At 55.4% G+C, this 60,948-nt stretch overlaps 1 long non-coding RNA gene across 1 annotated transcript; it reads right to left on the bottom strand.

Annotated features, from left to right (window-relative positions):
- Positions 1-31,822: 31,822 nt before the first annotated feature.
- LOC144941886 (uncharacterized) lies at positions 31,823-37,635 on the bottom strand. The gene is made up of 3 exons (XR_013639285.1): positions 37,590-37,635; positions 36,099-36,157; positions 31,823-31,959 (listed from the first exon to the last, which is right to left on the bottom strand). It is a non-coding gene; the product is annotated as an uncharacterized LOC144941886 (long non-coding RNA).
- Positions 37,636-60,948: the final 23,313 nt, after the last annotated feature.

Genomic DNA, 60,948 nt, shown 5'->3' on the forward strand with positions numbered 1-60,948 from the left:
GGGGCGAGGGTTGGGGGGGGCTGTACCCCGGCTTTCTGTGTGTTTTATAAAACGAGTATAAAATACACCCGCCACACTTCCTACAGCTCCGCCGCGTGTGACCTCCTTCTTTCGCTCATCCCTCACGTGCGCCTCGCATCGCCGTCTCGGTCGTGATGGTGTTTTTGTGGTGATGGTGGTGGTGTTGATCTGGTGGTGGTCATGGTGGTGGTGGATGATGACCCATTATGTTCACTTCCCAGTCGCGGCGGTGATGGTGTCCTTTGTGGGAATTGTGGTCGTTGTGATGTGATGGTAGTGATGGTGATAGAAATTGTGTTAGAAGTGGTGGTGGTCTTTGTGACGGTGTGAAAGAACAACAGTGGTGGTGGTTTGTTGTTATGAATGGGACTGGTGGTAGTCGTGGTAGATATTGTTGTCGTGGTGATGAATATTGTGAATGATAGTGGTGGTGGTGGTGAGTATTGTGAATGATAACGATAGTGGTGGTTGTGGCGGTGGTTACGGTGATGAGTATTGTGAATGATAATAGTGGTGGTTGTTGTGGTCGTGACGATAGCGGTAGTAGTGGAGGTGGTGGTGGTGATGAGCATTGTGAATGATAGTGGTAGTGGTGGTTGTGTTGTCAAGATCGGCCTTTGTGGAGGAGGCTCGTGAAGGACGCTACTGGGCAATTGGAGGCAGTCGCCCTCCAGCAACAACGGAGGGCGGAGGAGCGATGCTCACAAACAACGAGCGGAGCGCTGGGCGACTAAAATACAGCAAGTTGGCACAGTAGGGGGTACAGCTGGTGCATCTACCGGTCATCTCAGTCAGCCAACCCATGGCATCACCTGGGTCTGTCCCGAGACCTCCTCCTGCCAGCAGCGAGGTCTTCGACGCTTCACGTGGCCTCAAAGTGCACCTGGCCTGGCACAGACGACGCGGGTAACGTCACCGTCACTTCGTGGCGAATGGCCGTGGTATTGGTGTGGTGATGAGATGTGTGAATGATAGCGGCAGTGTTGGTGGTTGTGGTGGTGGGTGTGTGCGGCGGCGTGTTGAAGTGCTTCTCATTGTTGTTGTTCTTCTTGGTTCTTTCGGTAAAGTCACGTAGAAGGGAATAATAAAATAATAAAAATAAAACATAATAAAATAATTATCACGACGTTTCGGCCACAACGCAAGAAACCGTCTTCAGGTGGAGAACAGGTCTGCCAAGACTCTGTCTACTTGACAGACCTGTTCTCCACCTGAAGGCTTTACCGAAAGAACCAAGAAGATGAATCCCTGCAGTCACGAAAGCTTTATAAATCGAAATTGTTGTTGTTGTTGTGTCTGCGCGCGCTCCGGCGGGTAGCCCTGGTCCGCGTTGAGAGACGCGTTCCACCCGCCCAGAACATCGCAGCTCAATTAGAGAACCTCGGAGCCAGCGGCCACTCCAGTCCCCACCCGCTTCACCAGTAACCACCGTGATCGGTGGGGGGCTGGGGTCACTAATGGGCGGCGGCGGGGGGGGGGTCCACCCAATATTTGTGGGTGGAGATGGCGGCTTCCACACTCTCGGTGTGGAACTCCACGCGGGCGCTGAGGCTGTGGGTCCCACCACCCCCGTCTTGAGATGCGACCACCCGCTAAGCCGCCCTCGAGTGCCGCTGAGGTCGTCCTCTGGGGCGAGTTCCATCCCTGAGCTGCGCCACTTCGCTCGTCCAGGAGCGCGCACGGGGACGAAGGCGAAGAGGGGAGGGGGAGGACGGACGCGGGGGGGTGGGGGGGGGCACGTGATATCGGTCGCACTTTTCCCAACAGTCTGTTGAAGGCTAAATGGGGGTCTTTGTGTGCACATTTGTGTGACGAACACGCAACAAAGATATAGATCACCCGTATAGCCTTAACAGAACGTTGGGGCAAGTGCTGTTAGAGATCACCTGTGAAGGACAGCACGGCACACGAACGGGTGAGCGGCCCGCACCACGCCCGACCGCCTTTGTCCCCCGAGTGGCAACGTTCACGCACCGCACCAGTTACTCATTTGAGGCTGAGTCGACCTAGGGGAGGCCCAGGACCGGTTCAGATAATCGTCACCCTTGAGCGGGAATCGAACTCGACTTGCCGGGTTCGTAGCGCAGCGCGCTAACCGCCACTATGCACGCGCAACAAGCATGTGCACACACGCACACACATACGTGTACACACGTGTGCGCACACACACGTGCACACACACGTGCACACACACACACGTGCACACACGTGCACACACACACGTGCACACACACGTGCACACACACACGTGCACACACACGTGCACACACACGTGTACACACGTGCACACACATGCACACACACACGTGCACACACACGTGCGCACACACACGCGCACACACACACACACACGTGCACACACACGCGCACACACACACGTGCACACCAGTGTCCCGGGGTGTGCGCGCCTTCACATCTCGACCCCTGGCCCAGCGACCCTTGGCAGCCGCTCAACTATTCGCGATCTGGGCTGGGTGGTGTGGGGTGTTGTGGGGGGTGTCGGTCGGGTGGGGGAGGTTCTGTGAAGTGGTCTGGCCGGTGGGTGGTGATGGGAAATGGGGGGGAGGGATGCGGGTGGGGGTAGGGTGAAGGTGGAGGTCACGTGAGATGGCAGCTGAACGAAAGGCGTTGGGGATTGAAGTGTTCAGGCTACTCCGCATGGCCGGCGTTGATGCTGAGAGCGACAGCTGTTCATTTACATCGAGGCGGCGAATGGACCAGGTGATTGCGCAAGCAGTAGCCGAGTGGGGAATCATCGCTGCTGTGGTGATGATGCCTCTTCCTCCTCCTCCTCTTCCGCGGTCTTTGTAAATCGAGTACCGCGTAACCCTCTCCGTGATTATTTATAGGTGGTGACCAGGAGCGGCAGCTTGCGTGGGGGGGGCAGGGGGTGCCTTGCCCCCCCCTCAACCCCGTGGTAGCCACAGCTATGAGTTGGGGTCACCCTTGACAACCACCAGGTTTTCAACAACAGTCTCAAAGAATAAAACAGCATTTTGCGAAGACGTAGCGGCCCCAACAGCGTTAAATGTTCGAGACCGTGAGCGTCACGATGTAATTCGGCAACAGGAGCCGCGATATGCAATGGCCCTCGGTGCGACCGTGCGAGACAAATCAATTATTGGGGCCCCACCCGACCCATTGGCGCACCGCCTGAGCTGATAACGTCGTAACCACGCCGACGGCGATGACCACAGTCTCCGCACGCTTCCTGGAAAGTTTTCCCATTTGCCATTTGTGAATTCCCCATCACCGCCACCATCACCACAATCAGGTACAACCGCATCAGCTGCTGCCCCGGGTTCGTAGCAGAGGATGCGATTTGGGGGGTTGTGGCCACGCAGAAGCTTCAGAGCGGAGATGTTGAGTACCGTGGATCATCTGGGTGCCGCGAGTGCCACGTGTCTCGAACATTTCCCCTTGCTCGATCCGCTGCTGGACTAAGCCCCCGCCCCCCTCCCTTCCCTCCCTCAAGCTGCCGCCACTTCTCACGACACCGTGGGGCGCGTCAATGGTCCAGCTCGCTCCCGCACACCCGAGGCGATGATTCGATCGCTCCGTGGAAGTGCTCTCGGACGCGTTCCATTCCCTTCAGGTCACGAGTTCAAACCCCCGGTCACCTTCGTCCCTCCCGGGTCGATAAAATCCGTACTCTTCCACGTTGTGGGGGGAGGCGGCAGTGGTTGTTATGTGGAAATGCAATCTCACCCTCGCCATAGGAATGTGGAATGTGCACCACTGCCTCTGGGATATAAACACGCGCTGAGCGTCACCCCGCACTCAAAACAGCTTTAAAAAATATTTTCCCAACCCCATTCTTCGCTGAGAGCTCAACTCCCATTCCAGAGTCATTGTTGTGTTTGGGTTACACGGCTCTGTCTGGCTGTAGGTCTGACCTATGTGACCTCGAAGGGGTGGGTGCGGCGGGGAGGGCGGGGGGTTGGGTTGACGGGGGTGGGGGGGTGAGTGGGAGACAAAGGGTGGGTGGGTGGGAAAGTGCTGGTTCCCTACCTCCCCTACCCCCACGTACCCCCGACTCCCTCACCCCCAACACCACCCCCCAACACCGCCCCCAGACACAAAATTATTTATTTTTGACCGTGAAGTTCCGGATTTTTGTTCTGCCCTCTCTCAACCGAATTCCTCTTCTGTTCACATCCAGGAATCGGGCTCCGCGAATGTTTCGCTGCCGTTCTCAGGCAGCGTCCCGTACGCGTGACGCGAGTGAGTATTCGCTCTGTACTCTAACCCAACGAATAAGCCGGCAAATGTTTCTCCTTCTCGTATCTGTCTTTCCACACACACGTGCAGTGTGTCCCTTTTTACACATCCCATCAGCACCACACAGCCTTCCTTCTGGGAGTGCATCATTTCAGCAACATTGGCTCAACACAAGCAAAACTCTGCAGCGGTTTCCTCACTCAGAGTCCCATCAGCAGAGTCAGGCTGCTGGTTTGAACCAATGCTGGTGGGTGAACTGCCCAGATGTTTACAGGCAAGGACCCCTCTCTGTTAGATGTGGGTCCTTGTTAAACGCAAAACTATCAAATACATGTTGTGTTATATATTGTGTATGTGTTCGTACATGATGAGTGTTTTATGTATGCGTGTATGTGTGTGTTTTAGGTCGACTCAGCCTCAAATGAGTATCTACTGCGGTGTGTAACATCGCCACTAGGGAGACACATTCGGCCGGGCGTGGTGTTGGCCACCCACCCCCTCGTGTGCCGTTCCGGCCTTCATAGGTGCTGCCAGAGGTGGGACAAAGTCATTGTTATGCAAGTCCAAGTCGAGTCGCAAGTCATCAAATTCATGACTCGAGTCTGACTCGAGTCCAAGTCACATGACTCGAGTCCACATCTCATAGGTGGGACAAAGTCATTGTTGTGCAAGTCCAAGTCGAGTCGCAAGTCATCAAATTCATGACTCGAGTCTGACTCGAGTCCAAGCCACATGACTCGAGTCCACACGTCTGGGTGCTGCTACTCGCTAACAGCACTTGCCCCAACAGTCTGTTAAGGCTACGCGGGGTATCTTTGTCATCTTCATGTACGGGTGTATTCTTTTATGCGCGTGTATTTATGGAAGGGAACAAGACGGGCCTGGGTAGGGGGGCAGCGAGTCGCCATTATTACACCCCCCCCCCCGGACCCCCCCAACACACCCCACCCTCTCTCTCCATCTAGTAATGGGCGCGCGTAATTACTGCAATTATCCGCCAGGGTTTGTGATTATGGCAATTAAAGCGTTTTCTGTGCGTCAATAGCTCGCTGATTGCAAACACGCACGAAGAGGCTCCGCTCCGACGTCACACTGGGCCCAGACCACGTGCTTCAGCTTCCAAGCGCAGCGACAGCGAGCAAGCAACAACAGCCGACGACGCGTGTGGCTGCAGCCTCAATCCACTGCTGGGTCGAGGTGTCACCCTTCATCCACGCGTCTACGTGGGTCTTGAGTGGTTATTGTTCGTAATAAAGGGTTTTTTTTTTGGGGGGGGGGGGGGGTTATTTCGCGTGCATATAAATGTGTCGTTCACCCACCACCACTCGACACAGCCAATAAGCTACAAGGTTTGTCACGTAAACAAAACGTACCGATTAGTTACTACTTCGGCACACCGGTGCGTCGGAGAGGTAACCCCATAAAATTAACTATTTGAGTACCGTACCTTTATCATGGATAATATTGGTCGCGAAAGCCTACGCGTTAAACTGGTCACTGCTCCCACAATATACCTCGCCACGCTGGCGAGCGCGGGTGGTGTGGTGGGGCCTGTGGGTGGGAGACGGACCACACTGAGCCTCTTGGCTTTGCGAGCTGCACGGAAGCCCGTGGATCGCGCGTGTTGTGTCTGTGCCGGGGATTAGAGGCGCGCGTGTGTGCGACTCTCTCTCTGTCGTGAGTGTGCAAGGAAGCGTGCGCGTGAGTGTGTGTGCGCGTGCGTGTGCGCGCGTGTGTGTGTGCGTGTGCGCGTGCGTGTGCGCGCGTGCGCGTGAGTGTGTGTGCGCGTGCGTGTGCGCGTGAGTGTGTGTGCGCGTGCGTGTGCGCGCGTGTGTGTGTGTGTGTGCGCGTGCGTGTGCGCGCGTGTGTGTGTGCGTGTGACTGTGTGTGTCAGTGGGGGAGCGGTGGTGTAGCGGTTAGCGCGCTGCGCTATGAATCCCGGCGACCCGAGTTCGATTCCCGCTCACGGCCAACACCGGTGACGATTATCTGAACCGGTCCTGGGCCTCCCCTAGGCCGACTCAGCCTCAAATGAGTACCTGGTGCGGTGTGTAAACATCACCACTAGGGAGACAAAGGCGGTCGGGCGTGGTGCTGGCCACCAACCCCCTCGTGTACCGTTGCGGCCTTCTTAGGTGCTCGCTAACAGCACTTGCCCCTACAGTCTGTTAAGGCTATATGAGGGATCTTTATCAGTTGTCAGTTGAGCGGGGAGCGGTAGTTGCAGTGGTGAGTGCGATGCGCTACGAACCTGGAGACCCGAGTTCCATTCCCCACTCACGGTTCTCAACACCAGCGACGATTGTCCGTACCGGTTCTGGGCATCGCCTAGGTCGACTCAGCCTCAAATTAGTACCTGGAGCGATGTATAAACATGGTCACTGGGGGAGCCAAAGGCGGCCGTGCGTGGTGGTTCACCCACCCCCTTGCGTGCCTTTCCGGCTTTGAAAGGTGCTCGCTAACTTGCCCCAGCAGTCTGTTAAATACTGGACTATACGGGGATCTTTATCTCTGCGTTTTGGGGGGTTTTTATACAAATGCGTGGCGCTCGACCGTTTCCGCCACGGCTCGGTCCAGTCGGCCGTCCGAGGGTCACGTGGGTTCGTCAGACACCTCCTGGGAATCAGAATATTAATTTACACCGGAGGAATCCGATGAGCTATGAAGCTCTTTTTTGACAGATGCCCAGTAGAGGTGGAGCACACCCGGCGGCCACTCGTGCTGGCGCAACGGGGGGCCTTCGTCATCTCAACGTTATACCGATGATGATGATGATGACGATGATGACGATAATCGTCTCAATTCGTAACACCGCGCCGCCGGACACAAGAGTCGCAGAGGGAGAGGGACGACGGCGACTCAGAGGTGCCGGGAGGAGGAACCACAGACGAGGAGAGGGAATGCGGCAGCAGCAGCCACGCGGTGACGAGGAAACGGCGCTCCCAACACTTGGCCAAGTTCTGCGATCCTCTATATATTCAGTTGGTATCGGCCTATTAATGAATGTTCACACGTGGGAGTAATTCGTGTATGTATGTGTCTTTGTGTGTGGCTAACAGCACTTGCCCATACAGTCTGTTTAGGTTATACCGGGGATCTTTGTCTATGTGTGTGTGTGTCTGTGTATTTGTCTTTGTGTGTGTCTATGTGTGTATTACGTGTCCGTCTGTGTGCGTCTATGTGTGTGTGTCTGTGTGTGTTTGTGCCTGTGTGTGTTTGTGTCTGTGTGTGTCAATGTGTGTGTGTGTCTGTGTGTGTGTCTATGTGTGTGTTTGTGTCTGTGTGTGTCTATGTGTGTGTCTGTGTGTGTCTGTGTGTGTGTCTGTGTGTATCTGTGTGTGTCTATGTTTGTGTCTGTGTGTGTCTATGTGTGTCTATGTGTGTCTGTGTGTGTCTGTGTGTGTCTGTGTGTCTGTGTGTGTCTGTGTGTGTATTTGTGTCTGTGTGTGTGTGTCTATGTTTGTGTCTGTGCGCACGTTCAATGGCAGGTGCAACCAATTACACAACGGCACCCCTCTCCGTCTCTCGACCCCCCCCCCCTACCCCAAACCGCCACCCCCAAAACAAAGCAAAGAGAAAAGACATAGAAATGTGGCAGCTCTCGCGACAGAGGGGGGGAGGGAGGGGGAGGGAGGGGAGGGGGTGTTGGTCAGATAAAGTCTCCCCCGTGGCAGCCGCATTTGAGCTTTGACCCCGAGAGCCGCGGGGGAGGGGGGGGGGTTGGCGGGGGTGGGGGGCAGTGGCGGGGTGGGGGCGCATATGTTGTGTGTGTGTGTAGGGAGCGGTGCTGTCAGTGGCTAGCGATCTGCGCTACGAACCCGGCGACCCGGGTTCGATTCATTCCCGCCCAGGGCCCACCAACACCGGTGACGATGATCTGAACCGGTCCTGCCCCCCCCTCCCCTAGGTCGACTCAACCTCAAATGAGTACACGGTGCGATGTGTAAACCACGCCACTAGGGAGACAAAGGCAGCCGGGCGTGGCGCTGACCACACACGCCATCGTGTGCTGTTCCGGCCTTCATAGGTGCTCGCTAACAGCACCCGCCCCAAACAGTCTGTTAAGGCGATATAGTATACAGTACCAACATGGTATACCTGAATATAATACCTATACATGTGCGTGCCATGTATCTCTGCGTGTATACAGTGAGGGAAAAAAGTATTGGTGGAGAGTTTGGAATCGGATTGATTGATTGCTTATGTTAACAGGTTTCTTTTATACAGGTAACAAGCTGAGATTAGGAGCACTCCCTTTAAGAGTGTGCTCCTAATCTCAGCTCGTTACCTGTATAAAAGACACCTGGGAGCCAGAAATCTTTCTGATTGAGAGGGGGTTAAATACTTATTTCCCTCATTAAAATGCAAATCAATTTATAACATTTTTGACATGCGTTTTTCTGGATTTTGTTGTTGTTATTCTGTCTCTCACTGTTCAAATAAACCTACCATTAAAATTATAGACTGATCATTTCTTTGTCAGTGGGTAAACCTACAAAATCAGCAGGGGATCAAATACTTTTTTCCCTCACTATGTATCCCCGTGCCCGTTGTTTGTCTGTCAGTAAGGTACTCGGACTCACCATTTCAACCTCTCTCCTCTTCGCTGCCCTCAACTGAGACGCGTGCGTGTCTCTCTCTACTCCTCTCTCTCCGGGCCCCCCACCCTCTCTCACTCTCTCCACGATCATTAAACCACACAAAGCACTGCTGTAATTAATGAGTTCCAATGCCGATTTAATTGGTGGCAAAGTTGATAAACTCTTGCAAATTCGAGCGACGCCGCTTGTGGCCAAGAAACGTGCCATGGTGACTGTGGAATGACTCCATTGTTGTTGATGTTATTAATGTTGTTGATGTGTTTGTTGTTGTTGTTGTGTGTTTGTTGATGGTGATGTGGTTGTTTGTTGATGTTGTTATTAATGTTGATGTGGTTGTTTTTTGATGTGTGTTTGATGTTGTTTTATAGGGATGGGATATGCGGGCTCTTGTCCGCTGATGAGTAATTAATTTATTTGCGGTCATTGTGAAATGCAAAGGTCCAGCTCTGCAACTTCACCTGTGGTGAGGCCTGACTCACAGGTGTGAGGCCTCAATCACAGGTGAGAGGCCTAACTCACAGGTGAGAGGTCTCTCACAGGTGAGAGGTCTCACTCACAGGTGAGAGGTCTCACTCACAGGTGAAGGGTCTCACTCACAGGTGAAGGGCCTCACTCACAGGTGAGAGGTCTCTCACAGGTGAGAGGTCTCACTCACAGGTGAGAGGTCTCACTCACAGGTGAAGGGCCTCACTCACAGGTGAGAGGTCTCACTCACAGGTGAGACCTCACTCACAGGTGAGAGGTCTCACTCACAGGTGAGGGGCCTCACTCACAGGTGAGAGGTCTCTCACAGGTGAGAGGTCTCACTCACAGGTGAGGCCTCACTCACAGGTGAGAGGTCTCACTCACAGGTGAGAGGTCTCACTCACAGGTGAAGGGCCTCACTCACAGGTGAGAGGCCTAACTCACAGGTGAGAGGCCTCACTCACAGGTGAGAGGTCTCTCACAGGTGAGAGGTCTCTCTCACAGGTGAGAGGTCTCACTCACAGGTGAAGGGCCTCACTCACAGGTGAGAGGTCTCTCACAGGCGAGAGGTCTCACTCACAGGTGAGAGGTCTCACTCACAGGTGAAGGGCCTCACTCACAGGTGAGAGGCCTCACTCACAGGTGAGAGGTCTCACTCACAGGTGAGGCCTCACTCACAGGTGAGAGGTCTCACAACACAGGTGAGAGGTCTCACTCACAGGTGAAGGGCCTCACTCACAGGTGAGAGGCCTCACTCACAGGTGAGAGGTCTCACTCACAGGTGAGACGTCTCTCACAGGTGAGAGGTCTCTCTCACAGGTGAGAGGTCTCACTCACAGGTGAGACCTCACTCACAGGTGAGAGGTCTCTCTCACAGGTGAGAGGTCTCACTCACAGGTGAGACCTCACTCACAGGTGAAAGGTCTCACTCACAGGTGTGAGGACTCACTCACAGGTGACTCACTCACAGGTGAGAGGTCTCACTCACAGGTGTGAGGACTCACTCACAGGTGAGAGATCTCACTCACAGGTGAGAGGCCTCACTCACAGGTGAGAGGTCTCTCACAGGTGAGAGGTCTCTCTCACAGGTGAGAGGCCTCACTCACAGGTGAGAGGTCTCTCTCACAGGTGAAAGGTCTCACTCACAGGTGACTCACTCACAGGTGAGAGGTCTCACTCACAGGTGTGAGATCTCCATCACAGGTGTGAGGACTCACTCACAGGTGTGAGGCCTCACTCACAGGTGAGAGGTCTCACTCACAGGTGTGAGATCTCCATCACAGGTGAGAGGTCTCACTCACAGGTGTGAGGACTCACTCACAGGTGAGAGATCTCACTCACAGGTGAGAGGTCTCACTCACAGGTGAGAGGACTCACTCACAGGTGAGAGGTCTCACTCACAGGTGAGAGGCCTCACTCACAGGTGAGAGGTCTCACTCACAGGTGACTCACTCACAGGTGAGAGGCCTCACTCACAGGTGACTCACTCACAGGTGTGAGATCTCCATCACAGGTGTGAGGACTCACTCACAGGTGTGAGGACTCACTCACAGGTGAGAGATCTCACTCACAGGTGTGAGGCCTCACTCACAGGTGAGAGGTCTCACTCACAGGTGACTCACTCACAGGTGAGAGGTCTCACTCACAGGTGTGAGGACTCACTCACAGGTGAGAGATCTCACTCACAGGTGAGAGGACTCACTCACAGGTGAAAGGTCTCACTCACAGGTGAGAGGCCTCACTCACAGGTGAGAGGCCTCACTCGCAGGTGAGAGGCCTCACTCACAGGTGAGAGGCCTCACTCACAGGTGAGAGGTCTCACTCACAGGTGAGAGGTCTCACTCACAGGTGAGAGGCCTCACTCACAGGTGAGAGGTCTCACTCACAGGTGAGAGGCCTCACTCACAGGTGAGAGGTCTCACTCACAGGTGAGAGGCCTCATCTCACATGTGAGGTCTTACCTGTGGCTTTTGAGGTGAATATGACGCGATTCGTGTTCACGCGTGCCCCCCGACACAGAGGCGACACCGTCATCATCACCGCGCTCTCATCTCTCTACCACCAATCGTATGCGTCTCTAAACACTCTCGCGTCTCTCTCTCTCTCTACTCTGCCTCCCATCCTTCTTCTCTCTCTCTCTCTCGACTCTTCCATCTCCCATCGCTCTCCTCTCACTTACATCTTTTACAATTACTCTCTAACTCTCCCTTCTCCCATAGCACTCCCCTTACCCCCACCATTCATCCGTGAAAAAGAGCTTTACAGCTCAACGGATTCCACTAGCATAAATAAATATTCTGATTCCGTTTCTTTCTTCTCTTAGATCTCTCTCCCACCCCCCGCCGTCCCCCTCCGTATCCCTCCCTCGTCTCGCTCCCCCATCCCCCCTCTCTCTCACCCCAACCCCGTGCCCCCACCGCCCCCAGCCGACAGAAACCGAACACCGTCCTTGGGCACGCGGGTTCGTGGTGCTGCGCCTGGGAGGTGGTGGGGGGGAGGAGGAGGAGGTGGGAGGAGGAGGTGGGAGGAGGAGGAGGTGGAGGGGGGTTGGCACCGTTGTTATTTAATTATTTCCATGTTTGGTCTTCACAATACTGTACTGTAGAAGGACCCTAATCTTGGGTTGATATGAAATCCACATCGGACATCTCAGCGCAAAGGCGGGAGGAGGAGAGAGGGGGGGGGGAGTCGAGGCAAAAGTAAAACAAAAAGCGCCCCCCCCCGGGGGGAATTTGTGAAGAGGGCGCGGGGAACGAACTCCGGAACAAGAGCGAGAACGCGGCCTCTCCTCCTGCCCCTCCACCACTAAAGACAAAGATGCCCCGTATAGCCTTCACAAGACTGTCGGGGCAAGTGCTGCTAGCGAGTAGCCCACACGGCACACGAGAGGGGGGGGGGTTGATTGGTAGGGTCTGAAACCACGCCCGGCCGCCTTTGTCCCCACACTGGTAACGTTGACACATACCGCACAAGGTACTGTACTATTATTTTTTAGGCTGAGTCCACCTAGGGGGGTGGTGGGTGAGGGGCAAGGACCGATTCAAATATTCACGCTCACTGCTGTTGTTGTTGTTGGTCGTGAGCCGGGATCGAACTCGGCTCGCCGCGCTGGTAGCGCAGTGCGTTAACCGCTGCGCCACCGCTCCCCAGATGCATACACGGAGCCCCACGTGGATGGCAAGAGGGCGGAGTGGGGCCAGGGGGAGGGAGGGACTTGACGGGTACCACCCGGGGGTGTGAGATGGTAGCAGTGTCTACCGTGGGCAGGACCCGTTAGGGGGGGGGGGGGCACTATCGTCCGTTGGGGGTGGGGGGGTGGAACGGTGATAGGTCGAGTTAGACGGTGGGTGGATGAGTGTGTGCAGGGATGGGTAGAAGATGAGTGGTCAAGAGGAGAGGGGCGGGTGGGTGAGGGGAGGGGAGGGGTGGGTGAGCGGAAGGGTGGGGTGGGTAGGTTGGGTGTTAGGGGTGGGGGGAGGGGTGGGGGGGAGGGGTGGGGGGAGGGGTGGGGGGAGGGGTGGGAGTCACATCCCGTCTGACCCCGGCCCCCGTCTGCCTGCTGGTCACCCCCTCGCCCCCGCCCCCCCCCTGCCCACCCCCTCGCAGGGGCCTCTGACCCCGGGGGCCCCTTGCCGGCGAGGGGAGCAGGAAGGGGGCTCAGGTTAGGGGCTCCGCTACTGCTATAGCCGCATAACTATGAGCGTGCATACAACATAGATCATGCATACAACATACATACAACATAGATCATACATACAACATGCATACAACACAGATCATACATACAACATGCATACAACATAGATCATACATACAACATAGATCAGACATACAACATACATACAACATAAATCATACATACAACATACATACAACATAGATCATATACATATACAGTACATACTACATACATCATACACACAACGTGCATCATGCATACCACATACAGTACATACATCATACATACAGCATCAATCAATAAACCTTAGCTCATACATACAACGTACATCATACGTGCAAAACACATACAACAAAAATATACCATAAACAACATACTTACAACATACATCATACATACAACATACATGCAATGAAGTTCATACGTCCAACCTACATGCAACATGATTATAACTGACACAGAACTGTCATATATTAAAACACGAACACGAATTACACGCACACGATGAACACGCGGTCACAGGTGCATGCGGAGACAATGGGGAGATGAGAGGGAGACAATGGGGAGACAATGGGGAGACCAGGGGGAGACAATGGGGAGACCAGGGGGAGACCAGGGGGAGACAATGGGGAGACCAGGGGGAGACAATGGGGAGACCAGGGGGAGACAATGGGGAGACCAGGGGGAGACAATGGGGAGACCAGGGGGAGACAATGGGGAGACCAGGGGGAGACAATGGGGAGACCAGGGGGAGACAATGGGGAGACCAGGGGGAGACAATGGGGAGACCAGGGGGAGACGAGAGGGGGACAAGAAGGAGAGACGAGAGGGAGAGAGACAGGTAAAACACGACGAGAGGCGAGAAGGGACGGGGAGGGGGGACGAGGCGGGGGGGGGTGTGTAAGATGGGAGACGATGAAAGACGGGGACAAGGGAGAGAGACACACGGGGGAGACGAAGAGGGAGTGGAGGGCTGGGGGTGATGGGTGTGGGTGGTGGGGGCGTGTGCCCCGCCCCCCCCCGGAACCCGCGTGTTCTACCGCTGTGGCCCAGACGCGAATCTCCTTAATTATCGCGTCTGCCCGCGATAATTAGCCAAGCGGAGCCGCCCGCCTCCTCTTCCTTCCACACCTCCCCCCCACCTCCTCCTCCCCCACCCCCTCCACCTCCTCCCCCACCCCCTCCCCTCCACCTCCTCCTCCTCTCCCACCCCCTCCCCTCCACCTCCTCCTCCCACACCCCTCCCCCCCACCTCCTCCCACACCCCCTCTCCCCCACCTCCTCCCACACCCCCTCCCCCCCCCACCTCCTCCCACACCCCCTCTCCCCCACCTCCTCCTCCTCCCCCACCCCCTCTCCCCCACCTCCTCCTCCCACACCCCCCCACCTCCTCCCACACACCCCCTCCCCCCCCAACCTCCTCTACCTCCCCCACCTCCTCCCCTCCAACTCTTCCCCCCCCGCCCTCCTCAACCAGCCCCTCCCCCTAACCGAATTGGTGCCGGGGTCGAGTGGAGACGCGGGAGGGGCTCGGGACTCGTGGGTGAGTTGGTGAAAATTAATAATTGAAATAAATTATCAACAACAACAACAAAAAAGGCAGCCTCTGTTGTTACGACAGGAAAGCCTCAGCCGAGTCTCAAGACTCATTTCCAGGAGGGTTCTGCCCGGTATGTTGTAGTGTGTGGTGGTGGGGGTGGGGGGGAGAGGAGGCGTTGATCCCTGTGGGAATTGCTGCCGGGCCCCGAGAGATCGTCCCAGGAGGCCCATCAGCCTCACAGCCTCACGAACCGCACCGCCCTCCAGCGGGCAGGTGTAGCGGGCAGCAATATGACGGCTTCCCCTGCTGCCCCGAGACTCGTCGGCAGCCTGTGGCCTCTTCTTGGTTCTTTCGGTAAAGTCACGTAGAAGGCAAATAATAAAATTAAAATAAAACCATAATAAAATACAATTCTCACGACGTTTCGGCCACAACGCAAGCAGCCATCCTCAGGTGGAGAACAGGTCTGTCGAGTAGACAGAGCCTGAATGAGTCATTGAGACTCTGTCTACTCGACAGACCTGCTCTCCACCTGAGGACGGCTGCTTGCGTTGTGGCCGAAACGTCGTGAGAATTATTTTATTATGTTTCATTTTTATTTTATTTTATTATTTCCATTCTACGTGACTTTACCGAAAGAACCAAGAAGATGAATCCCTGCAGTCACGAAAGCTTTAAATCGAAATTTAGCCTGTGGCCTCGTAAATGAACGCCGCTTGGCTGCGGGGCCTGAGAAGAGAGCGTCTCTCTGCGATTGCCCCGCGACGCGTCCACTTCTAACCACGTGTCTGTGTGTCTGCGTGCACTTTGGAAAGACAAACGTGCACCTAGCCTGGCACAAGGGCTGCGGTGACGTCACCGCTGTTTACTGGGTGAATGGCGGCTGTTGTGTTCGTGTGTCGGTGTGTCTATGTGTGTGTGTCTTTGCGTGTCTACGTGAGTTTGTGTCTTATGTGTGTGTCTGTGTGTGTCTGTGTGTCTTTGTTGAAGTCCACGTGTCCAGCTGTGGCCAGGCCCGGATCCTAAATGCAGAGGAATGCGGCCGTGACCCCGTGACCCTTTGTTCTGTCTGCCCAGGTGCCCTTTCACGTGACCCCTAGAGAAAGAGAGAGTGGGGGAAAGAGAGAGCGGAGAGAGAGCGTGGGGAGAGAGGATGGGGATGGGAGTGGGTGGGGAGAGGGAGGAGATGGAAGAGTGGGGAGGGAGTGAGATGAGAGAGAAGGCGGGGTGGGAGCTGGGGGAGAGCGAGGCGGGAGAGAGTGGAGAGTAAGATAAAGTTGTTAGCGACTCTCTGCGCGTTATACATCGAAATTATTACTGTTATAGTGGAGGGGGAGAGAGAGAGAGGAGAGTGAGAGAGAGGGGAGGGAGAGCCGTGGGAAGCGCGCACTCAGCTCCCTGTGGCATTGAGGCAAATGGTGACGCGTGCGCGTGTGTGTGTGTCTGTGTGTGTGTCTGTGTGTGTGTACGTGTGTGTCTGTGTACGTGTGTGTCTGTGTGTGTGTGTGTCTGTGTGTGTGTGTGTCTGTGTGTGTGTACGTGTGTGTCTGTGTGTGTGTGTGTGTGTCTGTGTATGTGTACGTGTGTGTCTGTGTGTGTGTCTGTGTGTGTGTCTGTGTGTGTCTGTGTGTGTGTGTGTCTGTGTGTGTCTGTGTGTGTACGTGTGTCTGTTGGGAGCGGTAGTGTAGCGGTTAGCGCGCTGCGCTACGAACCCGGCGCCTCGAGTTCGATTCCCGCTCACGGCCAACACCAGTGACGATTATCTGAACCGGTCCTGGGCCTCCCATAGGTCGACTCAGCCTCAAATGAGTACCTGGTGCGATGTGTGAGCATTTCCACTAGGGAAATAAAGGCGGCCGCGCGTGGTGTTGGCCACCCATCCCCTCGTGTGCCGTGCCGGCCTTCATAGGTGCTCGCTAACAGCACTTGCCCCAACAAACTGAGTGGACTTGCCGAAGACCGGTACCAGCGGTGTTAATATCAGCCGCTGTGGAGGAGGCTCGTGAAGGACGCTACTGGTGGGCAGTCGGAGGCAGTCGCCATCCAGCAACAGTGGAGGGCAGAGGACCAACGCCCACACACAGACAAAGATCCCCCGTATAGCCTTAACAGACTGTTGGGGAAAGTGCTGTTAGCGAGCACCTATGAGGGGGTGGGTGGCCAACACCACGCGCGGCCGCCTTTATTTCCCTAGTGGAAATGCTCACACATCGCACCAGGTACTCATTTGAGGCCGAGTCGACCTATGGGAGGCCCAGGACCGGTTCAGATAATCGTCACTGGTGTTGGCCGTGAGCGGGAATCGAACTCGATGCGCCGGGTTCGTAGCGCAGCGCGCTAACCACGACACTGCCGCTCCCAACAGACACACACACACACAGACACACACACACATAGACCCACACAGACACACAGACAGACACACAGACAGACACACAGACAGACACACAGACACACACACACACAGACACACACAGACACACACGCACAGACACACAGACACACACGCACAGACACACACACACACACACAGACACACACACACACACAGACACACAGACACACACACACACACAGACACACACAAGACAGACACACACACAGACACACACACAGACACACACACACAGACACACACACAAGACACGCACAGACACACACAGATACACACACACACAGACAGACAGACACACACAAGACACACACACACAAGACACACACACACAAGACAGACACACACACACAAGACAGAGACACACAGACACACACACAGAGACAGACACACAGACACACACACACAGACACACACACACAAGACACGCACAGACACACACAGATACACACACACACAGACACACAGACACAGACACACACACAGACACACACAGACACACACAGACACACACACACAGACACACAGACACACACAGACACACACACACAGACACACACACGCGCTCGTGACTGCCTCAAACACGCGGGGAGCGCGCAGCTGCGCGAGCGCCGCCGCAAATGGCGAAGCTCGCGAGTCGAGGTCACGGCTCCCCCCCATCCCCCCACTTTCTCAAATAACTCCCCGCGTACCCCCGCCCCCGACACCGGGGTCCAAGGTCAGGGGTGGGGGGGGTCTGCCCCCCCTCCCCCCGCGAGGAGCCTCATAATGAATCGCAGACAGAGAGGCCAAGGGGGGCGCATAGCCCCCCCTCCACCCCAACTCCCCCAGCGAGACGGCATGAACGGCGTGATTGATAATAACGTCAGCGGTGAATGCATCCTCCTCAGTGTCAGCCATGCTCCAGCCACTGCTGCACGAAGCGCCTAGAGCCCCAAGCCGTCGCGCACACACGGAGGAAACCGGTGAACTCGGAGGAAAGTCGCGCAGAACAGGGGGCGAGAGAGAGCACGCAGACTCCGCTGTGCTGTGCAGAGGTGCGTCCGAGTCGGGAATTGAACCCACGTGCTTCTTGCTGTGGAGGCAGTGTCACCACTGTATGTTGAACTTCTTTCGCACCGTACGTAGCTAACTGCGTCACCCCTGTCTGTGTCTCTCGCCGTGTCTCTTTTGATCTCTTTGTGCCTTTCAGTCTCCATCTCTTTGTCTCTCTCTCTCTCTGCCGCTCTCGCGGTCTCTCTTTCTCTCTGTCTCTCGTCCTCGTTCTGACTCCGTTCGTGAGACGACTCGGTTGGGAGACCAAACAGAGACACGGAAACAAGGAGACTTGGGACATGCAGACACGAGACGTGGACACATTGAGACACGGAGACACGGGGACGCGGAGGCACGGGGACACGGGGACACGAGGCATAGAGATACAGAGACACGAGACAAGAAGACACAGATACGCGGAGAGATTAGGACACGGGGACGCGGAGGCACTGGGACACGGGGACACGAGGCATGGAGATACAGACACACGAGACATGGAGATACAGACACACGAGAAAATAAGATACGAAGACGCGGGGACACTCGGGGTGCGGATCCCCTCCCGCATGCCTAAAACGAGAGAGAAAGAGAAAAAAGATAAGAGCGGGGGAAAAAAAATCAAGAAATATCAGGAGGGAGGGAGAGAGCTAGAGAGACTTCAAGGGGGAGTTGCAGAGAGCTCGAGAGAGAGAGTTGCGGGAGAACTGCACGAGACGAGCGGGAGAGTGGGCCAGGTGAAGAAGACAGGGAGCAGGAGAGCGCGCGGGCTCACGATGTGGAGCAGATTCCCGGGAGAGAGTGCGCAAGCCAGAGGCGGAGAAAGGAGCACGTGGAGCAATCAAACACAAAGACAAAGATCCCCCGTATAGCCTTGACAGACTGTTTGAGCCAAGTGATGTTAGCGAGCACCTATGAAGGCCGGCACTGCGCATGGGAGGGTCGGTGGCCAGCACCACGCCCGGTCGCCTTTGTCTCCCAAGTGGCGATGTTTACTACACACCGCTACACCAGGTACTCATTTGAGGCTGAGTCGGCCGAGGGAGAGAGGCACAGGACCGACTCAGATAATCGCCAACCCTCGGTGCTCGTGAGCGGAAATCGAACTCTGGTCGGCGGGTTCGTAGCGCGACGCGCTAACCACTGCGCCACCGCTCCCATCCCACACACACACAGGGCGGGGGAGGCGCGGTGATGAAGTGCCCGTTTCATGCTTAAATTTCATTTGTGTCGCGACTGCACCTCCTCCTCTTGCCCACGCCCCCCCGCTCCCCCCTCGTCTCGTCCGGCCATCGCAGCTACAACAGCGGCCGCCCGGCCTTTGTTACGTGGCCACACGTGGGGGGGGAGGGGGGGTGGTGCGGTGAGCCCGTGTCGGGGCCGGGGGTTGGGAGCGAGGGACTAAGGGGATTGGGGGGCCGGGTGGCGGTAGGGGGGGGGGGTCGTGGAGTGGGGGGGGGGCAGAGGGGCTCACGGGGAGGCGGAGCGGAACTGGAGGGGGGCGAGGAGGAGGAGGTTAAAATAGACGCGACAACGCGTGTTGTGTTGTGCATCTCTGTGCTTTGTGCGCCTTTGTGTATTCTCGGTGCGTTTGACTTTGTACTATGCGAGTGTGTGTATGCCTGAGAGCTTGTGTGTGTGTGTGTATTTGTGCATATGTATGATTGTGTATGGGTGCGCGTCCTTGTATATGTCTCACTGGCGTGTGTGTCTGTGTCTGTTTGTGTGTAAAGGGGAGCGGTGGCAGTGGTTAGCGCTGCATTGTGTAACGAACCCGGCGACCCGAGATCGATTCGTGTTCACGGTATCGGCTAACATCTCGGCCTTTTCTGGGCCACCCCGAGGTCGACTCGACCTTTAATGAGTATCTAGCGCTGGGAAGACAAAGGCGGCCGGGCCTGATGTTGGCCACCCACCCCCTCGTGCGCCGTTCCGTCCTTCATAGGTGCAACTCGCTTACTGCACTTGCCCCAATAGTCTGTTAAAGGCTATACGGGGGAACTGTGTCCGTATCTGTGTCTCTCTGTGTGTTAATTGATCATATTTTCAAAGCGTGGGGAATTGCATTGTCGTCCTCTCGATGTCTGGAACGTGGTGTGGGCGACCTCAGTGGGTGACTCATGGAAGCGTGAGATCCATCTTCCTAGCAGCCATCACCAATACCCACCATCTCCATCACAGACATCGCAACCGCCAGCATCATCATCAACACCATCATCTCCATCACAGACATCGCAACCTCCATATGTATCATCACCACCAATGATTATCTCCGTTACATTCATCATGCTCGTTATTTCCATCACCTTAATCAGGGCAATTTTAATGACCACAGTTACCACAACCTCATCCGTAACCACCATGACTACCAGCAAACAACCACAACAAGCATTAGCACCATGACCACCAGCATCACCACCCTCACCGAATTCACCTACATCACCATCGTCACTTCCATCATTACGGACATGAACACTCGCGTCAGATCCAACACCACCACCAATACCACCGCCTTCACCACCACCACCAACAACAATAATACCACCAAAGCTACCGCCATCAATACCACCGCTACCAAATACCACTGCCCACACCACCACCACCATCACCGTCACCATCCTCCCCTAGGGTTGAGGGGGAACCATTGTGACCCCCCCCCCTCCTCCTCCCCCACAGCCCCCCGGTCACATGACCTTGGCGTGGCGGGGGGCTGGGGGGTAGGGGGAGGGGGCTGCGGGGGGTGGCAGACGGGGCGCCGGGTGGTTTCCATCGCAACCGGCCGTCGCTGGGCAACCCGTGGAGGCGAGGCGCGATTGGGTGAGAGGAGGTGGTCCCTGCGGGGAGGGGGCGGAGCGGGGGGCGGGGCGTTAGGGGGACGGTGGGGGGGGGGTACGAGTAGGGGGGGGGGGACAGGTGAGAGGACCCCTGGTGGGATACATCTCCATTTCGATGTAAAGCTTTCGTGACTGCAGGGATTCATCTTCTTGGTTCTTTCGGTAAAGTCACACGTAGAATGGAAAAGTAGAATGTGCAGTAGGGTGGGTAGAATAATACATAGTGTAATATTACATAAATATGCTAAAATTCATCTTGATATGCAAATTATTTTGTCAAGGCGCTCTTCCTCCTCCATCCCAGCTTAAATAGACGCTCCAAGCCCATGACGTGTCATTCAGACTCTGTCTTATCGACAGACCTGTTCTTCACCTGAGGACGGCTGCTTGCGTTGTGGTCGAAACGTCGTGAGAATTATTTTATTATGTTTTATCTGTATTATTTTATTATTTCCATTCTACGTGACTTTACCGAAAGAACCAAGAAGACACGTATCCATTGTTCAAATAAACATACATGTACATACACTCGTATACATGTGCGTAGGGGGTGGGTGGCCAGCACTACGCCAGACCGCCTTTATCCCTCCCTCCCCCCTGGCGATGTTTACACAAACAACAACAACAACGTCAGCAACAGTTCCAGACCACACGCCCTGCCTGAGCCACACTCACCGTTCTTAGCACTTGGAAGGATTTCACGAACCCGCGTGTCACCTCTCATCCATGCGGTCCACTCTCTCTTTCAATGGACCGATGTGTGCAGCATTGTATGCACTCGAGCGCTCAGCCTTGCCTAGAATACCAGCTCCAAAGGACTGGACATGACAAACAGTGTTGTGCTTAGGGGCCGTCCATAAATGACGTCACGTACCTGGGGGGGGGGGTCAGACATTTGTGACGATGTGTGACGAGGGGGGGGGGGGGTGAAATGTGACGTTACATCAAGATGCGCAACTTAAAATAAATATAGACAACACGTTCTACTTAATTAAATAGACTTTTTAATAAATGTTTTCTCCTACAACATCAGAGTGCAGCGCCACATTAAACACGCCCTACAATGACAATAGTTTAAAGCGATTTGAAGCATGTTTATTATTTTTTTTGGGGGAGCAGAGGTTTTTGACGTCATATTTGAGGGGGGGTCTGACTTTTTGTGACGCCGTGCGACGAGGATGGGGGGGGGGTCAAAAATCGTCCAAAATCGCGTGACGTCATTTATGGACGGCCCCTTATGTGCGTTGAACATCTTTCGTGTTGTTGACGTTGCACGTGACGGGCAGTTTGCAGCCAAACCACAACTTCATCCACCCTAGAGGGATGACGCAGCCCACCCCGGATGCAGGACCCTCTTGAAAATGAGCCTTGAGACTTCGAGAGAGGGTTTCTTGTTTGCGTGAGAAGCCGCACTCTGCAATCATTTTCGAGGCCAATCAGACGCCGTTCGGCAGGAACCGTCCTTGGCCCAATTAGTGGCAAGAGTTCGCTAAATTAGCCCTAAATCCCATCAATTAGTTGTCCTGCATCCATTATTTAGCCGAGTTTTTTTTTCTTCCCGCGGTGATTAATAATGGGAGAACATCAGCCTGGGCCGCTAATTAATTGATGCATGCGCGCGCCGAGAGCAACTGATTAATATGCACGGAGCAGTCATACGCACAGCGTGCACGTGGCCAGCAGATCAATGTACACGGATACACGGACACACTTGGACAAAGGTCCCCCGTATAGCCTCCATCAGACTGTTGGGGCAAGTGCTGTCAGCGAACACGTGCATTGAGGCCGCGGGGACGGCTCACAAGGTGGGTGGTGTGTTGTGGTGTGGTCTGTGCCACGCCCGGCACCCTTTGTGTCTACACACCCGCCACAAGGTATGTTCATTTTTAAGGCTGAGCCGGCCTAGGGGAGAGCCCAAGACCAGCGCAGGTATTCGTCACCGATGTTGGCCGCGTGCGAGCGTGCACCACTGCCAACAGCAGAAGTAGCATTACCAGGTAACTTGTTCCCAGTTCATTCTCCGATTGCTCAATGTGTGTTGAATGTGCTGAGTGTTGAGTGTGGGTGTTGATTGTGCTTGTGCAACACTGCCAACATTGGCAGTAACATCACCAGGTAACTTGTTCCCAGTATCGTTTTCTGATCGCTCAATGTCCAATTGTTGACGTCCGCGCACTCTCAGTGTTGTTCTCAGTGGATCGGGCTGTGATTAATTTCACAGTTCCGGGAATTACTTTGGTCACTCTGACAGATAAAGGTGAGTTTGTCTATGCGTCTATATATGTAAGTATTCACTATGAACTTTTTCAACTTATTTCAGAAATATAGGGTACAATAATATCGGATTATTATGATGGATAGGCGTAATTTGTACTCTCGTGGTAGTGCCTTACGCATTGGTGTTCCCGCCAGGCGGTTCGGTGGGAGAGCGACGGAGTGGCTCGCTATCAGAAGTTGAAATCCTGGATGTGGGATGACTCTGCCCATCATCCCTCCCTCCGGGGTCGATAAATTTGGTACCACTTTGCGTGCGGAAGCTAACAGTGGTTTTCATGTGGACATTCTTGCCTTCATCCACTTTAGTAAGGTGGAATTACCGGCACTAGCTGCACGACTACGCAGGCGTTCAGCAGAAATTCCTTGGATGGGTCACTTGAGCAACAAATAAACTTTTATCCGCGCTGAGAAATTTGCTTATTTTAAGTGACAGATGGATTAGGGTTTGGGGTGGCGGTTATAAGGTGATGGGGTGGTAGGGGGCGGGGTGGGTGGGGCTCGAGAGGGGGGGGGTGGATAAGGGGGGGGGATGATGGGGTGGGGGCATCTCCTCGCAACTCCGCAATTGCCCGAGAGCGTTTGGGCTAAAGCTGAGCGCGGTGCTTAATGAGCAATTAGGGTAAACGCGCCTAATGGCAGGAGGAGAGCTGAGTGCGATGGGATGTGTGTACTAATGATGCGGCGGAGAATTCATTTACACATTCACACGTTTGTGTGCTCCGTTATTTATTTATTTCGTGATTGCTGGGGGTGCACCCTTAAGGGGAGGGGGGTCATATTGCATGAGAACATGTTTCGCGCGTGTGTGCGCGTGTGTGTACAGCCTGTTAGAGGCTATACGGGGGGGGGGGCTTTGTCATTGCTGATATGCAGTGCGGAGTGAGTGGCTAGCACATTGCATTGCGCTACGAACCCGGCGACCCGAGTTCGATTCCCGCTCGCGACCAGCGGTCCTGGGCCTTCCTCTCGGTCGACTCAGCCTTCAATGAGTAACCAACCGCTTGTGCTGTGTAAATATTAGCACTGGGGAGACAAAGACGGCCGGCCGTGGTGCTAGCCAACACCACGCCTCTATTGTGCCGTGCCGGACGTGAGAGTTTATCGCTCGTAGCACTTTCACCAACAGTCTGTGAAGGTTATACAAGGGGGATATTTGTCGTTGTGTTCCTCTTAGAGGGGAGCAGTATGTGCAGTGGCTAACGCGTTGCGGCACGAACCCGGCGGCCTGAGTTCGATTAACGCTCACGGCCAACGTGGGTGAGGAATATCTCAACCAGTCTTGGGCCTCCCCTTGTATATGTCGACTGCGGTGTGTAAACGTCTGCACTGGGGAGACAAACATGCGACCGGGCGTGGTGTTGGCCACCCACCCTCTCGTGTGCCGGCCGTCATAACTAACGATTTAATCAACAATGTTTATTTTATTTTATTTTGCCAGGTGAAGCCCACTGAGCTATATAGTTATTTTTCAGAAGCGACCTGGCCACAAATGATAGTTCAACGAAGTGGCTTATTGTGTGGAAATGTATAGCAGTAAAATACTCTAAACGCGTGTTTCTTAATGTGGAGGGAAAAAACCGGAGGACCCGGAGAAAAATCCACGCGACAACGGGGAGAGAGACACGCAAACTCTAAATATACAGCAGGCGTCCGGGTCGAGATCGAACCCACGGCCTTCTGTATACCAGGCTTCTCGTAACGACACTTCCCCCCAACAGCATGTTAGAGGCTATAATACGGAGGATCTTTGTCTTTATTGTTCTTATAGGGTTTGTCTACTGTCTCCGTCTCACCTGACCTGACTCCTCGTCCTCAAGATAACCCTTAGCCCCCCCACGCCCACACACACACGGACATACAAACGGACACAGCTACACAAACAAAGATCCCCCGTGGAGCCTTAACAGACTGTTGAGGCAAGTGCTGTTAGCGAGCACCTATCGAGGCCGGGACAGAACACGAGGCGGTGGGTGGCCAGCACCTCCCCCGACCGCATTTGTCTCCCCAATGCTAATGATTATCGCACCAGAAACTCATATGAGGCTGAATTGACCTAGAGGACAGGCGCAGCGCGCTAACTGTTGCGCCACAGCTCCCCACACATGACCCACATACACACAAACACGCGCGCAGGACATTTCGTTTCGAGCTAATCCCGGGATCAGGAAGCCGCCGTGGCCGAAAAGACATGGGGGCTCAGGGGCCCAGACATCGACCACTCCCCGTGCCCCTTACACCCCCCCCCCGCCCCCCCCCTCCCCCATTAAATCCTCTCCACCTACCGGAGAGGACAATCTCTATAGGATTCCACGTGTGTGTGTGTGTTTGTGTGTGTATGTATCATCTTGGTCATCTCGGTCATCTCGGTCAGTCAACCCGTGGCACCTGGGTCTGCCCCGTGACCTCCTGCCAGCGGGCGTTCGACACTTCACGTGGCCTCAAGGTGCACATGGCCTGGCACAAGCGTCGTGGTGACGTCACCGCCACTTAGTGGCGAATGGCGGTTGTTGTTGTATGTATGCATATCTGTCTGTCTGTATCTCTATGTGTATGTGTGTGGATGTGTTCACTCGTAGGGAGTGCCAGCGCAGGGGTTTTCGAGCCCGAATTTGATTCCCGCTCACGGATACAAACACCGATTATCTGAACCGGTCCTGGGCCTCTCATCTAGGTCGACTCAGCCTCAAATGAGTACCTAGTGTGCTGTTTAAACATCGCCATTAGGGAGACAAAGGCGGCCCGGTGTGGTGCTGGCCACAGCAGGCCGTATTGGTCTTTCATAGGCGCTCTCAAACAGCACTTGCCCCAAAAAAAGTATGTAAAGGCTATACGGGGGTTCTTTGTCTTGTGTCCACTTGTGTGTGTTTGTATTGGCTGGAGTCGAGGTCGGGCCCTGGGTTGGTGTCCCCACACGATCCTGGAGGCCGGGTCGGTCGGGTGAGGGGTAGGGGGATGAGTTGGGGGGTTTCGGGGAAGTGGGGGGGTGACGAGGAGGAGGGGGGGAGGGGTTTTGGGGATCAGAAAGCGTGACTCCTGTTTGATCACGTGGCGCTTGCGGTCACGGTGAGTGGTCACGTGGCGTCGCGTGCGGTCACGGTCAGTGATCACGTGGCATCATCTCAACAATGAGTCCTTATTAAATAGATAAATAGTGCGCTACGCCTATTGGACCGAATAAAAAATAGATTCCACCGGCCTGAGTTCGATTCGGGGCTACAGTTAACATCCGTTTGGGGAATGATAACTGGTTCGTGCTACAACCCGCACTGGCTACCGTGGTGAAGTATGGTTAAAACAACCCTCCATAATCGACACAGCGTGGGAGAGGCCTTCATCCAGCAATGGATAGATCATGGCTGATGTTGACCGTGTAAGTTTTGAGTGGGGTCGCGCGAATCTGATTGGCTCAGGCATTCGCGACTTAAGCTCGCACCTTGAGGGGCGGGGCGCTCTGGGGTGAGGGGCGGGTGTGTAGGAGGCGAGGGCACGGGGGGTCGCGGCGCCGGGGGAGGGTGGGCGGTGGGGGTCAGCCCGGGCCCCATCCGCCTCGTTCCGGATTCTTGAGGATGCAGGGGGAGGGGCGGTGGGGGGGTGAGGGGTGGGGGTAGGTGGAGTGAGTAGTCGTGGTTCGTGGGGTGGACGCTGCTGGAGGAGTTGTGGGGGGGTGAGTGCCTCAAGTGAGTTGTGTGAAGGTAAAGTGAGAGGTGTGGGCGAGTGGTGGGGGTGGTGTGCGGTTATTTTATTTTATTTTATTGACAAAGAGAAAAACAAATATCCTCCGTCTCGCCTTAACAGACTGTTGGAACAAGTGCTGCCTTTGTCTCCCCAGTGCTGATGTTTTACACAACGAACCAGATACTCATTTAAAGTTGAGTCGACCTAGAGGAAAGGCCCATGACCGGTTCAGATATTCGTCACCGATGTTGGCTGAGAGCGTAGCACAATGGGCTAACCACTGCGCCACCGCTCCCCACACCACTCACAAAAAAAATACCCCCCGCAGAGCCTTTAACAGACTGTTGGGGAAGTGCTGTTAGCCAGCACCTATGAAGGCCGGCACAGCACACGAGGGTTTGGGTGGCCAGCACCACGCCCGGCGATGTTTACACACCGCACGAGGTACTCATTTTGAGGCTGAGTCTACCTAGGGGAGGCCCAGAGCCGGTTCAGATAATCGTCACCGGTGTTGACCATGAGCGGGAATCGAACTCGAGGCGCCGGGTTCAAAGCACAGCGCGCTAACCGCTGCACTACCGCTCCCCCTACACAACCAGACACACACACACACGCACATTCACATTAGCCTTGGCAAAACATCGCTATCTATAGACAACCCTCCTGAAAAGCAGCCTTGAGGCTCACCCAGGCTTTCATGGTTAAATAAAGGACTGTGACCTCGCGTGCCCCCCACCCCCACCTCTCCCCCCCCCCTCAGAAACCCCCACCCCTTCCTAAGCTCCCGACACAGAATGAAGGAGTCTGTGTGCCGCACCTCGTGTGTCCCCTTCCACGCCGTCTGTGTCGCGTGCTAGAGTCGGCCAAACTACCCTCCATCGGCGGCGAGGGGTCGGGGGGGGGGCTCTCCACTCGAGCTGCCTCTGGTGTGGAGGCCCTTCCGCCGGCAGTGCCGTGAGCGAGCGGCTTGCGTGGTTGCGCCTTTATCCTGGAAAACGTCCAGCCCCGACTCTTTGGTTATTTCAGTAAAGTCACGTGGATAGAACAAAATAATAAAATATCACGACGTTTCGATCGCAACACAAGCGGTCGTCTTTAGGCGGAATAAAATAAGAATCCAGCAGCTTTTTTCCCGCCTGAGGACGAACGCTTGTGTTGCGATAGAAACGTCGTGATCTTTTATTGTTTTTTCTTCTACCTACGTGAATTTGTCGAAAGAGTATGGATTTCTGCAGTCACGAAAGCTTCAAATCAAGATTGTACAGCCCCGAGTCCATTCCGCTACCGGATAAGTTTGTTATGGGGACCGTTTGACCATAACGCCACTACGCTGATCGGTGCGGGTTGAATGCCGGAAGCATAGACGTGGAGAGCATTGAAGTACGGTACAACGAAACAATTGAGTTCGCCGCACCGAGTAACCCCACCGCGGCCTATAGCACCTGTTACACTGCACGGTGGACCACGCGTCCAAGCACGATCCGTGCACAACCCTCATCATCGCCTTTATATGTGTTTACAAAACAGCACAACCCCCACCCCCCTACATCTCCACCCCCCACGCCCTCACCAAACACCCCCCCCCCACCCGGCTCCATACCCCGTCTTTCCTCCCCTGTAATTTGGGCCCCGTGCCCCGACCCGAGGCCGCTCAACTGGGGCCACGGTCACTGCTCTCTAATGACTAAATTGGAGCCAGGCCCGTCCGGAATGTGGTCTAGGGTGTTTGCCACCCCCACCCAAACTCACCTTACCCCCAGCCCTTGACCCCCCGCCCTCACCACTTATCCCCCCTCCCCCTCCTCACCCACCACCCTCATCACGGGGCATCCCAGCATTACCTACTACCCCGACGTCGAGGGGAGGTTGAAAGGCGACGTTGCAGGCTGACGATGTCCAAGTTCGTTGCTCGCCCTCGGTTCCCCAACTCTGGCCCGCGCTCGTTACGCGAGTCCAATGTGAACCACCGACTTGAGTCTCAAGGGTTACAATTCGATTTAAAGCTTTCGTGACTGCAGAGATTCATCTTCTTGGTTCTTTCGGTGAAGTCACGTAGAAGGGAAGTAATAAAATAATACAAATAAAACATAATAAAATAATTGTCACGACGTTTCGGCCACAACGCAAGCAGCCGTCTTCAGGTGAAGAACAGGTCTGTCAGACTCTGTCTCCCCGACAGACCTGGTCTTCACCTGAGGACGGCTGCTTGCGTTGTGGCCGAAACGTCGTGAGAATTGTATTTTATTATGTTTTATTTTTTATTATTTTATTACTTCCCTTCTACGTGACTTTACCGAAAGAACCAAGAAGAGGGTTACAATTCGTTTGTAAGGCGGTCGTGTTGGAGTGGCGGTGCCCCCGGGTGGGTCTTGTTACTACGCGGTTGCTTTTGCGCTGATTTCTATTTGCTTTGATGTTGCGCTTGCCGTGACGTTGTTATTCTCGTCGTTCCGGTGACGCGGATCGCTCTGACCCGTCTTGGAGGGGGGAGGGGGTAGGGGGGGTGGGGGGTTGGAGGGGCGGGGGTTGTGGGGGGGGCTCCCGAAGTCTCCTCTCGCAGTTAAGCGGCATCAGCTCGAACCTGGACACTTCCACAAACACAACCCCAAGGTTCGAGCAGAGTCGACCACATTTACTTATTCTCAGGCATTATAATTTCAGCTGGTAAAGGCCCCAATTGAGCTAAGCACCTATTCTTGTACAGGGGCCGTCGGTTTTATAAGTTCCACAATTTGCGTCCAAGTTAAGAGATGGACTCGGAGACTCATGGATCGATGCGTGCATCGTGAGCGTAAACATCGATTTGAAAAAATCTTAATCGGTGCATTCCCACCAGCCTTTCGCGACAGATGGACTGGGCAAAGCCTCCGTTGGATGACATTTCTTCTTGATTGTATTTTCCAGCCACAAAAGAAGTTGTTTTAATTACTAATTAGGGGACGTGATGATTGATGATTTATACGGGACGATTGGCAGCCGGGTAATTGGCGATAGTGCGCGGTGCTGGTTGCGAATCGGATGATTGGGTGGGTACTTGAGTATCTGGCTACAACAGTGGTGATAGGTGTCAGCGGGTGACGGTGTTAAGTGTATGAGTGATGTGTGGACGCATGCAGTTTAGTGAATGAGTGATGTTTGAATGAGTGACGTTGGATTAACGAGGAATGATATGAGTGCTGATATGTGAAGGTGTGTTTTGTGAATGAGTCTTTGTACTGCGAATGAGTTTTGGGAATGAGTGACGTGAAGATGTGAATGAGCGATGTTTAAGTGAATGAGTGACGTGAATGGATGATGTGATTGGGGGGCTCCGCGAGGTCTGGAATTGTCGGCTCGCGCCGTACAGAGAGATGGGGAAGTGACCGAAGGATGAAATGGCACGTGCGAATATGTGCGCGTGTAAATCTATTCGTTCGCGTTCGTGCGTGCGAATGGGGAGCGGTGGGGCAGTGGTTAGCGCACTGCGACCCGAATGCGATTCCTGCTCAAGGCCCACGTCGGTAACGAATGCCTGAACCGGTTCTGGACTTCCCCTAGGTCGACTCAGTCTTAAGTTATTATTTGGTGCCGGCGTTTAAACATCAGCACTGGAGAGGCGGCCGGGCGTGGTGCTGTCCACCCCCACCACGTGCGCCGTGCCGGCCTTCATCGGTGCTCGCTAACAAGACTTGCCCCAACAGTCTCTTAGGGGCTGCACGGGGGACATTTGTCTTTGTGTTGTGCACGCGCGGGGTAATTAGCGCGCGCACATCTCAAGTCACGTGATCAGGGTCCGCGCCGCGCACCCCCAGAGCAAAGGTCCCGGGGTCGAGCAGGGGATGACGTCACGCGGCGCGCACGTGTTCCTGGAAGGGCGACCTCGCGTGACCCCGCGCCTCCACCCCCTCCTCCTCCTCTCTCCCCTCTCCCTCCTCTTCCACCCTCCTCCCTCCTCTACCTCTCTCCTCTTCCTCCCTCTTCCACCTCCTCCTCCTTCTTCCTCCCCCTCCCACCCGTCCCCCAGAACCCTTCCCTGCTCCCCGCCCAATCTGCCCCATAGAACCCTCCCTCTCGCCCCTCCCTCTCCCCCGCCCAGACACCCACAGCACTCCCCTCCTCCTCATTTCCCTGCACCCTCCCCTCGCACCTCCACCGCCGCACACTCCCCCCCCCCCCCAAAAATAAAAACTCCTCACCTCCATCACCCCCCCCCCCCCTCATTCATATCCCCCTCCCCACCATACTCTCTTTCACACTCTCTCCCTGCATCCCTCACCACTCACCACCTACCACCCTACACCTCTCCCCCCCCCACAAAAAAAACTTCACCTCCATCATCCTCCATCCCCCCCCTATCCCCCCCCCCTTTTTCAGCCCCCTCCCCCGCCCTGGTCAGACAGGGGCTGGGGTCGGGGGTGCGGCTGCCGCCTTTAATTTGTCTCGCAACAGACGGGGGGCGGGAGTCGGGGAAGGAGGCGAGGAATGGGGGGGGGGGGGGTACCGGGAGGGGGTGGACTCGTTCAGGTGGGGAGGTGGTGGGGGGGGGGTCTGGTGTTTAGGTATTAATAGAGAGCCGGCTCACTCGGCGGAGCGGTGGCGCAGCGGTTAGCGCACCGCGCTATGCACTCGTGAATGTGCAGAAAAGAACGGGGCACGTTTCGTCTTAACCCCTCCCCTGACGCTACCTCTGTGCACCGAGCAGCAGTCTGATTGGGTGCAGCACCACAGTCGCCCGGCAGGTGGGTTAATCACACCTCTTCAAATATCCCGCCTCTTCAAATATTGTGTGGCCAGTGTGAAAGAGGAGGCCAAATGCGCTCTCGAGAAACTCTCCAGAGGGGCTTTCTAAGTGGACGGCTCTCTAGGTCGGGGGGGGCTCTCTCAGTGGGGGGGGGGGGCTCTCTCAGTGGGGGGGGGGGGGCTCTCTCAGTGGGGGGCTCTCTCATTCGGGGGGGGGCTCTCTCAGTGGGGGGGGGCTCTCTCAGTGGGGGGGGGCTCTCTCAGTGGGGGGGGCTCTCTCAGTGGGGGGGGCTCTCTCAGTGGGGGGGGGGGCTCTCTCAGTGGGGGGCTCTCTCAGTGGGGGGGGGCTCTCTCAGTGGGGGGGGGGGCTCTCTAAAGCTTCCTCGAGTGGGAGCGCTTCCACCAGCAGTGGAGTGAGCATGGAATTTGCAGGAACGCTGCGGTTCTCTTCACCCCCCCCCCCATCGCTCCCTGCCGCTCGAATGGAGCCGCCGTGGGGTGGCCTGTGGGAGGGGGTGGGGACAGAGGCACGGGGGATCAGGGGGGGTCAAGGGGAGGGGGCGCGAGGCTGGGCTTTAGTTGGGGGGCGGGGGGGGGGATCGGCTCGCCGGGGGCTGATTTGCATGCGGGGCGCGTGCAGTTGCAGGCGTACAACACACACGCAAATAACACACACACACAAAGACAAAGATACCCCGTGTAGCCTCTAAATACTCTTGGGGCAAGTGCTGTTAGCGAGTACCTATGAATGTCGGCACTGCACGCGTGGGGGTGGGTGGCCAACACCACGCCTGACCGCCTTTGTCTCCCCAGTGGCGATGTTTACACGTCGCACCAGGTACTCATTTGAGGCTGAGTCGACCTAAAGGGAGGCCCAGCACCGGTTCAGATGATCGTCATTTGCTGTTGGTCGTGAGCGGGAATCGAACTGGGGTGGGTGCGGCGCGCTAACCACTGCGCCACCGTTCCCCGCAAAGACAAATACACATGCACACACGCACGCGCATATACACCCACATGGATAAACACCAACACGTATACTCTTTGGTTCTTTCGGTAAAGTCACGTAGGTATAAAATAAAATAAATCAATATAATCCAGCAATTTACTGCAGTGGACTGCTGGATTATATTTTTCCCACCTGAGGACGACCGCTTGTGTTGCGATCGAAACGTCGTGATTTATTTCATTTTCTACCCACGTGACTTTACCGAAAGAACCAAAGAGTATGGATTCCTGCAGTCACGAAAGCTTCAAATCAAAATCAACACGGATGCATATTTACACACATGAACAACAACAACCGCCTTTCGCCACTAAGTGGCGGTCACGTCACCACGTCGCATGTGCCAGGCTAGGTGCACTTTGAAGCCACGTGAAGTCTCGAAGGCTCGTCGCAGGAGGTCACATGCACGCTCATGGACTGGCAGACACACGAGCCAACCAGCCCCTAGTCCCAGCTCTAGCCCTAACCAACCAGCCCCTAGTCCCAGCTCTAGCCCTAACCAACCAGCCCCTAGTCCCAGCTCTAGCCCTAACCAACCAGCCCCTAGTCCCAGCTCTAGCCCTAACCAACCAGCCCCTAGTCCCAGCTCTAGCCCTAACCAACCAGCCCCTAGTCCCAGCTCTAGCCCTAACCAACCAGCCCCTAGTCCCAGCTCTAGCCCTAACCAACCAGCCCCTAGTCCCAGCTCTAGCCCTAACCAACCAGCCCCTAGTCCCAGCTCTAGCCCTAACCAACCAGCCCCTAGTCCCAGCTCTACCCCTAACCCTAACCAATCAGCCACTAAATTTCGATTTAAAGCTTTCGTGACTGCAGGGATTCATCTTCTTGGTTCTTTCGGTAAAGTCACGTAGAAGGGAAATAATAAAATTATAAAAATAAAACATAATAAAATACAATTCTCATGACGTTTCGGTCACAACGCAAGCAGCCGTCCTCAGGTGAAGAACAGGGCTGTCGGAAATACAGCGTCTGAATTAACACGTTGCCAAGCTTGGTGGTGTTCATTCAGACGCTGTCTTTCCGACAGACCTGTTCTTCACCTGAGGACGGCTGCTTGCGTTGTGGCCGAAACGTCGTGAGAATTGTATTTTATGATGTTTTATTATTTTATTATTTCCCTTCTACGTGACTTTACCGAAAGAACCAAGAAGATGAATCAGCCACTAGTCACTCGCCACCAGTTCTAGCTTCGTGCGAGGTAACACTCACAGCGCCGCACAGACAATTTCAAGAATCCACCGCAGCGTAGCCACCTCCGAGCGCCCTCGTGAGCACCACCCCAGGCACGTGTCCCCATAACGTGTCCCCAGGCACGTGTCCCCAAGCCAGAGGTCGCAAACGGGTTTTGATTCCTTACCCGTACCCGGTCGCACCAGGGTCGCAAATGGGTACCCGTACCCTACCCTACCCGAAATGAGTGACAAACGGCTACTCACCAGTGACTCACGGTCTACCCGTACCCGGCCGCACCAGGGTCGCAAACGGCTACCCGTACCCGTACCCGGCCGGGTACGGGTAGCCGGGTATCGGGTAGGGTACGGGTATCGGGTACCCGGTTGCGACCTCTGCCCCAAGCTCAGCAGCCTCGACCCCGCTTAAAGCTTCCCAGCTGGTGCCGATGTTTGGGGCGGAGAATTTGGCGACGTTTCGGGCGATGGGTCTTCGACGCAGGACAGAAGACCGGCGATCATCGGAGTCGTCAGTGACAGTGGCGGCGCGGGGGTGGGGGTGGCCGTCTTAGCGGCGATAACCGGACTGTTGTAATTGATGACGGTTAGTGATGGTAATTGATGACGGTTAGTGATGGTAATTGATGACGGTTAGTGATGGTAATTGATGACGGTAAGTGATGGTAATTGATGACTTTTAAAGTGAGGATAATTGGCGGCCGTTGTTGGCGATAAATGGCGACGATAATGTATTATGATAATTTATGTTATAATAATCGGTGATAACAATTTATCGTTTGATAATATATTACGATCATGAATAATTCGATTACTGAAATTGCATAAATGATGATGACACTTCACGATGACTCCGAACGATTATTTACGAACGTAAATAATCGATGGCAGTACGGTACTGTAAATCGCGTGGCGACAACTCACGAGGTTCACGGAGGCCATCACGCTGGAGTGAAAACGCGGAGCGGATCGCCCTGGATTGAAAGCCCGGAGCGGATCGTCCTGGAGTGAAAGCCCGGAGTGGATCACCCTGGAGTAAAAGTCCGGAGCGGATCGTCCTGGATTGAAAGCCCGGAGCGGATCGTCCTGGAGTGAAAGCCCGGAGTGGATCACCCTGGAGTAAAAGTCCGGAGCGGATCGTCCTGGATTGAAAGCCCGGAGTGGATCACCCTGGAGTAAAAGTCCGGAGCGGATCGTCCTGGATTGAAAGCCCGGAACGGATCGTCCTGGAGTGAAATCCCGGAGTGGATCACCCTGGAGTAAAAGTCCGGAGCGGATCGTCCTGGATTGAAAGCCCGGAGCGGATCGTCCTGGAGTGAAATCCCGGAGCCGATCACCCTGGAGTAAAAGTCCGGAGCGGATCGTCCTGGATTGAAATCCCGGAGCCGATCACCCTGGAGTAAAAGCCCGGAGCGGATCGTCCTGGAGTAAAATCCCGGAGCCGATCACCCTGGATTGGATCCCCGCGTCTGTTTAGCCTCATTGAGTCTCAGGAACCTTTTTCAGGAGGGTCCTGTCAATATTTTTTAAAATAATAGATAGCGATAATTGCTGCTGCCGTGTGTGCTCGCAATTGAGATAATTTGCATGAATTATTACTCAGCTTTGGGATGTTTTGACCATTGACAGTTACACTGTATCTGTTTCAACTATGGGATGAAAACAGAAAATCCGGAGGAAACCCATTGCAGAACAGGGGCAGAACATACACACTCGACGCAGAGAGGCGCTCGAGTCGGGAATCGAACCCAGGTGTTCTTGCTGTGCGGCACGAGTGCCACCACTGCATTCGTGGAATCTGGAGTCTCCGCCTTGCTGAGTCTCAAGACTCGTTTTCAGGAGGGTGTGACAGGAGACCGGACAGCTCCAGATGAAACCCACGACGCTCTGTAATGCCGTGGGGTGACACTCAAAGCTCCGCTCACTCAGACGGAATCACGTGCCCACTTGCTGTACTGCCATCTCCTGGTCACCACCTTGCACAAACACTTAGTCGCGATCAACCAGCACGCAAAAGTACCGAACAGATGGATCCAATAATCCATCGCTGTTCTATACCGCACAATCTCGCAGCCCGGCCCGATAGCACCTGGCCGGCCCTGTATTCCCAGGCAGTCTCCCAAGTGTCAACCGGTGCTGGCTCCAGTTCCATGTTTTCGGGTGAGAGGGGTAGAGCTGCCGGGGGGATAGGTGGTGGAGGGGGGGGGGCCTCAGAGCGCCTTTAATTAACAGCGGACGGATGCTCATTTGCATAAAGGCGTCTGCCATATGCGGGTACGACACCCCCCGCGGAGCCGTGGCCACGTGTCACGAGGGCAGGCATCCATTCTCCAGCGCGCGCGCGCACGCGTGTGTGTGTAGGTGTTTGTTGTGTGTATGGTGCGGTGTGTAAACCAGAGCATTGGGGAGACAAAGGCGACCGGGCGTGGCGATGGCCACCCCAACTCACCGTGCCGGGCAAGCGTTCCCTCCTGCCGCGCGAGGGTTTTCTCCGGGCACTGCTCTCTCCTTCCATATCCCAATCAACAAAAAAACAACAGAATCAGCTGGTGACGCGGTTGCGTTTGCAGTGGAACACAATCCAAAAATAACAACAACCTCAACGCATTCGTGCATAACAACGCTGTGAGCGTAAAACATAATAGATATAATAGGTGACTTTCTGGGCAATGGTCCTTCTTTAAAGCGCACGAGTCAAGAGAGGCTGGAAGAGAGACAAAGCGTCTGGCGAGGGATGGAGAGGGCTCTTGCTTACACCACGGGGGGCCCTGCATGAGAACTACATTTTGTGAAAACGTCTTTTCTGATGACCGCTGGGGGGGGGGGGGGGCTAGGGGGGGGGGCGTTGTTTAATTGACGTGCAAATGCATCCGTCTCGAGACTCGTCGTTGCGGTGCGCGTCACATCACCGGGGCCTGCGTCGCCCTCGACGTGTTTGCCCGCCTCCTCGACGCCAAACTCCGCCGCTAAGCTCGGCAGCTGCAGCTTTGCACTGCAGACGAACGCCTTCTTCACCCGCGGGTTGTCTCGTCGGTCACGACGGCTCGTTTGGCCGCACTTCAACCGCGCTGGCCAGTGACGAGTTGTCGCTGAAGGCACATTGGTGGGGTAGCCTATGCTGTGGATAAGGAACCGACCTATGAACGAGGTATCGTGTTTGCCGCGGCTGGGAATTGAACTCAGGTGCGCTGGGTTTGCAGTAGCGCAGTGCGCTAACCACTGCGCCACCGCTCCCGTACATCCAACTGCTGCAGGGAAGCTTCGCCACGCGGCGTGGTGACACATGCGTGTCGCATGCATAATGCATGCGCAGTGATTTATATGCACGCATGTTTGTGTGTGTGTGTGTCCGTGTATGCTCGATGCTGCGGCATGAATAATGTATGACACCTGCGTGTCTGTGTGTGTGTGAATGAAGCGGTAGCGTAGTGGTCAGCGCGCTGCGCTGCGAACCAGGCGGACCGAGTTCGATGTCCGCTCACGGCACAACGCCGATGACGATTATCTGAACCGGTCCTGGGCCTCTCCGAGGTTGACGCAGCCTCAAACGAGTACCTGGTGCGGCGTGTAAACATCGCCACTGGGGAGACAAAGGCGGTCGGGCGTGGTGCTGGCAACCCACCCCGTCGTGTACTGTGCCAGCCTTCATAGGTGCTCGCTAACAGCACTTGCCCCTACCGTCTGTTCAGGCTACACGGGGGATCTTTATCTCAGCTTTTTTGCGTATCAGTGTGTACGTATCTGTCGGTGTGTATGTATATCGATGAGTGTATGCATCTCTCGGTGGGTACATGTCTGTGTATCTCTGTGTATGTATCTCTGTGTGTGCATCTCTGTGTGTGTGCATCTCTGTGTGTATGCATCTCTCTGTGTGTATGGATCTCTGCGTGTGCATCTCTCTCTCTATGTGCGTTCATGTCCTCTGCTGTGAATTAATTACTGTCCAGAGTCGCTCTGCGCTGCTTCGCTCTGTGTCTCGGCCGCGCCCGACGGAGTCAATAAAAACAGAGGGTGGGGGGCAGGCGAGGGGGGGTTAGGGGGGCCCAGGGTGGGGGGTCGCCCCAGGCACCGCTGCATCTAAATGCAAATTCCTCTCGTCCCCTTTAAGTCTCGCCCTGCCGCCATCGCGCCCGCCCTGCTGCCAGGCGAAGCGGGGTCTCACCGCAGACCACGCTCAGCGCGCAGCAACCACGCTCACCACACTCACCACACCACACTCACCAAACCACACTCACCACACAGCACACTCACCTCGCTCACCAAACCACACTCACCACAGCACACTCACCAAACCACACTCACCACACTCACCAAACCACACTCACCAAACCACACTCACCAAACCACTCTCACCAAACCACACTCACCAAACCACACTCACCAAACCACACTCACCAAACCGAACCACACTCACCACACCACACTCGCCACACCACACTAACCATACCACACTCACCAAACCACACTCACCAAACCACACTCCCAACACCACACTCACCAAACCACACTCACCAAACCACACTCACCAAACCACACTCACCAAACCATACTCACCAAACCACACTCACCAAACCACACTCACCAAACCACACTCACCACACCACACTCACCAAACCACACTCACCAAACCACACTCACCACACCACACTCACCAAACCACACTCACCAAACCACACTCACCAAACCACACTCACCACACCACACTCACCAAACCACGCTCACCACACCACACTCACCACACCACACTAACCATACAACACTCACCAAACCACACTCACCAAACCACACTCACCACACCACACTCACCAAACCACACTCACCAAACCACACTCACCACACCACACTCACCAAACCACACTCACCAAACCACACTCACCACACCACACTCACCAAACCACATTCACCACACCACACCACACTCACCAAACCACGCTCACCAAACCACGCTCACCAAACCACGCTCACCAAACCACACTAACCAAACCACACTCACCACATCACACTCACCAAACCACGCTCACCAAACCACACTCACCAAACCACACTCACCACACCACACTCACCAAACCACGCTCACCAAAGCACACTCACCACACAGCACACTCACCAAACCACGCTCACCAAACCACACTCACCAAACCACACTCACCAAACCACACTCACCAAACCACACTCACCACACCACACTCACCAAACCACACTCACCAAACCACGCTGACCAAACCACGCTCACCAAACCACGCTCACAAAACCACGCTCACCAAACCACACTCACCAAACCACGCTCACCAAACCACGCTCACCAAACCACGCTCACCACACCACACTCACCAAACCACGCTCACCAAACCACACTCACCAAACCACACTCACCAAACCACGCTCACAAAACCACACTCACCAAACCACACTCACCAAACCACGTTTACCACGCAGCACGCTGATAACGCACCACACTGACCACACAGCACTCACCACGCAGTACACTCACCACGCAGCACACTCACCACACAGCACACTCACCACGCAGCACACTCACCACGCAGCACACTCACCACGCAGCACACTGACCACGCAGCACACTCACCACACAGCACACTCACCACGCAGTACACTCACCACGCAGCACACTCACCACACAGCACACTCACCACGCAGCACACTCACCACGCAGCACACTCACCACGCAGCACACTCACCACACAGCACACTCACCACGCAGTACACTCACCACGCAGCACACTCACCACACAGCACACTCACCACACAGAACACTCACCACACAGCACACTCACCACGCAGTACACTCACCACGCAGCACACTCACCACACAGCACACTCCCCACGCAGCACACTCACCACACAGCACACTCACCACACAGCGCACTCACCACGCAGCACACTCACCACACAGAACACTCACCACACAGCACACTCACCACACAGCGCACTCACCACGCAGCACACTCACCACACATCACACTCACCACACAGCACACTAACCACACAGCACACTCACCACTCACCACACTCACCACGCAGCACACTCACCACGCAGGACACTCACCACGCAGCACACTCACCACGCAGTACACTCACCACACAGCACACTCACCACGCAGCACACTCACCACACAGAACACTCACCACGCAGCACACTCACCACACAGCACACTCACCACACAGCACACTCACCACGCAGCACACTCACCACACAGCACACTCACCACACAGCACACTCACCACGCAGTACACTCACCACACAGCACACTCACCACGCAGTACACTCACCACGCAGCACACTCACCACGCAGTACACTCACCACGCAGTACACTCACCACACAGCACACTCACCACGCAGCACACTCACCACACAGCACACTCACCACACAGCACACTCACCACACAGCACACTCACCACGCAGTACACTCACCACGCAGCACACTCACCACGCAGTACACTCACCACGCAGTACACTCACCACACAGCACACTCACCACGCAGCACACTCACCACACAGCACACTCACCACACAGCACACTCACCACGCAGTACACTCACCACGCAGCACACTCACCACACAGCACACTCACCACACAGCACACTCACCACGCAGTACACTCACCACGCAGCACACTCACCACGCAGTACACTCACCACACAGCACACTCACCACACAGCACACTCACCACACAGCGCACTCACCACGCAGCACACTCACCACACAGCACACTCACCACACAGCACACTCACCACGCAGCACACTCACCACACAGCACACTCACCACACAGCACACTCACCACACAGCACACTCACCACGCAGCACACTCACCACACAGCACACTCACCACACAGCACACTCACCACACAGCACACTCACCACGCAGCACACTCACCACACAGCACACTCACCACGCAGCACACTCACCACACAGCACGCGTGAACAATGAACTCGGCACCTCGCCTCGTGTCAAGGCTCACTCGGGGGGGGGCGGTGAGGGGGGGGCTCGTGACTCACCCCGCACACAGCCGGCGGAGCGCGTTTCGTCTGTTTATCTCAAACTCCGCGTCACACGCACCCATAACCCCCCTCTCCCCCCAGCAGCCCCGTGTAATTAAAGGCCTTTGTGGCGCCGCGTCAAAGAGAGGAAAAATAACGAACGCACAGCGCAGCACAGTTAATGTCGCGGAGGGCTTCGATACACCCAGCTCCTACACCCCTCCTCTCACCCCCCCCTTCCCTCCCTCGCTTCCTCCATCCATCCCTCAATCCCATTCTTCCCTCTCTAAAGTCACCCGACATCCCTCCTCCTCCTCCTTTCCCGCTTCCTCCTTCTCAGCCTCCCTCCATCAATCACATCTCACATTCCCCATTGCCTCCTCCTCCTCCCCACCTCCTCCACACCTCAATTCCCTCCATCCTTACCTCCTTTCTCAATGCGTCTCTCAATCCTCTCTCCCCTAACCTCCCTCCATCCCTCCCTTTCACCTACCCAACCCCCCCGCCATTTCTCCCTCGGTTCCCCGTTATTCCTCCTTCAACCCTTCATCCCTCTCTCCATCCCCTGGTGCAACCCTCCCCTCTCCCTCCCTCCCTTCAGCCTGGTCTTGAACCCTCCCTCCACCCCGCGTCTTCCTCCCCATCCCCCTCCCTCATCCCCCACCCCCTCCCCCCATCCCCCCACCCCCTCGTCCCCCGCGGCCCCTGTCTCGGCCGCCTTCCTCACGGTGGATATTTTGGCGTGAAGTGTCCGATACCATCGATCGGCCTGCAACGATTTGGCGGCTAATTGCGACTTCGCAGACGTGCACACAACACACACACGCACGCACATGCATACCACACACGTGCACATACGTATGTATGCGTGTTGAACTTCTTTCGTGCCGTACTTAGCCAACCGTGCTAATCGGATACACCAGACTGTTGGGGCAAGTGCTGTTCGCGAGCACCTATGAAAGCCGGGACGGCACACGAAGGGGGTGGCTGGCCAGCACCACGCCCGACCGCCTTTGTCTTCCCGGTGGCGATGTTCAAACACCGTAGCAGCTACTCATTTTGAGACTGAGTCGACTTGGGGGTAGCCCAGGAGAAGCTCCGATAATCGTCACGTGTGTCGTCCGTGAGCGGGAATCGAACCCGTGAGGGCCAGGTTTGTAGCGCAGCGCGCTCCACACACAGACGCATAACCACGTGCGCGTGTGTGTGTGTGCGTGCGCGTGTGTGTGTGTGCGTGCGCGTGTGTGTGTGCGCGTGCGCGTGTGTGTGCGCGTGCGTGTGTGCGCGTGCGCGTGTGTGTGTGCGCGTGCGTGTGTGCGCGTGCGCGTGTGTGCGCGTGTGTGCGCGTGCGCGTGTGTGTGTGTGCGTGCGCGTGTGTGTGTGTGCGTGCGCGTGTGTGTGTGCGCGCGCGCGTGTACTCGAGTACACAAATACACACGCACACATCGGCGGCGGGGGGTGCGGGCTGGATCACAAAGCAACCACAATTCATGGACGAGACTGCTGTCGGATTTGCAGCCAAAGGAGAGAATCCGCCTCGAGAGGACGACCCGTGCCATGGAGAGACCGACGACGTCACATTGAGAGAGGCGTGCAGAACGAGAGTGAGCGAGAGGGGGGGGGTACATAAAGCAAAGTTTAAAAATAATAATTATGAAATGATGAACGAAGCAAAGTGCCGACTACACCGAGCATCTTCTTGTTTCCACTGATCGTAAAAAAAAGAGAGAGAGCCAAATGGCCAGCGGTGGTTACAGAACACAGCCGGGCGGTGGTGGCGAGAAGGGAGAGGGGGGGGGAGCCTTGGGCGGGGGGGGGCAGCCCAGGGAGGGGTGGGGGGGGTCAGCCCAGGGAGGGGTGTGGGGGGGTCAGCCCAGGGAGGGGTGTGGGGGGGCAGCCCAGGGAGGGGTGGGGGGGGTCAGCCCAGGGAGGGGTGTGGGGGGGTCAGCCCAGGGAGGGGTGTGGGGGGGCAGCCCAGGGAGGGGTGGGGGGGGGTCAGCCCAGGGAGGGGTGTGGGGGGGTCAGCCCAGGGAGGGGTGTGGGGGGGCAGCCCAGGGAGGGGTGGGGGGGGGCAGCCCAGGGAGGGGTGGGGGGGGGTCAGCCCAGGGAGGGATGTGGGGGGGTCAGCCCAGAGAGGGGTGTGGGGGGGCAGCCCAGGGAGGGGTGGGGGGGGCAGCCCAGGGAGGGGTGGGGGGGGGTCAGCCCAGGGAGGGGTGTGTGGGGTGGGCTTCAGCCCCTCTCAAACTCCCCAGACGCTACGAGGCTGTTGGTGGAGGCAGTCATCCAGCAGTGGATGGCTCGGCCGTGACTCGCGACGTTGCTATTCCAATGCGCTCGCGTCGGGAACTCCTCTGCGTGGCCACGCCGGCCCCGGGCGCGGGGGGGGGGGCACGATGGACGCTGGACTGTGGGCGAGATTCATGGCACCGTGGCTCGAGAAGTGAAGCAGTTCTAATCACCGCTGCCTCCTGATGCGTCGGATGATGGTGGTGGTGGTGCCGCTGATGATGATTACACTGTGTAACAAAAAAAAATTCCTGGGTAGTAAGTGTTATTTCCTAATTGCGTATGCCTTAAAAGTACATACAATGGTTATTATTCCCCACAAACTTTGCTTTTGTGACCAAGACACAAAAGCAAAAGTAATAATCCACTCCATTAATAACACTGTGTAACAAAATACTTTTTTGTCCCTGGGTAGTAAGTGTTCTTTCCTAATTGCTCATGCCTCAAAAGTACAGAAAGTGGCTATTATTCCACGCAAACTTTGCTTTTGTGACTAGGACAGTTATATTTTGAAATGTACCTATTTGCAATGAGAACACGTGGTGTGCATTTGTGTCATTCCTTCACGTAAAGTCCTGGTCACAAAAGCAAAGTTTGTGGGGAATAAAAGCCATTTTCTATACTTTTTAGGCATACCCAATTAAAAAGTAACACTTACTACCCAGGAACAAAAATCGTGTTACATAGTGTTATGATAGCGATGATGAAGATGCTGCTCCTAATGTTGATGCGTCTGATGATGATGATGGTGCTGCTGTTGCTGCTGCTGCCGTTTATTATGATGATGAAGATGCTGCTGCTATTAATAAGGATTCTGCGTGTCATGATGATGATGCTGTCGCTACTGCTGCTGATTACAATGATGCTGGTGCTTCTGATGCCTTTGCTGATGATCAATATTATGATGTTGATGCTACTGCTGTTGTTGCTTGTGCTGTTACCTAGAGCTACTGCTGGTGTGCTACTGTATGGGTGTCCCGATTGTGCATAGGTTTGTTGCTATATGGGCGTAACACCATATACGTGTTGCTGCTGCATAGGTGTGGTGGTCGATAGGTGTGCTTCTGTATAGATGGCCTACTGAATAGACTTCGATTTAAAGCTTTCGTGACTGCAGGGATTCATCTTCTTGGTTATTTTCGGTAAAGTCACGTAGAAGGGAAATAATAAAATAATAATAAAACATAATAAAATACAATTCTCACGACGGCTGCTTGCGTTGTGGCCGAAACGTCGTGAGAATTATTTCATTATGTTTCATGTTTATTATTTTATTATTTCCCTTCTACGTGACTCTACTGAATAGACATGTTGCTGTATAGGCGCGCTGCTGTGTCGGTGTGCTTCCATATGGGTGTTGCCGTTCTCTATGTGTGCTGTTTGTGAATGGGTGTACTGCTGTGTGGGTGTGCTGCCGTGATCAGAGTGTGCTGCACATGTGTCTGCGCATGCCGTGATGAGTCCGGGGCACCTTGGCAGGAGGTTTGTGCCGCCTGAGTGGACCTTGTGCGATGAATTATGCAAAAACCCGCGCTCATGAATAATTCAGCGGCTCTGGGAGCGCGCTCCGCATTATTGCGACCATATGATCTGTCAGCAGCCACGGGGAGAGGGGGGAGAGAGTGGAGGGAGAGGAAAAAGGGAGAGTCAATGAGAGGGAAGGTGGGAGAGGGGAGGGCAGAGGCGGGGAGCGCGGACATGAGCATTCCTTGTGAGCGTCGAGGAGAGAGGCAGGGAGATGAGAGCGGGAGAGAGGGAGAGGGGTGGCAGGGAGAGAGAGGGAGATGAGAGTGGGAGAGGGGGAGAGGGGCAGAAGGGAGAGGCAGGGAGAGGGGCAGCAGGGAGAGAGGGGCAGCAGGGAGAGAGGGAGAGGGGCAGAAGGGAGAGGCAGGGAGAGGGGCAGCAGGGAGAGAGGGGCAGCAGGGAGAGAGGGAGAGGGGCAGAAGGGAGAGGCAGGGAGGTGGGAAATGGGGAAGGGCAGGGAGAGGACATATGTATGGAAGGGAAATACAAGGAGAAGAAAGGGACAGGAGAAAGGAGAGAGAGAGATAAATGGAGAGAAGGAAGAGAGAAAGACGGCAATTGAGAGGTTGGGAGAGAAAGGGGAGGAGGGAAGAGACGTAGAGAGAGGAAGAGAGAGAGAGAGTGGAGAGGAAGAGAGAGAGAGTGGAGTAGGTAGAGGAAGAGAGAGGAGGGAGAGTGAAAGGGAAGGAGAGAGGGTACAGGGAGATCTCAGCTGTGGACGCCAACCTGGCACCCACCCAGGACGGCCGTGGTAAATATGGAAACAAAGGATCGTGGTTGGGGAGGGGGGGCTGATGTTGCCCCCCCCCGACCCCCAGTGTCGTAGTGACGGCTCGGGGAGCGCACGATCCTATCCGGGCGGGGTGGCCTCTCGCGCGCCTGTGATCCAGCGCTCTAGGGGCAGGGGTTGGTGGATGACGATGAGATTTGCGTGACCCCCAGACACTGCTGGGCTAGCTTCGAGGTGGCCACGATGTGACAGGGCAGCAGACGGGCTCGTGAACCCGTCTGTGCGGACATCGGCGTGTGACCCCCCCCCCTCCACCACCACCACGTGTTTGCGTGGTGGATTTATCTCCGGGTTCTTGCGGTTCCAGACCCTACGAAGCCAAGATCAAGATCGAGCAGTGCACTGGACTTCATAATCAGAATCCTGGAGGAATCCGATGAGCTATGAAGCTCTTTTTTCACAGATGTCCAGTAAAAAGGCGGGTTCGCAAGTTGCAACGAGTCAACAACAAAACCCCGATATGAGTGCAAAGTAGAGAAAAGGTTAGCAGGTAACTTCGGAATCACCGGTTCGGGCCTCCCCCCCCCCCATCTCTCGGCGCGGGCAGTTGAAAACAAATGGGGCGCCGCGTTTCTCAAATCCGTGAGTTCGCCACGAAGTTTTCCACCGCAAACCGGGTGGCGGTTTCGCGGCTTTCGGAATCTCCGTTAATCGATTCTGAAAAGATTTTCGGTTCGCCGTTTGCCGTGTATAGCGACCTAATTATGCGGGTAGATGCAGGACGCCTCTTGGTGGGGTTCGGGAGAGGCGCGGGGGGGGGGGGGCAAACCCCACCACGTGCCCCCCCCCCCCGGACGCCCTCAAACTAAACCGAAAGTTTTACATCTGACACCGGGTAACGTCGAAACGTGAGGACCCCCAAAGCGTGGGGCCCGGGCGGTCGTCCCGACTCGCCGTACCCGAGGAACGGCTCTCTGTAGATTATTCAAATACTGTCGTAAATCATCGTCATCAGCCACGCCACGATTTATCCACTGCTGGATGAAGACCTCCTCCTCCCCCCGCCAAGCCGTCGTGCGTCTCACGATCCCGCCGCCTCACGAGGTTGATTTCACCGCTCCATCTCCTCGCGGGCGCGTTCCATTCCTCGGCTTCTGCTCCGTCCTTCGTCTCGACGCGAGCGGACATCGTGCCTTGGAGCCGTGACACGTGCTGCCCAAGCACCCCCCGTCCTCCTCTGCCTCGACACAGCCGCGTAACCAGCATGGGGGGCAGGGGGTGCCTTACCCCCCCCCCCCAAAGCTACGAGTTGAGGCCACCCTTAACAGCCACCACGAGGTATGTCTTCAACAACAGTGTCAAAGAACAAAATACTTATTTTGCCAAGGCTGAGCTGCCCCTACAGCGTTAAATGTCCGAGACCGCGAGCGTAACGATGTGATTAGGCAAGAGTAGCCGCGATACACAATCGCCCAAGGGGGCGACCGTGCGAGACAAATCAAATATTGCGGACGACCCACCCGACCGAGCTGATAGCGTTCTGACCACGCAACCGTCTCGACAGCAGCCAACGCGACGTCTGGAACTCGCGCGCGTGTCCTCAGGTCCAAGCGCTCCTCCTCCTCTCTCTGTGGTTCAGCGTAATTACAACATTAATTTAAACCTGCATTAGAAGATAGCGGATTGTACCTGCAGCGATATGACCTCCCCCTTGCCTCCTTTGTCTCTCCGACTCACCCCTCGCGCCCACCGCTGCTTCCCCCATCCCCCGTCCCCCCTCCTCCCCCCTCCTCTCTCACGTGTCCCATAGATGTCGCTGTACAGCCATCCCCTGGGTCTTGCCCACGAGAGGTGGAGTCTCCCACATGGAATCACTGAGCCAAGGCACAGCAGTACAGCAACTAGGCTGAGGGTTCAATCTGCATAGCGGATGTGTCAACTTCCGATGCGATGTTGTGGAGTGGGGCGGGAGAGAGGGGGGGGAGGGCGTTCAATAAATTGGGGTGGTGGGGGGCGGAAACTGGGCAACGTGGGGTGTCTCATCCGTAACGGGACCCATCACGCTGTTAAGGAATAAAAATAATTATATATGTAAATATGAATGCAGTCAATGTGTCTGGAATTCGCGATACGGCCACGGGGCCGCTGCGAGGGATTACTTAATGGGAGTTAATTTTCCACGAACCCTCCCTCCCTGGCTCCCGCTCAACTTGCCTCCCTCTCCCATCCTCCCCTCCTTCCCTCCCAGCCTGACCCCCCCCTCTTCCCCAGTAGAACCACCACCATCCACTATCAGCAGCACCACCATCCACTATCAGCACCACCACCACCATCCACTACCACCACCATCCACTACCAGCACCACCACCATCCACTACCAGCACCACCACCACCATCCACTACCACCACCACCACCATCCACTACCACCACCACCACCATCCACTACCACCACCACCACCATCCACTACCACCACCACCACCATCCACTACCACCACCACCACCATCCACTACCACCACCACCACCATCCACTACCACCACCACCACCATCCACTACCACCACCACCACCATCCACTACCACCACCACCACCATCCACTACCAGCACCACCACCATCCACTACCACCACCACCACCATCCACTACCACCACCACCACCATCCACTACCACCACCACCACCATCCACTACCAGCACCACCACCATCCACTACCACCACCACCACCATCCACTACCAGCACCACCACCATCCACTACCACCACCACCACCATCCACTACCACCACCACCACCATCCACTACCAGCACCACCACCATCCACTACCACCACCACCACCATCCACTACCAGCACCACCACCATCCACTACCACCACCACCACCATCCACTACCACCACCACCACCATCCACTACCACCACCATCCACTACCACCACCACCACCATCCACTACCACCACCACCACCATCCACTACCACCACCACCACCATCCACTACCAGCACCACCACCATCCACTACCACCACCACCACCATCCACTACCAGCACCACCACCATCCACTACCACCACCACCACCATCCACTACCACCACCACCACCATCCACTACCAGCACCACCACCATCCACTACCACCACCACCACCATCCACCACCACCACCATCCACTACCACCACCACCACCATCCACTACCACCACCACCACCATCCACTACCACCACCACCACCATCCACTACCAGCACCACCACCATCCACTACCAGCACCACCACCATCCACTACCACCACCACCACCATCCACTACCACCACCACCACCATCCACTACCACCACCACCATCCACTACCACCACCACCACCATCCACTACCACCACCACCACCATCCACTACCACCACCACCACCATCCACTACCACCACCACCATCCACTACCACCACCACCACCATCCACTACCAGCACCACCACCATCCACTACCACCACCACCACCATCCACTACCACCACCACCACCATCCACTACCACCACCACCACCATCCACTACCACCACCACCACCATCCACTACCACCACCACCACCATCCACTACCAGCACCACCACCATCCACTACCACCACCACCACCATCCACTACCACCACCACCACCATCCACTACCACCACCACCACCATCCACTACCAGCACCACCACCATCCACTACCACCACCACCACCATCCACTACCAGCACCACCACCATCCACTACCACCACCACCACCATCCACTACCACCACCACCACCATCCACTACCAGCACCACCACCATCCACTACCACCACCACCACCATCCACTACCAGCACCACCACCATCCACTACCACCACCACCACCATCCACTACCACCACCACCACCATCCACTACCACCACCACCACCATCCACTACCACCACCACCACCATCCACTACCACCACCACCACCATCCACTACCACCACCACCACCATCCACTACCAGCACCACCACCATCCACTACCACCACCACCACCATCCACTACCAGCACCACCACCATCCACTACCACCACCACCACCATCCACTACCACCACCACCACCATCCACTACCACCACCACCACCATCCACTACCAGCACCACCACCATCCACTACCACCACCACCACCATCCACTACCACCACCACCACCATCCACTACCAGCACCACCACCATCCACTACCACCACCACCACCATCCACTACCAGCACCACCACCATCCACTACCACCACCACCACCATCCACTACCACCACCACCACCATCCACTACCAGCACCACCACCATCCACTACCACCACCACCACCATCCACTACCACCACCACCACCATCCACTACCAGCACCACCACCATCCACTACCACCACCACCACCATCCACTACCACCACCACCACCATCCACTACCAGCACCACCACCATCCACTACCAGCACCACCACCATCCACTACCACCACCACCACCATCCACTACCACCACCACCACCATCCACTACCACCACCACCACCATCCACTACCACCACCACCACCATCCACTACCACCACCACCACCATCCACTACCACCACCACCACCATCCACTACCACCACCACCATCCACTACCAGCACCACCACCATCCACTACCACCACCACCACCATCCACTACCAGCACCACCACCATCCACTACCACCACCACCACCATCCACTACCACCACCACCACCATCCACTACCACCACCACCACCATCCACTACCAGCAGCAGCACCACCATCCACTACCAGCAGCACCACCATCCACTACCACCACCACCACCATCCACTACCACCACCACCACCATCCACTACCACCACCACCACCATCCACTACCACCACCACCATCCACTACCAGCACCACCACCATCCACTACCACCACCACCACTATCCACTACAAGCACCACCACCACCATCCACTACTACCACCACCATTCACTACCAGCAGCAGCACCATTCACTACCACCACCATCCACTACCACCACCACCACTATCCACTACAAGCACCACCACCATTCACTACCAGCAGCAGCATCAGCATCCACTATCAGCACCACCACCACCACCACCATCCATTACCAGCAGCAGCAGCAGCACCATAACCACTATAATCCACTATCAGCAGCACCACCACCACCATCCAATACCATCAGCAGCAGCACCACCATGATCCACTACCATCAGCACCACCACCATCCAATACCAGCAGCAGCAGCAGCACACAACTTCAGCGACATGAATGATGGAGCTCCGTGGACTGGCAGGGAATAATAATAATCTCAGCGCCACTGCCGCCTCGCTTCTTAGCCCGATAATGCTTCTTTTGCGCGCGTGTGAGCTGTGTTGTTATCGTGTCAACGTCGCCACTTAGGGGGACAAAGGCGGTCGGGCGCGGTGTTTGTCACCCATCACATCGCGTGCCGTGCCTGCCTGCCTGCCTTAATAGGTGCTCGCTCACAGCTCTGGCCCCAACAGTCTGTTGAAGAAGACTACATGGGGGTATTTGTCTTGTATTTGTTTGTATGAGTGTGGGGAGTGGTGGCGCAGTGATTAGCACACTGCGCGACGTACCCGACCAACCGAGTACGATTCCCAACTCGCGGATAATATCAGTGGCGAATGTGTGTGTGGGTCTTGGTGAATGTGTGTGTCAGTCTTGGTGAATTCTTGGTGAATGTGTGTGTGGGTCTTGGTGAATTCTTGGTGAATGTGTGTGTGGGTCTTGGTGAATTCTTGGTGAATGTGTGTGGGGGTCTTGGTGAATTCTTGGTGAATGTGTGTGGGGGTCTTGGTGAATTCTTGGTGAATGTGTGTGTGGGTCTTGGTGAATTATTGGTGAATGTGTGTGGGGGTCTTGGTGAATTCTTGGTGAATGTGTGTGGGGGTCTTGGTGAATTCTTGGTGAATGTGTGTGTGGGTTTTGGTGAATTCTTGGTGAATGTGTGTGTGGGTCTTGGTGAATTCTTGGTGAATGTGTGTGGGGGTCTTGGTGAATTCTTGGCGAATGTATGTGTGGGTATTGGTGATTTATTGGTGAATGTGTGTGTGGGTCTTGGTGAATTCTTGGTGAATGTGTGTGCGGGTTTTGGTGAATTCTTGGTGAATGTGTGTGTGGGTCTTGGTGAATTCATCAATGACTCAACCACGGCCCTAAAATCCCAACAACCCAAGTTCAATTCCGACGCGATACAGCATCACCATCAGCAGCCTCAACCCATCATCATCATCATTACTGTCCTGTACCTCCCCTGGTTCCACTCAGCCTAAAATCAGTCGCACATGCTGCAATCAGCGGGATACCGTCTATGCGATCACAGGGGGAGACAAAGGCGGCCGGGCATGCCTTGTTGGCTGCCCCCCCTGCCCTGCTGTGAGACGTCACAGGAGAGACAAAGGCGGCCGGGCGTGCCTTGTTGACTGGCCTCGACACCCCCTTAATAGGTGCTCGCTAACCCAACGTGTCGTGCTCTCTGGGCGTCTCGGTGCGCGGGGGATGGGAGGTCGCGTCACGTGACTGGCAGCCGAGCTCTCGTTGGGGGCGGAGGGGGGTTCAAGGGGAGGGGGAGGTGGAGGGGCAGGGGGAGGGGGGTGGAGGGGGGACAGGTGACCTTGGTCTGTGTCTCCGCGGTAACGTGGGACCCCGTGTGCCCGTGTTGGCGGGAGGGGGTGACAGGGCGGGGGATAAGGGCGGGGCTGGGGGCACGAGGGGATATCATGGGGGGGGGGGGTGGTAGAGGCGCGTGGCTGGGTTGGGGGGGAGTCGGGGGCGGGGCTGGTGGAGGACGGGGGCAGGAGGAGGGAGCGAGACGGAGCGGGAGTGAGAGAGTTCGCGCGTGCATCACGGGGAGAAGGCAGGAGGGAGGGAGGGATGTGGGTGATGGTGATGATGGTAATGATGTGTGTTGATCGAGGTGGCGGGAGTGATTGACGCGGGTTGTGACAGAGGGGTGGTGGTGATGGTGGTGGGTGTTAGGTTGCTGTGATGGCGGTGATGGTAGTGGGTGGTGGAGGTAGTGATGGTATTCGTTACCGTGATGATGTTTGTGTTTGGTGGTCGGTGGTGACGATGGTCGTGGGTCGTGGATGTCGAGCAATGGGTGAGGTGGATGATTGTGATGATGGTGAATCATGGTGATGGTGGTGAGTGATGGTGGTGATGGTGATGGATGATTGCATCGCATGCAGCAACAAGGAGCAAAAACCGTCACGCGGACTCCGGGCATCCTCGCAATCGAACAAAGACGGTCACCGCCATCGCGTGGCGCTTCCAGAAGCGCTTCTGCGGCCGTCTGGAACGCTCTTCCTTCCGAAACCACTGGAGCTATGCACCGTTCAAAACTCATTTCTTTCGAACTGTTTGTGTGTGTGTTTAGTTTGTTGTCCTTCGAACGCACCTCCGATTAGCGCGGTTGGCTACGTACGATGCAAATTCTTTTGTCAAGGCGCACTTCCCCCCTCCATCCCAGCTTAAATAGTCGCTCCAAGCCTGGGGTGTGTCATTCAGACTCTGTCTTCTCGACAGACCTGTTCTCCACCTGAGGACGGCTGCTTGCGTTGTGGCCGAAACGTCGTGAGAATTATTTTATTATGTTTATTTTTTATTATTTTGTTATTTCCATTCTACGTGACTTTACCGAAAGAACCAAGAAGATGCTAAAGAAGTTCAACATACAACAACAACAATGTCACCCATCAACAGCAGCAACAGTCACAAGACAAATAACGGCGTCTCGTATTTCTGCACGAAGTGGTACCCACTTTGTCACGACTCCTGTGCCAGGCTAGGTGCTCTCCAGGTCACATCACTGCTCAATCATACGCTTGTCTCACGCGGTTCGCGACTCCATCTCAGCGTCATCCACCAACCCCTGTTGTAAATCCCATTTAAGTCGACCAGTGCGCACGCACCGTGCAAGTGATGTTAGCGAGCACCTATTAATGTCAGCAGGCCCGGCACACGAGGGGGTGGTGTGGCGAGAACCACGTTCTGCCGCCGTTGTGTTCCGAGTGACAATGTTAACAACGGTACCAGCTACTCATTGAAGGCGGAGTCGACCTAGGAGAGGCCCAGGACCAGTTCAGATATTCGTCACCGGTGTTGACCGTGAGCGGGAATCGAATCCTGACGCCGGGTTCGTGGTGTAGTGAGCGAACCGCAACACTACTTCTCCCCTACATACACACACACACACACGTGGCGCTACACACACGTGGGGACACACACACATTACGCGTGTACACGTGCACAAACGCTCCACCTTCACTCCGCTGTGTGTAGACGGTCTCAGACACAGCTGGTCACGGACCGCGTAGCCCCCCACCCCCATCTTTTATGGGGCAGACAGCCCCCACCCTCTACCCCCCCCGCCTTCTCCCATTCACCCCCACCTCTCCCCTCCACCGCAATCACTATCCCCCCCACTCCTACCCGCAGCCGAATCGATACCGAATCTATTCCGCGTCCCCGTGACCCCGACCTCGGCTGAACTCGGGGTCCTAGGGGGTCGCCGTGGGGGTCTCTAGAGATCGAGGGGGGGCCCCGCCGCAGCCAGGATAAAAGAGAGGTGGGGGGGGTTCTGTCTGCGAGTGCCAATCTTCGTCTTATGCTCCGGTAACTTATTCACCGGCGGCCAGTCGCCTCCTTGTCACTCAGCTATCGCTGCCGACAGGGTTAACTGTTCGCGTGAACTTCACTCCTTTGATTCCCCAACCCAGGGTTAGCGCTTCCCCTTGTCTCTTTTCCCAAGTTCTCACAACTTGGGAGCAAAGTTCTCAACAGTGCTGCTCGTCGCTGGCCAGTGGGTGTTTTGGGCCAATGGGCCCGTGCTCAGCAACCGTGATGTATCTTTTGTTAGTTTAACACGTAGGCTGTCGCGACCAATATTATTCATAATAAAGTTTTTTGGGTTAAATCGTAAAAGTTGTGGTTTCACTCTTCAACACACCGGTGGGCTAAAGTAGTGAACTATTTTGTCTTTTGTCAACGTGACACTTTTTTGCTGATTGGCCGTGTCGGGTGGTGGAGGGTTACGACACATTTATAAATAACGCGATCTAACCCAAAAACTTTATTATGAATATATTTTGTTGTTGTTGAATCACCCGGAAATTGCGCCTAATGTCGACAGATTTCGGAAGCTAAGCAGGCTGGAACCTGGACAGTGCGTGGATGGGCAACCGCCAGATGCTAAATGTTGCTTCGAGGGTATGTTGCCAGCAGTGGGAAATGCACAAAAAAATAATTTATTGCAATGTACTTCTATGCTCCAATGTCTGTACTGACCGCCGTCACCAACCCGCAATGACCAGTTTGGTGAAGTATGGTCAAATAACCCCCCACGAGCCGCACGGCGTGGAGAGGCCCTCATCCAGCAGTGGAGTGACAGGAGGGCTGTACGTGTATAGTCGTGGGTGTTTACGATAATAATTGAGTCATCTGTCACCAGCATCATCTTTAATAGAGGGGGTTTTTTGGGTAAGATCGCGTAAATATATAAATGTGTCGTTAAAACCCGACACCACCCGACGCAGCCAACCAGTAAGGTTTGTCACGTGAACAGAACGTGGCCAATTCGTCACGAGTACAGCACTAGTCTATAGTGTAGTGTATAGTAGTGTAGTGTATAGTGTAGTCTATAGTGTAGTGTATAGTGTAGTGTGTAGTAGTGTAGTATATAGTAGTGTATAGGGGGTAGTGTATAGTGTAGTGTATAGTAGTGTATAGTGTAGTAGTGAATAGTGTAGTATACTAGTACAGCACTAACCGGTGTGTTGGAGAGCCAAGCCACAACATTTACAATCGGAGTACGACGTTTCGCCCGTAATTACAACCAGCTTCATCAGGCGACAGCCAGATTTGTGGAGAAGTCCACCTGTTTCGTTCCTTATATAGAGGCTGAGATGTGGTGACCACGCTTCTGCGCTCTTGTGCCACGTGGGGAGGGGGGGGCAGGATTACTGAGGCAACGTACATTATGCATGTGCATTATGCGAGCCTTTTAAACTTGTGCTTCCTGTCTATTGTGTGTATTAAAATAGTCGTACCAACGGTAATCCCTATTGAAGTACGCTGCCCTTTGTAGGCATGCATTAAAATAATGTATTATTTGATGATTCGCTTCCACGCAGCACTAAGGCGGTAGCTATCCGAGCGGTAAAAGTTATTTATTTATTTCTATATCGATAGATTTTCTAATTAGTCTTGGCCAGTCGTAGCTAGTTTTGCACAGAACTTCTAAATTATCCAAATTAATTGAATGTACTTGTTGGCACGTGTGTTCTGCTACTGCAGACAGTTGTATTTGGGAGAATTTAATTTTTCTCCGATGTTCTTTTAGTCTCGTGCTGATCATTCGTCCTGTTTGCCCAACATAACATTTACCACACGTAGCTAATCCTGTACACACCTTCTGTTGATATCTTCGGAAATACATATTTTGTACCAGATATACATTTCTGTATTTTATGTACCGTGCCAAATCTAACTCGGATGTTTGGTTTTTCCACATCTGACTAGTTTATCAGTTACTTCCGCAATGTACGGTATTTTGATCGTTTTAATTACTTTGGTAGTTTCAATGCTCGCATCATCTTCATCAGCCATGGTCAATACACTACTAGATAAAGGGCCCCTCCAATCCCCCGTATAGCATTAACAGACTGCTGGGGCAAGTGCTTTTAACGAGCACCTGTGAAGGCTTGAACGGCACGCGAGGAAGTGGGTGGCCAGCACCACTCCCGGCCGCATTTGTCTCCAAAGTGCAATGTTTACACACTGCACCAGGTACTCATTTCAGACTGAGTCGACCTAGCGTAGGCCCAGGGCCGGTTCAAATGATCGTTGCTGGTGTTGGCCGTGAGCGGGAACCGAAGTCAGGTCGGCGGGTTCGTAGCGCGGCGCGCTAACCGCTACACACACGCACGCGTGTATGAACAATACAAATGCACACACGTGAATGTATTCGCTGCGGGTTCGGCTGTCAATCAAGCTGAATGCAAACCCTCCCCTCTCTCTCCCACCCCCACGACTCCCCCACCACCAGCCCCGCCCCCACATTCCCCGCGGCGCAGTCCCTCATATTTAAGATCCATTAATGAATCAGACGGCAGAGAGAGAACGAATTTCAATTCAATGCGGGGTGGTTCGTGGCGAGGTCAGGGGCCACACGCACCCATATACATGCATGCACATAACACAACAAAGCATACACACACACATAAGACTATATGCAGGCACATGTACATGATGGATGCATGTACACATGCGCACATATTTACTGTTAGGTGACGATTCATATGCAAATAAAGAGTCATCTGCAAATATTTGTTTAAATGTAATCATCATCAAGCCCCTCCTCGTAGCGAAAACAAGTGCAGTCTCAAAGTCTTGTTTTCCTCTCTCTCTAGTCGCTCTATGTTACATGTGTAGGGGTGTTAGAGAGAGAGCCCGTTATGCATGGCAGCCTATGGGAAACAAACACAGTAGGCGGGGCTACATGTGTGCACGAGCTGGTGCCCTCTACGACGTCCGCGCCAGACACCCTGGGGGGTCGATTCGGTCGTTATGATCCCCCGGGGCCCCACCCCTCAGGGAGGGGTTGGGTATAAAAGGGGAACGCATCGAGGGGCTCGGCAGTGATGTTTTAGCTAAAGAAGAGAAGGCGGAAGACGTCTTAGATAGAGCCCTGGACTCCCCCTGGTACGCCGTCCTTATCAGGACCGCGCAGGCTCGAGCCAGTGGCGTGGTACCAGAGCCAGAGCCAGTGCTGGTCTGGACTCTGGGTACCGGGCCCGACTGACCAGTGTCGGGCCAAGTTAGCCTCCCCTAGCCCAGTAGTGGAGGACTCAGAGGCAGGCTAGGGTTAGCCTAGAGGTGTGTCCTCAGATAGACGGGTGAGGGGGCCGATACCCCCTCAAATGTGTATGTCACAAAGTTGGTGTAAAATAAACAAGTGTGCCTCCAACTCCGGTGTGAACGAGTCGTGAGCGTTACTACATCTGGCGTCAGAAGTGAAACAAAGTACGAACATGGATACACGCCGGACGACTCGAGTCGGGGTACCAGAGGCAGAAGACACCACTGCAGTCGGAGGGCCCGAGACGGCTGAAGATGCCATCGACCAGCCGGGGCTGGACGCATCCATGCCACAGCAGCTGGAGGAAGGGGAGCCGTCGATGGAGGGGCTGAGGGAGGCGCACGCGAAGCTGACCGAGCTACTGTACGCCGCAGCCGCCATGCTCGACACCATCACGCAGCTGGGGGCTGCGGGACCGCCACGGGGCAACGGCAGCCGACGACCACAGCGCCTTCCCGCCATTTCCACGGAGCAACATTTTGAATCTCCCGCCATCGCCGCAGCTGCTGTTGAGGGCGTGGCCGCTCTAAGCATCGCGTCCAACGGCGGGAGTACAGTGCCTGCCGCGTCACCACGGGTGCGACCGGCGATGCCATCGCTGCTTCGGGCCGACGCTGAGTCGAGTGAGGGACACGAGGGAGCGCGATCGTCCTCTGCAGCCGCTGCCTTACATCAGCGACTGCCGCCGCTCAAAGAATTTGTGGGCGAGGAGGGCGACTGGGGCGGCTTCCAGCGGCGCTTCCTCGCTCACCAGGAGATGGCACAGTGGACAGACGCCGAGGCTCTCCGAGCACTGCCAGCACTCCTCGACAGCGACGCCCTCGCCACACTAACATCGGCAGCGAAGGAGAGGCGTTCCACGCTGCGGGAGGCGATGCAAGTGCTGTCCGCTGTGTATGGGCCACCATCGGACTGTCGTCAACTCTTTTACGATCGCCAGCGGGGGACGAAGGAGTCGCCCCTGGCGTACCGTACAAGCCTCCTGGCGCTGGCAAAGGATGCCTTTCCACGAATGGACGACGAAGGGATCGACGCCATGGTGACAGAGAAAATACTTTTGCTGGCGGACGACTTAGACATCGTCATTGTCGCACAGGACGATGCAGAAATGTGCTCCCTCCAAGCGGCCCGTCTCCTCCACGCAAACCTGTCCTCTCAACGACGGAAGGCCAGCAAGGCGGCGAGCGGGCGCGCCGTCGCTGCGGCCACCCTCCCGGCGGAAGAGGTTTGCGCCGTCAACCATCGACGGCAGCACGGAGCGGGAGCGCGGGAGGACCGGGCCGGTTCGAGCCATCTACAACGTCCATCGTCGCCGCCAGCGCGTCCACGCTGCTACAACTGCGGCATCCGGGGCCACGTCGCCTCGGGGTGCCGCTCTCCTCGGCAGCGCGGGACGACGCCTCAACGGGACGCCGGCCCTCGTCACAAGCTCCACCATCATAATCCGGCGAGTCGCGGCACCCCTCACATTTGGCCCACGCACACGCCCGTCGCACACTCAAACACCGCAGCAAAGGGGGGGCCAATATCGCGTACCATGGCACCAACACGCACCGCTCTGGGTACTCACATTGAACCCAGCCAGTGGTCCGTGTTGGCCCATCGGGTTGTAGCCGCGTCGTCGGGGTCGTCGGCCGTTGTGGGTCACATCGATGGGGTGGAGGTGCGCATCCTGGTCGATACAGGAGCATCGGCGACCATTATTTCGGAGTTGATTTATAACATTCTCCCTGCCCAAAGCCGTCCTTTGATGCCTGTTAACGTGCCATTCTTTGCTGCTAACGGGGGTTCACTTGGCATCATCGGACAAATTCGTGCCCAAATTTGTGTCGGGGATATTAAATTGTCTGGGCCGATTTTTGTTTCCTCCTCGCTGGCGGTTCCGTGCCTGCTGGGGACGGACTTCCTGGCCAAAATGCCGATTAGGATATTAATCGACCAGGGATGCATTGAGCTCCCATCGGGCCGACGCATGGCGTTTCTGCCATCCCCCGCTACGAGCCGGACGGCGTTCGCGACGGTGCCGGCGTTCGTAGATAGAACGGTGCGCGTTCCTCCGGGGGCGCAAATGTTGATTCCTTTGAAACTTCGGCGGCCCTTCGCTAAGGGCATTGGGGCTCAAGGGGTTCTGTTGGGACCGTCTAGGGCCGGGGTCAGTGGACCTAATTTACTCCCGGCCCAGACCATAGTGAGAGGGGAAGGAGAACCCTTCATCGCGGTCCTCAATGTGGGCTCACAGACGGTGGTGGTCCCACAGGGGACCGTGCTTGCTCACGCAACGCCGGTGCCCTGTGAGGAACCCGTCGCGAGTCATGTCGGCGCTGTCCCTGCACCGCGACCACATTCGGACAGCGATGAAGGGTGGCTCGAGGCGCTTTGTGCGGGATCGACGGACCTGTCAAATTTAGAGCGTCAACGTCTTAAGACACTACTGAGGGAATTTTCCGACGTTTTCAGTCGGGATAAATACGATTTGGGCTGCACTCATCTGCTGCGTCACCATATTGATACGGGTGACAGCGCGCCAATACGCCAGAATCCTTTTCGGTTGAGTCCCGCCGAAAAGGACCATGTCAAATCGGCTGTTGATGACATGCTAGCCGCCGACATCATTTCTCCCTCCAACAGCCCTTGGGGAGCGCCGATCGTCCTGGTTAAGAAGCAGGACGGTTCGTTGCGGTTTTGCGTTGACTTTCGGCGCCTTAATAAAATTACGGTTGCCGACGCATACCCGCTCCCACGGATGGACGAATCGCTTGACGCCTTGGCGGGAGCGCGATTCTTCTCCACATTGGACTTACTTTCGGGATTCTGGCAGCTTCCTCTGGACGATGATTCAAAGCCTAAAACTGCTTTCCGTACTCCGCACGGCCTGTTTCAATTCAACCGGTTGCCGATGGGCTTACACTCAGCGCCGGCAACTTTCCAGCGGTTGATGGAATTGGTTTTGGCTGGATTGCAATGGGAGTCGTGCCTGATTTATTTGGATGACGTCATTGTCTTTGGCAAAACTTTTGATGAACATCTCCAGAGGTTGCGGGCGGTTTTCCTAAAGATGCGGGCTGCTAATTTGAAATTTAAGCCCCAAAAATGCCATTTGTTACGCGAGTCGGTGCGTTATTTGGGGCACATCGTGGGACGCTCAGGTATTTCTACCGATCCCGCCAAAACGCAGTGTGTAAGCTCCTGGCCGACTCCCACCTCAGTGGGAGAGGTTAGGAGTTTTATTGGGTTTGCGTCGTATTATAGACGCTTCGTCGCTAATTTTGCGACTATAGCAAAACCTCTACACGCTTTAACATCAAAAGGGGTTCGGTTCTGCTGGGGTCAGGAGGAGGAAGCTGCTTTTTGCTCCCTTCGGGACGCTTTGGTAAACGCTCCTCCCCTGATTTACCCTGATTTTTCAAAACCATTCCTGCTCGACACCGATGCGAGCAACACGGGTATTGGGGGCGTGCTCTCCCAGGTGGTTGACGGCGTGGAACGTGTGGTTGCGTACGGCAGTCGGGTGTTGTCTCCAGCGGAGCAACGATATTGTGTCACCCGTAGGGAACTGTTGGCAATTGTCCATTTCATCCAACAGTATCGCCCATATCTGTACGGTCGGCATTTCACCGTCCGCACAGATCATGCGGCACTGCAGTATGCCCTGAGGGTTCAACAGCCATCGGGACAATTGTCCCGATGGTTGGAGGTCCTCCAGGATTACGATTTCCAAACCACATACCGTAAGGGCGTTCGCCACACCAACGCGGACGCTCTGTCGCGCTTGCCAACCACCTCCGAGTGTGCATGCCTCCTGGGGTCTGGACGTTGCAGACCTCCAGGGGACACATCGGTTCCTGTCTTGGCGGCCGCCAACGACGACGATACGGTAGTTACTAA

The sequence above is a fragment of the Lampetra fluviatilis genome, chromosome 25 (assembly GCF_964198595.1).
Source record: "Lampetra fluviatilis chromosome 25, kcLamFluv1.1, whole genome shotgun sequence".
NCBI classification, from domain to species: Eukaryota; Metazoa; Chordata; class Hyperoartia; order Petromyzontiformes; family Petromyzontidae; genus Lampetra; species Lampetra fluviatilis.